Genomic DNA, 72,089 nt, shown 5'->3' on the forward strand with positions numbered 1-72,089 from the left:
TCCATTGGGCAATGGAGTCTGTGGCTACAGGTTGACTGAATATTGAGTTGAGTTACTGAAATTACAGGGCCATTTAAATATCTCATGGAACAAATCTGAAATTGTGATTATGAGGTGTGTTCAACCAGTGAAAGGCAATTAAGAATTTTCCACTAAGCTGGGTGTGAGAAAGAGATATGTTGCACAGGAGAAAACTTGAATTCCTGAAACAACACTCACTGTGAAAGTATATAGTTTGAAAGTGCAGCAATTAAGAATTACACCTTTATGACTGTAACTGAAGAAAACATTTGTAATAGCATAGATTGAGTCTAGAGTAATCTGTGATTAAATCCTAGAACTATTCTTTTTCTTTGCCATTAACTGTGAAACACAGAACATGAGTGAGCTATGAGAAAATGACAAAACACATAACTAAGAGTTTGAAGAAAACTTATTGATTCATGAAACACGCAGGAATCCTGTAACATTCAGCAAAACACCACAATGACTCAGATAACGCAGAGCTTTGGAAATTCCATCAGAGGGGGGAATATATACCATTGGTCATGCAAAATATCTGGAGCCTTGAGTCATTCTAGAAATGAATACGTTCACCCACTTTTCAGGATAGTAGATAAGAAAGTTATTACATCATTGAATACAAAATAAGTGCTCTTTATGTATGTCAGAAGATATTTTGACCTTTGGAGGCCACTGAGTCGGTCTGAACGTTCTGCTTTAACTCTCGAAAATGTGCCTTTATGGCTGTCGTGCTGTAGTTTTTCGGCCCTGTCACCTGTAGCTGTCAATCTTGCTTTATTGGCCGATTAGTTCTGCTGAGTTGGACCAGCCTTTTCCTTTTCATGCCTGCTGGTGTTACCATATTTTCCTGCACATGATCACCCATGAATTTGAATGGAAATTTGATTTACACGCTCTGGTTTATAATATCATTTGTATGCCTTAGTCCACCATTCCTATGTGGGCAATAGATGTCTCAGAATTGCATCCAAAGTCTCATCTGCCTCTGTATATTTGTAGAAGTTTGGAAGCACTTCAAACAGATGTTTGATCTCATCCATGATAAAAAATAAGTTTTCTATCCTGTTGTAGAGACTTTGTCCTGTAGCTGGCCCTGTTTCCTCTAAGGTGCTGGGCCTTTCAGTGATCTGATTTGTGGCGAATGTGTTGACCCTCTTGGCATACTGCTCATGTGTAAGTAGCCTTCCTGCGTTGTTTAGTAAGCCAGGGAGACCTCTGTTTTGCAATGCCACATATTTGTCCATGAAACTATTGACCTCTGTCTGCATGTCCTGGGTCCTTCTTTCTAGTGTCTGCACCAGGCTTCTTAGTGTTAGGACCCTCTTTATTAACAAAATAGTCTCAGTCCTGTTGGAGATTCCCATAGTTGCTAACTGAGAACTTGTTCTATTATTAAGCACATTGATCATCCTGTTGGCAACTTCAGGCATATTGCCTAGAGAGGCCCTTGATCTCTGAATTTCCCTCTGTGCTTTTGCAATGAGCTCCAACTGTTCATGAATTGTTTCAATATACTGCCATTGATCAGTGATGGATTGGCCAATATTGGCCCATAGCACTATCTTGAGCTCAACCACTACTTTATCCAGTTTGAGCTCCTTCTCCAGCTCCTTTATCCTATCTTTGAGGGCTTTTATTTCCCTGCCCTTTTCTGCCACAGTCTGCTTGGATTTATCATATCTTTCATTTACCTTGGCTAAATTCTCCCTGGCCTCATTTAATTCTGTCATTTGGGCTTCCAGGGCCTGAATCTCATTTCTCAGCTTTTGCATGTCCAGGCTTGGGGCCTGCTCTGTTGTTGGTGGTGGTACTGAGGTAGAAGGTGCTGCCTGTTCTGTTTGTTGAGTGAGGGGAGCAGTAGTTGGAGGAGCTTCCTCAATGTTAATTATTTCTGGAGGAGGCTGAGATGTTTGACCTCCTTCCTTTTGCTGTAATGTTGCTTGCAATGCTGCCTGTGCACCCTCTGATTCTCCCAACTTTTCTTGAGTCTGGATCAGATGTTTATATAAAGACACCAGCAAAGCTGTCGCATCTTGATCATGCCTCAGCTGGGCAACTTCTTCCGTTTGAGGGTGAATAGTTGCTGGGATTTTGATCTTTTTCCTCAAAGCTGCCATGTCTGCATCCCTCAATTTCAATATTTCTTGTATGCCCTTGATGTCCTTGGGATCTTGCCCAATCTCTATGATTATATCTTCTAAGGCCCTGATCCTGTTGTCCTTTACTTGAGAGGATTCTCTCTCCAACTCAAGTTGGGCAGCTGTATTATTTAGGCTATTTTCTAGCCTGTAGTTATCCAATGTCTTGTCTGCCAAGGAGGCATACACCATCTCACCCGTTTGCTTATGCAATTCGGTTTTGTCCATTGGGTGGATGTCCTTGGCAAGGACCTCAAGATTGGTTCTCAAGTAGTCTGAAGGGGACTGTGGTTGCAATGCAGTTGGCATGAAGTGACTCATGATCATTTTTCCTTCATTAACATCATATGCGGACATCAGTCTTTGCTGGTTAGTGGGAGCCATTTTCAACAAATGATTATATAGCTGTATTTTTATTGGCTCATTCCTCCTCTTTATGTCAATGAACTGTTGTTTGATGCTCAGTTCACCTTCTCTTTGCTGGCTTGAGGAGCTGACTTCTCCTCCCACTATCCTCTCTTGTTCCTGCTGGAAGGAACTTGCTGAGGCCTCCATGCTTGGTGGGCCCATGCCCAAAGATTGCCCCATAGGCATTTCCTCTTCTGAAAGGGGATTCATTTTGTGCCTTTTCTCCCCTCGAGTTGTTGTTGTTGTGAGGGAAGTCTCTCTGTCCCTCTTTCTACTTATATCCTCCTTTTGTGGGGTTTGGAGGATTGAGGCTTCAGCTGTTGTTTCCTGCCTAGGAGGCACAATTTGTGGTGGATGTTGCTCGGTTAAAATTGGGGCCTCAGCTGCCTTTTCTTGCTGTAGTGGCTGCTCTTTCTCTTGCTGCCCCTCTTGTGGTTGTTGTGCCTGTTGTTGTTGCTGCTGTACCTCCTCATGAGGTGGTTGTTTTGGTTCTATTTCCTTTTCCTTGCCTTTGGTAGAGGTTTGCTCAGTGGCTTTGGCTGCTTGTTGATTTGCTGTGGAGGAAGATGTAGCAGTTCCCACTTGAGTGCTTGGAAGAGTGAACACCTGTGAACAAAGCTCTAGGTCAGCCACCTTTTTCAGATTTCTTAGTGCTCTTTGATTTAACTCTTCTTGTGTGATAGGCTCCTCTAAGGTTCCTCGCCTCCACTTTGTTTGATTTGCATACTTTTTTATATGAGGAAGTCTTACGTGGTCATAACTGGCCAGCCTATATTTGACCCTTCTTAGGCTTATGAAGTGATTGGGGTCATATGGTTTCCAAAGGAAACTGGTTTGCAAGCCAAGGGATTCTAACATTCTATCCGCCTCTTGCCAACCTTCCTCCCTTTTGTTGTAGATAAAGTGGCCTAATTGGTTCCTGACCTTGAGCTGTGCTTTCTTGCCTCTGCCTGAAAAGTGTAGCACATCAACATTCCCAAATTGCCTGAAGTATTCCAGGGCAAACAATCTCATGGGCACATATTTGGGCAATCTGTATGGGGGCAACTCACACCCATATATCCTTATAATTGTGTGGTTCTGGTAGAAGTACCAGTCCCCAATGCTGTAAGATTTAGACAACTGAAGTACCCTTTGCATCTCATCAGTTAGTCTTGGAGGAGGTGAGCTCATCATCAGAGACATGGCTGGGTGGATGAAGAGATCTATGAACTCACAGTAGGTATATGGAGAGTCAGGTCTGCAGTGGAAGACAGAGGACCAATAGACCACTGACCTTGGATTGCCTTGGGCATCCACTCTTTTCACAGCAAAATAGAACTTTTCATGTTGATAATATAGGATTAAGTGGTAGATGTAAGAGGTGTATCTGAACACCTTTTCTCTTGCCAAGTTCATAAACTGCTCATGTATCTTATCAGAGATGTATGTGGCATATTCATAGCAGATTGGAGACTTGCCAAGAGTGAACATGAGCATGATCACCAGCACAGTTTCATCAAGAAATTCAATTGAATTATAGCCCAAAATGGGACTAATCATGTCTGCAAGATCTCTGCCCAATTGGTTGAGGTATACTTGGTTAATAGGAGGATACTTCACAGAGTCAGAGCCAATGTACAGCTGATTGCGTTTGGTGACCTGAGCATCTGTCAATCTAGCTCCTTGATTTATCAAATCTATTAGTGATAAAGGAACTAATTTCTTCTTAGTCTTGAAGTTCAACATCTCTTTGATAGCTTCAGGGGTGATAAAGAAAACAACTGAGCCTGAAGGGTCAAGCACAACCCTCTGAGTAGGGTCATAGCATTCGGCACATAGATGGATTAAATCAGGAAACTGGTTGACCTGAGTGAGCTTGAAGACAGGGAGAGAAGAGTCCCATATGCCCAATACATCTGTTCCACTCTCATGTTTAGCCTTCAATTCATTTAGCAGGTGGATGTGGAACTTGGTCTTCATCAGCATTTCCTCTGATATTTGATAATCTAGGTCTGCTAGAGGTTGCCAGTCCAATTCTCTCTGAGGGGAATTTAAAGGGGCAACATTCAAGGCTACAGGTGCTACTGGAGGATCCATGGTCACCTTTAGGATTTCAGTTGTTTATAAACTGGTGTTACTGTGCAGAGCAACACCAAAGAGTTTTTCTTTAAAAGAAAGGTGAATTACTGATGAACAGAGAATAAATGGTTAATTACAGCAATTGAAATATTGCTCAAAGTGTGGATAAGGCAAATGCCTGGCTTTAAACTCCTTTTCACAGCAAATTGGTGCAGTTTAGGCTACCAGTCCACGATTGCGCGAACTGAATGTAAATTTTATGAAAACACTGGTAATATAAAGCACAGCTGGTGAATTTCGACCTTACAGTGCAAATGGGGACTAGGCACAGGGGATTCGCCGGTGAATTATGTGTTTTTTCACTGTTTTAAGCTAGTTTTGGCGATTCACAGACAAAACGAGGCGCAGGAGGGATTTACAGGGATAAATACCTGGCGACTGTTAACAATGCTCACGAATGCGGGTGGAAATGGCGCGCCAGCGGTCTCCAGGTCGAATTCAGCAGGTTGGCGTGAGTTTGGACGTGAAAAACATGCAGAGAAAACGATAGCCATTTTTTAAAAAGGTGTAAAAAACGCGAAATTTTGGCCAAAATATGGATTTTTTGGAACATTGGCGCTTTTTTTGGATGACGTCAGCATGACATCATCAGGTGGGGTCAAGGTCGGATGACGTCAGCATGACATCATCGGGTGACGTGGCGGCATAAGAGAGATCCACGGGGATGGTGAGGTGGTAGACAGGTGGAGCACAGGCGGACGGGGGCGCCGACACGGTGATGACGCTGGCGGTGACGCTGGCAGGCGGGTTCACCGAAACCGGAAGTGGTTAGCGGTTTCATATTGCACCGCCTTCCATACGGAAGCGGAAATGTCAGAGGGGCCTCCGATACGATGTGGGGGTGACACGTGGCAGAGGCCTGACGTCACCCTCTGACAAATTTCAGACGATATCTTTTGGACGTCGGGGCCGGTCCGAAATGCACGAGGGCCGTCAGATGAAAAGGGCCCGATCCGACGGTCGACGGATCGTTGAGGTGGTCGGACGATACAGATGGGGGGCGGGATTAAAATAATATTTCTTTCGAGATTTGCGCCCGGCGGGAACCTTAGGAATTTGGCAATTTACATCATTTTTTCAATGTTTTTTATAAAAATGCGGATAGCGCTAAGACTTTGGGTAAATGGAAAAAATGGGTTTTTTGTATGTATTTTGCAAATGAAGCGGGTTAGGGGTAAAAAGGGGTTTATCACAAGGTTTCTTGGCAAATGAAGGGTTTAGTGGGTTAAATGACTTCTGAAGGGGAAAGAGGGGTTAGGCTTAGGGCTCTTAAACTGACGAGATGTCAATTTAATCCCTGATAGTGAACATAGGGCTATAATGCCAGGGGAGGGATATTTATACAATGCTTGGGGTTTATACACCATAGTGTTATAATAGTAGGGAAAGGGTAACATAGGGGATTTAGATAATAGAAGTTAGGGGTTAGTATGGATGGAAGAGGTGAATGAGGAGTGAAACCACTAAGTTTATGTGAGGATAGCTTAGCTTAGGGAGTAGATCAAAATAAAAAGATTTTTAGACAAGAAATGTGGCTTTCAAAGGAATAAGAACCAGCATAAAACCTCAAATTCTTTCATGAACACAACTGATGAAGGGATGCTAGTAATGAAGGTGAAAAAGGGGAAAAGGAAGTTAGTCATGCTTCTTTATTTTGCTGCAACATGATGGAGAAGAAGGCCTTCTCAATCCATTGATATTCCTTTGTGAATAGGTTAGCACACATTGAATTGTAAGGAATGACATTTCTGCAACCCCATCTGCCTACCCATCTATTTGCCTAGCATTTTTTGTTTCTTCATGGAGGGTGCACTTAGACTTGCAGACCCTTATGTGCCTTTTCTTTTCTTTGGCTTTTTCCCTTTGATTTTCTATCTAGAACTACCCTTATTGCTTCCAAGGTCCCAGATTAAGCAGTTGGGAACCTTACTTCTCTACCTAAGCTACTGGTCCGCCAAGATTAAACAGTTTGGACAGACTTCTTTCTCTATTCTACAACAGAAAAATTGAAACATGGCATGATCCAGATTAGGCTTTTGGACCACCCATCAAAACTTAATCAACATGAAGCTATATACACACCTAGTCTCCTTTTGGAAATATGGGATCTTTGTATCACCAAAGCAGAGCATATTTGGAACTTTCTTTGCCAATCATGAAATATGAAACCTATTGGTATAGGTAGCTAACAGTGGCTCCACATGGGGATGGCTTTTCCATTTGAAAAGCCAAGAACAGCAGGTCAAAATGCATGGGCCCTTGACTGCTTTTACTAAATCCTGAAGTATGCTGCTTTGACATGCCAAATTGTACTCTTCCCATCTTGGTAGATCTCTGAACTCATTTGCCTTTTGCTGATAACTAATAAAACTTGAGAAACTACATTTTTACATTTTAACAGAAAGTAATATATACACCTGAATATGTACAAGGGAAACTAAGGCTGCACTTATGGGTAGTAGTCAAAATAGTGCTTCAACATCCTGCCATTCACAGGACCTTCATCCAAATCAGTTTCATTAAGACTTTTAAGGAAATAAGTATTATTTCCTTGTACTGCTTGAACAACAAATGGTCCTCTCCAAAGGGAATCAAATTTTCCATGTTTTCCCTTATCTTCTCTTCTTGAGTCCCACTTGAGGACTTTGTCTCCAACATTAAAATCTTCTGCCTTGGTCCTTCTGTCAAAGGCTTTCTTTAACTTTTCTTGTAAAACTTGAACTCTACTGTAAACTTGGTCTCTAGTTTGCTGCAAACATATTATTTGATTTATCCTTCTTTGCATATCATTTGGCTCAGCTTGACTTTCTTGAAGTAATTTCATGACAGGGATTTGCAGTGATGAAGGAAATTTGGCTTCTAATCCATAAACTAACTCATATGGGCTGATCCCAATTGATCTTTTGGTTGTTAGTCTATCTGCCCATAAGGCATTCACAAGCTTCTTATGCCAATTCTTCTTATTTTCTTCCAATACCTTCTTTATGATGTTCACAAGGCTTTTGTTTGATGATTCAGCAAGGCCATTTCCTTGGGGATAATATGCAGTAGAATGGCCCAAGGTAATGTGAAATTTGTGGCAGAAATTCACCATCTTCTTAGATCTGAAGGCAGCAGCATTGTCTGTTATTATTTTATCAGGACAACCAAATCTAGAAAGAATATTAGTCTCAAGGAACTGAATGATAGTGGAATCATTTGCTTGTCTGCATGGAACAGCTTCAATCCATTTAGTAAAGTAGTCTGTAGCTGTTAGAATCCATCTATGGTGGCCTGAAGATGAAGGGTGAATTTCCCCAATGAAATCCAAGCCCCATTGTTGAAAAGGTCTCTCTGTTGCAATAGGCCTCAAAGGAAGTGGCAGTAACTTTCTCTTTCCCTCAAACACTTGACAGTTGTGACAAGAGGTGGTGAATTTCCTGACATCAGAGAAAACAGTGGGCCAATAATAACCAGCCCTCAAAATCTTATCCACAGTGGACTTCCAATACAAGTGTCCACCACAGTCACCTGCATGAAATTCTTTGGTGATATTGTTAGCTTCATTTTCAATTAGGCAGTTTAACAATATACCTTCATGGTTTTTCCAAAGCAAATTGCCTTCCATGACAAAAAATCTTGAAGCTTTCATTTTTAGGAACCTACACTTAGTTCTGGACAATCCTGGTGGAGCACACAGGTTTTGTAACACATAACATATATCAGAGTACCAAGGGGATTGTTCAAAGGCTATATTGATCTTTGGAGTTGCCAGCTCCGGTTCATTGTCCAGCTGGTTTATGTCTAAGGCTTGGAAGTTTTCTTCTGTCATTAGTTTGGCCAAACCTTGCCCTTTTATTAATTTTGTAGGTTTTATCTCAATATCAAATTCCAAGATGTTGGCAATCCATTTTCCTCTTCTACCTTCTAAGTTTTCTTGAGTGAGAATGTCTTTTACAATGGGACTTGGCACATAAGCTATAACATGGGAATAAAGGATGTAAATCCTAAAGTCTTTAATGGCCTTGACCAAAGCATAAGCTTGTTTCTCCATGATCTGATATTTCAGAGGTGCATCTCTAAGAGCTCTACTAAAGAAAGCAATGGGTTTCTCATTTCCTTGGTCATCTTTCTGTAATAAAACTGCAGCAATAGTATGCTGGGAGGCAAAAGAGAAAATGATGAATTCCCTGTCAAATTGAGGATTTGTTAAGACTGGAGTTTGGGTAAGGGCCAATTTTATGCCTTCAAAGGCTTGATTTGCTTCAACTGTCCATTTCACTTTTGAGTCCTTCTTTAGCATGTTATTCAGTAATCTGATCAATTCTGCTAAGTTTGGGATAAACCTTCTCAAGAAGTTGATCTTACCCAAGAAGGCTTGCAATTCTTTGATGTTTCTTGGGTGGGGCATTTGTAAGATAGCTTGTATCCTGTCCGGGTCAATTCTTATGCCATCCTTTGAAATAATATGCCCTAACAGCTTACCTTCTTCCAAACCAAATAGAGATTTCCTGGGATTCAAGGAAATTCCATATTTCCTACATGTTAAGAAAATCTGCCTTAAGTGCTTCAAGTGTTCTTGGTCTGATTTTGAGAAAGGTGTAAGGTCATCCAAATAAATGACAAGAAAGTCATGAATTTCTTTGGCAAAAGCAATATCCATTGCTCTTTGAAATGTTGCCCCTGCGTTTTTCAATCCAAATGGCATTTTTACATATTTGAAAGTTCCCCATGGGGTTGTGAATGCAGTTTTGTCTTGATCATCAGGGTGCACTAGGATTTGATTAAAACCTGAGAATCCATCCAGTAATGAGACCCTTGATGCTCCTACCACTCTTTGGAGAATGTGATCCATCTTAGGTAGGGGATAGTTGTCTTTGAGGGATACTTGGTTTAGGTTTCTAAGATCAACACAAAGTCTTATTTCACCAGTTTTCTTTCTTGTAGGTACCAAATTTGAGATCCAATCAGAAAACCTGATTGGTGCTATGATACCAGCCTTAAACATTTTTTTCTCAATTGCAGGGAGGAGCATAGGGTTTATTCTTCTCAATTTTTGCTTAAATGGCTTTTGATTTGGATTGAGAGGGATTGTGTGTTGGATAACAGAGGTGTCATAGGATTTTAAGTCCTCATAACTCCATGCAAAGACATCTTGGAACTCTTTGAAAAGGTCAATGTATTTGGGCTTCTGATCAGGAGGTAGGGATGCAGACAATTTTATTATCTTGGGATTTTCCAAGGTTCCAATGTTTCATTCTTCAATGGCAGAGTTAAGGGGATGCATTTTTGGTTTTCTAGGGACATCATTTGAATCAAAAATATCCTCTAGTGGAGTTAGGCCTGTTGGAAGAAAATTATCTTTCAATTGTATCACTTCAGCTTCAGCATCAGCCACTTCTTCACAACTGATTTGTTGAATTTCTTGTATGTTGTCTTTGTTGAAAATTGTTGGATGTAGGATTTGGTGAGCTGTCTTAGGTGATATTGGCTTGTTATTCTGTTTACTCTGTATTTGTGATTGACTTGCTCTTTCAAGTATTTGTGATTGACTTGCTCTTTCAAGTATTTGTGATTGACTTGCTCCCTCAGTGTCAATATTTAGTCCTGCAAATTCTTGTTGCAAGGTCAAGAAATTATTTATTTGTGCATCATCTTCAAATACTTGCCAGTCTTTGACATTGTTTGGGACAGAAGGTCTGTGTTTTACCTCAGCTGTAAAGCAATGATGGGGCTCAAAAGGTAACTTGCAGGTGCTTGCAAATGTGGCCAAGCTATGAGCATGCAGGTTATGGGTCCTGGGAATCTTGGTAATTTGAAATTCAGTGAAGGACTGTAGTAGCTCAGCAGCAGCAGATCTATAAGATCTCAATCTTTTATCATTAGTAAGAAAATTTCCCTTTACCTGTTGGATAATCAAGTCTGAATCTCCCATAATTGAAACTTTTATGGCTTGTAAGGATTTTACTAGCTTAAGGCCTAGCAAGAGAGCTTCATATTCTGCCATGTTATTAGTGCATCTGAAATTTAGTCTATAGGCTCGGCCTTCTGCATGATTGTTCTGCTTGTTATGTATCTAAACCCCAGCTCCTGCCCCTAATTTGTTAACTGACCCATCAAATTCTAGAAACCATAGGTTCTCTTTTTCTAGGGGAGATTTAATAACCTCTCTGTGATCTGGGATAGTGAGTTGAAGCTCTGGTTTTTCACCTGGTTTGTCTTCTAGGATAGTCTGATCACTTTATTGAATTAGCTTGATTTCTAGAGCAGCAGCTTGTTCATTAATGTCCTGATCTTGTTCAAGTGTTTTGGTTTCTTCATCATTTGTAAGACCTGAATTATCATTGAAGAGAATATATGAATCTATGTCGGAATGGACAACATATATGGGAAAGTTTTGAGGTTTTTCTTCACTGCTGACCATGTATTTCATAAGTGACTCTCTATATAACCTCTTGGGTTGACCAAAGACTGAGATGGTTGCATATGACATGTCTAGTTGTAGGGAACCTTGGAGTTTAGCTCCCCATGACCTTGATAACAGCATCCCATATTTGGGTGGGATATCAGCAACCACAACATCCATGAGGATTGTTTTATTGGGATATTGAACTAGGGACACACATAGATCTTTTATCAGACCTAAACACTTAACTTGGCTGGAGTCAAATGAGAATAAGTCCTTGTATGGTCTTGTAATATCTAGATTCAATCTTTCCATGACTGATTTAGGCATCAAGTTGTGAGAGGCACCTGAGTCAAACATTGCGTTGTGTAGTATCTTGTCATGAACATGCAGGCTGACATAGAAAGGTAAGACACCTGTGACTGCTGTTTTTCCATCAACTTCTGGACCGAACAGTAATTCTGGGGTGTCATCCAACACATTGACATTATCTTTATTACGAGTAATTTGAAGGGACTTCTTGATTTGTTGTCTATAAATGTCATGCTTGGCTAGTTCTGAAAGAGGAATAGCTACTTTTAGTTTTCCAATTTCAGCTTCTAAGTCAAAGGGTTTTTCAGATTGGATTTTGGGGTTGTGGATGACAGTCTTTTCCTTGTTCACTAAGTCTTCTTCTTGATTCTTATCTCGGTCTTGCGGCTTGTCCTTCTTACTCATCTCTTGAGGAGTGATACTTGGATTGGGCTGCAAGGGTGATGAATCTACTGGTTGCTGTTTTGAGGGAGAAGTTTAAGCTATTTCCTCAACTGTTACCTCATCTATAATTGGACCAGTTTTGTCACTAGGTTCTGTGATAATAGCTTTCTTAGGCTATGTTGTGTCCTTTGTCTTGTCAGGCTGTGTCACATTTATAGTTCTGCTTCTTAGCTTATATTGTTTATGAACTTCATAAACAGCTGTGTCATATCCTTGTTTAAAGTCAAATGACTCACCTGACCTGGTTTGGACTTGCTGAAGGTCATCATTTTTATGATCCTCTTGACTCAAGAATACTTGCTGCTCATCATTTAGGCCCATTAGGTTAATGTGGGTGTCATCTGTTTGCTCATTGGAAGTGGATGCCTCAATATAGTTTTCCTGGAAAGGAGGCCTTATGTCTGGGTCAGAACCGGTTTTGCCAGTGTTTGGGTTTTGATTTCTCCTAAAATTTGGATTCCTGATTGGGTTATTTTGTTGTGCTTCCCATGATGACTTTCTCTCAACTGATTCTACTCTATCACCCAATCTCTTCATACCAGTGAGTATTGCATCCAATTTTTGATCAAAGGCTGAGGGTTCTTCTTTGAAGGTGGTTCTCTTTTCCAATCTTGCCCTGTTTCTTTTGGCAATCAGGTTAGCCTCTACTGTGACAGCAACCTTTTGGGCTTCTTCAAGGGTTTCATGTGCCCTTTCTTTTAATTGATATGCCATATCAGGGTCAAAACCATCCGGAAATTTGTACAAGGCTAAGTCAGGGGGAGGTATTAAATTCTGTGGTATCGCATTATATACATTATTAAATCTTGCACAATACTCCAACACGGTCTCTTGAGGACCTCGTCTGATTGTGTCATATTCACCAAGTATGTGCAGGGGATCTTTCTTCTTCTACCATTTATTAGTAAAAGCTTGATAAAGGTCATCAGGAGTTGTGATGGTATTTGCAGCCAGTGATCTAAACCAAGTTCTTACATCCCCTGTGAGGCTCTGAACAAAGACTCTCATTCTCACACTGTCATCATCTATTTCATAGTTCTGAAAGTGGTCTTGCATCCTTCTGGCATGCTGAATTGCTGTGAAAGGGCCAGTGGAGTCAAAATATGAGATCTTGGATTGATAGTCCTGAGGTAGAGCTGGAGCATTGGCAGGTAACTGCAGGGGTGAATATCTATTAGCCATATTTGTAGGATTTATTGGGTTGACAGGGATAACTGGGATAGCATGAATGACTGGTACAATAGGGGTGGTGGGAAAGGTGGAAACTAGAGTGTTGGTCAAGGGAATATTTGCAGTGGATGAAGGTGTAAAAGGAGGACTATGAGATGTGGATGGTGAACTAGGGGAATCAAGTCTAGACCGAAATAGAACCTTGATTGGAGTTGGAACAGGGTTTGGATGAGTTGTCTCAGGACTTGAATCAGCAAGAGTTTCTTGTCCCTGCTGCTTCCTAATGATCTTAGGGATTGTATTAGGATTTTCAAAAACAGATGGTGGATTAGGGTCAGGATTTGACCTTGTATATCGTGGATTCTTCTTGGGAGCCAGCTTCTGAATTTCTTTTTGGTATTTTTAGGATATTTTAGGACTGTTTTAAGGGACTGCTCAAGCTTTTTAGAACCACAGTCTATGGACAGACCACAGTTGAAAAATAATATGCTTTGTCCCCAGTCGAGTCGCCAATTATGTTAACACCCAGGTTGTTCCCTTTGACTCCCAAGGGAATACGGCCGGGGTAACCACTAACCAATCTTTGGATTACAGCTTCTAGCCAAACTGTAATCGGAGAGGGCTCTCCCTTTATGATTTGTCTCTATTTTGGTAGTATTTTAGGCTAGCTATGATGTTCAGGGTTTTGTTTTATGTTTTGGTTGAGGGATGTCTTCTGCATCTAGGGTGTAAGTTTCAGGCAGTATTAGTCCATTGGGCAATGGAGTCTGTGGCTACAGGTTGACTGAATATTGAGTTGAGTTACTGAAATTACAGGGCCATTTAAATATCTCATGGAACAAATCTGAAATTGTGATTATGAGGTGTGTTCAACCAGTGAAAGGCAATTAAGAATTTTCCACTAAGCTGGGTGTGAGAAAGAGATATGTTGCGCAGGAGCAAACTTGAATTCCTGAAACAACACTCACTGTGAAAGTATATAGTTTGAAAGTGCAGCAATTAAGAATTACACCTTTATAACTGTAACTGAAGAAAACATTTGTAATAGCATAGATTGAGTCTAGAGTAATCTGTGATTAAATCCTAGAACTATTCTTTTTCTTTGCCATTAACTGTGAAACACAGAACATGAGTGAGCTATGAGAAAATGACAAAACACATAACTAAGAGTTTGAAGAAAACTTATTGATTCATGAAACACGCAAGAATCCTGTAACATTCAGCAAAACACCACAATGACTCAGATAACGCAGAGCTTTGGATATTCCATCAGCTTTTGTATTAATAGTCTGGAAAATTTACAGCATAAGAAACTCTTGAAGAGAGATCAACAACAACCCCTGCAAGACTATGCGAGGGGGGAATATATACCATTGGTCATGCAAAATATCTGGAGCCTTGAGTCATTCTAGAAATGAATACGTTCACCCACTTTTCAGGATAGTAAATAAGAAAGTTATTACATCATTGAATACAAAATAAGTGCTCTTTATGTATGTCAGAAGATATTTTGACCTTTGGAGGCCACTGAGTCGGTCTGAACGTTCTGCTTTAACTCTGGAAAATGTGCCTTTATGGCTGTCGTGCTGTAGTTTTTTGGCCCTGTCACCTATAGCTGTCAATCTTGCTTTATTGGTCGATTAGTTCTGCTGAGTTGGCCCAGCCTTTTCCTTTTCATGCCTGCTGGTGTTACCAGATTTTCCTGCGCATGATCACCCATGAATTTAAATGGAAATTTGATTTACAGGCTCTGGTTTATAATATCATTTGTATTGCCTTAGTCCACCATTCCTGTGTGGGCAATTGATGTCTCAGAATTGCATCCAAAGTCTCATCTGCCTCTGTATATTTGTAGAAGTTTGGAGGCACTTCAAACAGATGTTTGATCTCATCCATGATAAAAAATAAGCTTTCTATCCTGTTGTAGAGACTTTGTCCTATAGCTGGCCCTGTTTCCTCTGAGGTGCTGGGCCTTTCAGTGATCTGATTTGTGGCGAATGTGTTGACCCTCTTGGCATACTGCTCATGTGTAAGTAGCCTTCCTGCGCTGTTCAGTAAGCCAGGGAGACCTCTGTTTTGCAATGCCACATATTTGTCCATGAATCTATTGACCTCTGTCTGCATGTCCTGGGTCCTTCTTTCTAGTGTCTGCACCAGGCTTCTTAGTGTTAGGACCCTCTTTATTAACAAAATAGTCTCAGTCCTGTTGGAGATTCCCATAGTTTCTAACTGAGCACTTGTTCTATTATTAAGCACATTGATCATCCTGTTGGCAACTTCAGGCATATTGCCTAGAGAGGCCCTTGATCTCTGAATTTCCCTCTGTGCTTTTGCAATGAGCTCCAACTGTTCATGAATTGTTTCAATATACTGCCATTGATCAGTGATGGATTGGCCAATATTGGCCCATAGCACTGTCTTGAGCTCAGCCACTACTTTATCCAGTTTGAGCTCCTTCTCCAGCTCCTTTATCCTGTCTTTGAGGGCTTTTATTTCCCTGCCCTTTTCTGCCACCGTCTGCTTGGATTTATCATATCTTTCATTTACCTTGGCTAAATTCTCCCTGGCCTCATTTAATTCTGTCATTTGGGCTTCCAAGGCCTGAATCTCATTTCTCAGCTTTTGCATGTCCAGGCTTGGGGCCTGCTCTGTTGTTGGTGGTGGTACTGAGGTAGAAGGTGCTGCCTGTTCTGTTTGTTGAGTGAGGGGAGCAGTAGTTGGAGGAGCTTCCTCAAGGTTAATTATTTCTGGAGGAGGCTGAGATGTTTGACCTCCTTCCTTTTTTTGTAATGCTGCTTGCAATGCTGCCTGTGCAGCCTCTGATTCTCCCAACTTTTCTTGAGTCTGGATCAGCTGTTTATATAAAGACACCAACAAAGCTGTCGCATCTTGATCATGCCTCAGCTGGGCAACTTCTTCCGTTTGAGGGTGAATAGTTGCTGGGATTTTGATCTTCTTCCTCAAAGCTGCCATGTCTGCATCCCTCAATTTCAATATTTCTTGTATGCCCTTGATGTCCTTGGGATCATGCCCAATCTCTATGATTATATCTTCTAAGGCCCTGATCCTGTTGTCCTTTGCTTGAGAGGATGCTCTCTCCAACTCAAGTTGGGCAGCTGTATTATTTAGGCTATTTTCTAGCTTGTAGTTATCCAATGTCTTGTCTGCCAAGGAGGCATACACCATCTCACCCGTTTGCCTATGCAATTCGATTTTGTCCATTGGGTGGATGTCCTTGGGAAGGACCTGAAGATTGGTCCTCAAGTAGTCTGAATGGGACTGTGGTTGCAATGCAGTTGGCATGAAGTGACTCATGATCATTTTGCCTTCATTAACATCATATGCGGACATCAGTCTTCGCTGGTTAGTGGGAGCCATTTTCAACAAATGATTATATAACTGTATTTTTATTGGCTCATTCCTCCTCTTTATGTCAATAAACTGTTGTTTGATGCTCAGTTCACCTTCTCTCTGCTGGCTTGAGGAGCTGACTTCTCCTCCCACTATCCTCTCTTGTTCCTGCTGGAAGGAACTTGTTGAGGCCTCCATGCTTGGTGGGCCCATGCCCAAAGATTGCCCCATAGGCATTTCCTCTTCTGAAAGGGGATTCATTCTGTGCCTTTTCTCCCCTCGAGTTGTTGTTGTTGTGAGGGAAGTCTCTCTGTCCCTCTTTCTACTTATATCCTCCTGTTGTGGGGTTTGGAGGATTGAGGCTTCAGCTGTTGTTTCCTGCCTAGGAGGCACAATTTGTGGTGGATGTTGCTCGGTTAAAATTGGGGCCTCAGCTGCCTTTTCTTGCTGTAGTGGCTGCTCTTTCTCTTGCTGCCCCTCTTGTGGTTGTTGTGCCTGTTGTTGTTGCTACTGTACCTCCTCATGAGGTAGCTGTTCTGGTTCCATTTCCTTTTCCTTGCCTTTGGTAGAGGTTTGCTCAGTGGCTTTGGCTGCTTGCTGATTTGTTGTGGAGGAAGATGCAGTTGTTCCCACTTGAGTGCTTGGAAGAGTGAACACCTGTGAACAAAGCTCTAGGTCAGCCACCTTTTTCAGATTTCTTAGTGCTCTTTGATTTAACTCTTCTTGTGTGATAGGCTCCTCTAAGGTTCCTCGCCTCCACTTTGTTTGATTTGCATACTTTTCTATATGAGGAAGTCTTACGTGGTCATAACTGGCCAGCCTATATTTGACCCTTCTTAGGCTTATGAAGTGATTGGGGTCATATGGTTTCCAAAGGAAACTGGTTTGCAAGCCAAGGGATTCTAACATTCTATCCGCCTCTTGCCAACCTTCCTCCCTTTTGTTGTAGATAAAGTGGCCTAATTGGTTCCTGACCTTGAGCTGTGATTTCTTGCCTCTGCCTGAAAAGTGTAGCACATCAGCATTCCCAAATTGCCTGAAGTATTCCAGGGCAAACAATCTCATGGGCACATATTTGGGCAATCTGTATGGGGGCAACTCACACCCATATATCCTTATAACTGTGTGGTTCTGGTAGAAGTACCAGTCCCCAATGCTGTAAGATTTAGACAACTGAAGTACCCTTTGCATCTCATCAGTTAGTCTTGGAGGAGGTGAGCTCATCATCAGAGACATGGCTAGGTGGATGAAGAGATCTATGAACTCACAGTAGGTATATGGAGAGTCAGGTCTGCAATGGAAGACAGAGGACCAATAGACCACTGACCTTGGATTGCCTTGGGCATCCACTCTTTTCACAGCAAAAGAGAACTTTTCATGTTGATAATATAGGATTAAGTGGTAGATGTAAGAGGTGTATCTGAACACCTTTTCTCTTGCCAAGTTCATCAACTGCTCATGTATCTTATCAGAGATGTATGTGGCATAGTCATAGCAGATTGGAGACTTGCCAGGAGTGAACATGAGCATGATCACCAGCACAGTTTCATCAACAAATTCAATTGAATTATAGCCCAAAATGGGACTAATCATGTCTGCAAGATCTCTGCCCAATTGGTTGAGGTATACTTGGTTAATACGAGGATACTTCATAGAGTCAGAGCCAATGTACAGCTGATTGATTTTGGTGACCTGAGCATCTGTCAATCTAGCTCCTTGATTTATCAAATCTATTAGTGATAAAGGAACTAATTTCTTCTCAGTGTTGAAGTTCAGCATCTCTTTGATAGCTTCAGGGGTGATAAAGAAAACAACTGAGCCTGAAGGGTCAAGCACAGCCCTCTGAGTAGGGTCATAGCATTCGGCACATAGATGGATTAAATCAGGAAACTGGTTGACCTGAGGGAGCTTGAAGACAGGGAGAGAAGAGTCCCATATGCCCAATACATCTGTTCCACTCTCATGTTTAGCCTTCAATTCATTTAGCAGGTGGATGTGGAACTTGGTCTTCATCAGCATTTCCTCTGATATTTGATAATCCAGGTCTGCTAGAGGTTGCCAGTCCAATTCTCTCTGACGGGCATTTAAAGGGGCAACATTCAAGGCTACAGGTGCTACTGGAGGATCCATGGTCACCTTTAGGATTTCAGTTGTTTATAAACCGGTGTTACTGTGCAGAGCAACACCAAAGAGTTTTTCTTTAAAAGAAAGGTGAATTACTGATGAAGAGAGAATAAATGGTTAATTACAGCAATTGAAATATTGCTCAAAGTGTGGATAAGGCAAATGCCTGGCTTTAAACTCTTTTTCACAGCAAATTGGTGCAATTTAGGCTACCAGTCCACGATTACGTGAACTGAATGAAAATTTTATGAAAACACTGGTAATATAAAGCACAACTGGTGAATTTCGACCTTACAGTGCAAATGGGGACTAGGCACAGGGGATTCGCCGGTGAATTATGTGTTTTTTCACTGTTTTAAGCTAGTTTTGGCGATTCACAGACAAAACGAGGCGCAAGAGGGATTTACAGGGATAAATACCTGGCAACTGTTAACAATGGTCACGGATGCGGGTGGAAATGGCGCGCCAGCGGTCTCCAGGTCGAATTCAGTAGGTTGGCGTGAGTTTGGACGTGAAAAAAATGCAGAGAAAACGACAGCCGTTTTTGCAAAAAGTGCAAAAAACGCGAAATTTTGGCCAAAATATGGATTTTTTTGAACATTGGCGCTTTTTTTGGATGACGTCAGCATGACGTCATCAGGTGGGGTCAAGGTCGGATGACGTCAGCATGACGTCATCAGGTGACGTGGCGGCATAAGAGAGATCCACGGGGATGGTGAGGTGGCAGACAGGTGGAGCACAGGCGGACGGGGGCGCCGACGCGGTGATGACGCTGGCGGTGACGCTGGCAGGCGGGTTCACCGAAACCGGAAGTGGTTAGCGGTTTCATATCGCACCGCCTTCCATACGGAAGCGGAATTGTCAGAGGGGCCTCCGATACGATGTGGGGGTGACGCGTGGCAGAGGCCTGACGTCACCCTCTGACAAATTTCGGACGGTATCTTTCGGACGTCGGGGCCGGTCCGAAATGCACGAGGGCCGTCGGATGAAAAGGGCCCGATCCGACGGTCGACGGATCGTTGAGGTGGCCGGATGATACGGATGGGGGGCAGGATTAAAATAATATTTCTTTTGAGATTTGCGCCCGGCGGGAACCTTAGGAATTTGGCAATTTACATGGTTTTTTCAATGTTTTTTATAAAAATGCGGATAGCGCTAAGACTTTGGGTAAATGGAAAAAATGGGTTTTTTGTATGTATTTTGCAAATGAAGCGGGTTAGGGGTAAAAAGGGGTTTATCACAAGGTTTCTTGGCAAATGAAGGGTTTAGTGGGTTAAATGACTTCTGAAGGGGAAAGAGGGGTTAGGCTTAGGGCTCTTAAACTGACCAGATGTCAATTTAATCCCTGATAGTGAACATAGGGCTATAATGCCAGGGGAGGGATATTTATACAATGCTTGGGGTTTACACACCATAGTGTTATAATAGTAGGGAAAGGGTAACATAGGGGATTTAGATAATAGAAGTTAGGGGTTAATATGGATGGAAGAGGTGAATGAGGAGTGAAACCACTAAGTTTATGTGAGGATAGCTTAGCTTAGGGAGTAGATCAAAATAAAAAGATTTTTAGACAAGAAATGTGGCTTTCAAAGGAATAAGAGCCAGCATAAAACCTCAAATTCTTTCATGAACACAACTGATGAAGGGATGTTAGTAATGAAGGTGAAAAAAGGGGAAAAGGAAGTTAGTCATGCTTCTTCATTTTGCTGCAACATGATGGAGAAGAAGGCCTTCTCAATCCATTGATATTCCTTTATGAATAGGTTAGCACACATTGAGTTGTAAGGAATGACATTTCTGCAACCCCATCTGCCTACCCATCTATTTGCCTAGCATTTTTTGTTTCTTCATGGAGGGTGCACTTAGACTTGCAGACCCTTATGTGCCTTTTCTTTTCTTTGGCTTTTTCCCTTTGATTTTCTATCTAGAACTACCCTTATTGCTTTCAAGGTCCCAGATTAAGCAGTTGGGAACCTTACTTCTCTACCTAAGCTACTGGTCCGCCAAGATTAAACAGTTTGGACAGACTTCTTTCTCTATTCTACAATAGAAAAATTGAAACATGGCATGATCCAGATTAGGCTTTTGGACCACGCATCAAAACTTAATCAACATGAAGCTATATACACACCTGGTCTCCTTTTGGAAATATGGGATCTTTGTATCACCAAAGCAGAGCATATTTGGAACTTTCTTTGCCAATCATGAAATATGAAACCTATTGGTATAGGTAGCTAACAAGTTAATCGGAGGTCGGAGCATGGAGGGTATTGGCAATCGCAATCGGGGAGGTATTGGGGGTCTTAAGAAATGTGCTCATTTAAAAGTCCCGATGCGATAACTTTTGAGTTATGCGTTTCAGCGATCGGAGGTATGAAACGACATGTGCCGATATAAATCCCCGATCCGATTAAAAGCCCCGACGCGATCGGAACAATTTTTATTATATGTTTTTTTTTTTTTTTTTTAATTTTAAACATAAATTTTTATTTTGGTTTTATCTTTATGAATATAAGTTTTTAAACTACAGCCACTTTAATGAAAAAAATAAAAATAAAATTATTGCCACTTTGAAGTTTTAGATTTTTGAGATTAATAATTAATTTGGGAAATTAGAGCAAATTACTAAAATCTCGATAATTCATGATTTGGCTGAAAAATGAAAAATGTTAGTAAAACCCTCTACGAGTTAATATTTAAAGTGAATGCATTATTGAACTAATTTATTTACAAAATGCGATATTGTACATTTTATGCATTTTTAATTGAGGCTACATAAATAATCACACTTTCAAAGGAGTGCCATTTTCAAACCAGTTGACCAAATGAGGTGAAACAAGCGTCAATGTGAAGCTTATAAAAAATTGATTCTAAAAAAGCAATCAAAAAAAGAATCCAAAGAAAACTAAAAATTAACAAAAGCGTAGGGCAATCAACTAAAATAAAAATCCAAAAAGGTATTTGGCCAAATTTTAATAGAAAGTGTCCCCATTATTCGAAGTGGACGCATCAATAATGGGGGGGTTGTGTTTTTACCACAACAAGTCTGAAGAGATATGTTTCAAAAGAATAACATGACTCTATAATTCAACTAAGTGAGTATATGACCTTCCTAAGACCATTGACTCATACATACATGAATCACCCAACCAAGTGGGGATACAAAACATTTGACTCATCCACCCGACCAAGTGGGGATATACCAATTGTTTATATACGAAAGAAATACATTTATTACATCATCCTTCTCATGCATAGTGGGGGTAAAAATTACATCATATGACCAAAAAGGACTCACTAAAGGACTATGATAGGTAGAGACATATTACTACATCATGAGCCTTTATATGACCTTTATGTCAAATGATATACATGACATTTTTAAGAAAGAACAAATATCTCAACAAGACCATGATAGTCATCAGCAACTATCATACACCATATATGATCTGCACCATAATCTTCTGTTAGCAGCATCCAGACCAACAACCTGTATATGTCCATCATCAGTTCCCAAGATATGACTATGTAGATATCATCGACCTATGATAAAGTATGACGTATATAGATATCAACTCATCCTCTTCATCTCATCAAGATCAACTTGCTCTATCTCCTTAGTAGAAAGGGCCTTATCATGATCTTCCATGGATTAATCTAAGCATATGTCATATCCACAAATATCATTCACATCATATGTATGTGAAAACACCATAGTCATCATCTATGATCATAACATCATGATCAATAACTACATGGTATTTCCACAAGAATCCTCAATATATCAACTATGTATCATCATTAGGGAATATCTCACATTTGATAAGCATTAACCATGATAATCAACATATGTAAGTATGAAACCTATCATCATTATGGGACTAAGTGAGCGATGTCTCCGAATATCCATGTCTTCAAATAGCTATGTCTTCATGACACCTACAATAACACCATTCTCTTGGCCAACCAACAATATTTATCAATATGAAACTTAAGTAATCATCCATGTATCCAGCATAATGTGTATTGATCAAAGATATATCAATATGTATCTAGCAAACCATGAGATCATAGTGATTTTTCAAGCTTTTTTGATACCATCAACAACAAGAATCCTCAACCATTATACCATGTGAGAGACAAGAACTATAGGAATATTGCACCATATGAACTTTATGCATCTTTGAAGGCATGATGACAGTAGCATAAAAGAAATGAGTGATAGGTATCATCATCAAATAATGAAGTTGTGTACTCATACTTTGTTCTTCTCCTTCACCTTAGGAAGATCACCATGTAAGAAACATAACATATGTACTATATGAATTATCAAAACAGTCATCCACAATCATCCATAAAGCATATTTGAATAACAACTATGTGGTTCAAGAAACATAAGTATCATCTGATATTTCATCATAGGCAACCTATGATTGTAGTGTGGTATGATGTATCATTTAAACACTTAACAACATAAGCATCACCATTGATAAGAATCTTTATGTACCAAATACCTCTAAACATAATTCCAACAATGTAAGAATATCATATTCTCCCCCTGAACCCATTCCAACTGTTCACTATCAGATCTGATCATTGCATGTACCAGTAAGAGTCATCAAAGGCATCATCATCAACTAGTTATACATAAAGTCATCAACAACTTATGAGGATCAAAATCACTTCTACATAACATCCACAGACTGTGGTCATCAATCATCAAGAAAGAAAAGATAATTGATAATTGTTTGAACCATATCAGATCATTTTTCTGAGCCTGTCCCACTACTTCTTCATCAAACCAACATATACGTGACTGTGCAGCTTCGAACTCATGTATATATGTGACTTGTCTTCACGATAACTATGTCGGAGAATTGGAACACTGGAATTCCATACTTTCAGTTCCTCTTGAGTCTGTTCTATCTTCATACTGAGCCATGACACATATTTCTAGTTGTACTTCTTTTTCCATACCTTGGAGTGTGATGATGTTTTCTCCTTTTGGTATGTTGGCCGAAATTTTCTCTTGCATTCTTTTGTTATATGCCTAATGTGTTACAAGCATAACATCTTATATGTTTCATATTCCCTCTATAATAGTTAATGGCTTTGTGACCAAACATATTCCAAGAAAAACAATATCCCTTAAAGTACGTGGAAGATGATGATCCTTTTGTGTGATGGTTATTAGCTTGAACCATTCCACTTTTTCATCTTGATGAAACATGTCCAAAATTATGCATATAAAAAATTCAACATTATTCATCAGAGAAAAGAATCAATTAGCACTTCCATGGTTAGGAGTAAATTATTTTCTTTGAAGACTTTCTTCCCTTGGTTGTTGATGGGGTTGACCTCTTGTCTCATTGTTCAGCATTTTAGATTTTTCACTAGAGTTCCTTGCTTCAATTTGTGATCTAGATTCACCTTTAATAGTTTCACGAAAACTGAGACCAGATTTGATGGTAGGAGACCTTTGACTACTAAGAATATCATCCAAAATCTTAGTACTACCTTGAAATCGTAAAAGATTAGCATTTTCTTCTAATTTACCTTCTAGGATATTTACCTCAACCTAATATTGATCTTCCTTTTCAAGATACTACTTCTTCATGATTTCTTTAGTTTTTCTTCCTTCTTCCACTTGTTGCCTTAATTCGAGAAATTCATTTTCTTCTTCGTCAAATGCTTGGAGTAGTTCTTCATTCTACTTGTTTGAATTTTTTATATCTTCTTTTAGAGAATCGGCCACAAATTCAAGACCTTTACAGTAGATGGTTCTTTCTATAAGTTCCTTGGTTGTTGTGTCCTTTTCATTCGCTTCATTTCTCAATGACGTCACTTTATCATGTAGCCTTTGATCTTCCTTTTCTTTTTACTGATTCTTTATTTTCTTTCCTTCCTCCAACTAGGCTTTTAACTTGGTAACTTCTTCTTTGTAGGCACATTCCCTTTTATCAATTATATCTTTTTGATCTCTAATTTTGTCTATGACCTTTTCAGATTCTTCCTCTATTTGATTTCATTCTCTTTCAGCCATAAGAGAAAATTCAGTTGTTTCACTGTCACTTTCATTATCTTCAAATGAACAGAGAAATGTATCACCAGAGGACAACAAATTCGTACTTGATAGTTATTTTTCTTATTCGTCTTCATTCTAAGGTGATTCTAAATCTGAAGAGTTGCTTCCGCGTAATGGACAATAATCTCTCCCATTTTCACCATTCCTTCGAGATGTCTTCTTCTTTTGAGGTACTTTCTTCCTTTGCTTCTTTCCCATTGATACTAGGGATCTCCTTCAAGTGATCAAGATTATGCTAAAGGACCTGCTCTGGTACCAATTGTTGGGAATAATATTGAGAGGGGGGGGCATGAATCAGTGTTTACAAATCAACAACATTTTCATTTCCATAATCAATTTATATACGCTACATTAGTGAAGGGAACTCGCGTGTGCACACAACTGTTCTTAAGGAAACCAACGTATATCTTGTGAACTTACGATTCAGTTAATTCATCATATGTTGATCTTTAATTAGTGCATTAGTAATTTATTAAACATTAAATAGTAACCATGTGCAGTAATAATAGAATAAACCATCACACACAAGCAACACACATGAACACTAATATTTAAGGTGGAAACCCAATGAGGGACAAAAACTACATGTTGTTGTCATCTTTGTCTTCCTGTAATATTAAGAAAATATGTTTACAATATTTTACTGGTGTAGACTCAAACCAATACACAGGAATCCACCTACAGAAGGCTACAACCTTTTCTTGCTTTCCAGCTTCTACTGGAAGGGAGCTACAACCCCCTAGCTCTTGCACTAGCTAATGTGGTTACTAGTACATAGGCGTCGCCGTACAGAAGGCTACTACCTTCTCTCTTCTTCCAGGGACCATGTTTCATAAATTTTCAGATTGGATGCTCCTCGTACACAACAATATGAATGAAGGCCTCGTTTCATCAAATTTTCATACTAGACCCATCATAATTTTCAAACTGCATCAATCGATAATCATTTGATCTAAACAATTAGATCACTATCACCAGAACACTGTGTTGAAACCAGAAACCTGCATCATCATTTAAAACTCATTGCAACCTCAAAAAGCATGCATTAGAATGTATATGCTACTTTTCAGTCTGCGTGTATACGCTATTTCCTTTAACCAAACCTTTGTATACCTTCAAAACTACTGAAACATAAAATTTCTTAATCAAGTTTGTACTAAACAACTGAACATCTACTGTCAATTACAGTGCTTTACACATCCAGTAGCAGAGATAACCCTTATCACTTAGACAGTCAATCAATCAGACACCAAACTCCTTATGCATTCAGCTATACATTTAGAACTAAGAAGAATTCATTGATAGACAACAGTAAAACAACAGAACTAATCAGATAAATAATTCATTACAAAAGAATAGGCTTGTCCTTGGTACACACTACTTGGAAGAGTCAAACCTACATGTATACATGCTTTTACCGAGGTGAACTAGTGTATAGATCTGCAAATATTATCTCACAAATTCATTGCTATTTCAGACTTTAGAAAAACCCATATCATGACATTTAAAGAATAAAATAGGTGTACACAATCATATCTAACCCAACCAATATCAGATCATTCAATGATTAGTCATTCCTGGTGTCATGATCCTCATCCAACATTGAATTCAAGCTGCACAAAATATTGCAGATCAAATCACAAACACAGCTCGTGCAAAATATAATATACTTCAGATAGAAGTATTCCTGAGAAAACCATTCACTTGCACACTTTTGGCTTTTTTATTTTCTCCTCCTTATATAGTTTTTGGCCTTTATCAATACCTTAGATGAAAACCACTTAGGACCCATGGTATTCTTGGATGGGATCAAATATCTGTTACTCCACTCAATATTGTGAGCTAATACCATGGTATTGACCCCTAGTATTGTTTCCTCCTGAATTTTCTTGATTTTCCAACATATACGTGCTTTCCTTCTTGAGAAAGTGTGTATATACGTATATGCTTTTTTTGTTCTGTGAACCAGCATGTATATGTTGTTTTGACTAAGAGGACCTATGTATGCATCTTAAACTGCTTTACACATTCTTTTCCTTCAAATTCTTCATTTTGAGCAGTAGATAGTTCCATCTTCCCGTTCTTCTATACGAATGCCATGTTACCTCTGAATAGACCTGTTATACTATGAGTTTCCTTTTATCAAAACTGAACTAACCTGTGAGTGAGTTTCTATCAACGACAACACTTATATCATAATGCCAACATTAATTTCTATGAATATTGGATAATACATTACAAATTTTAGTAATATCCTAAAAAATGATGGACATATCAAAAAATTCCACTATATCATGTTTTCCTAATTTAAGTTAAAGTTGGAGTACGTGATGTCCCATGTCATCAACTATGTCCTCATTTGATATGACATGATCTGTTCCCATGGCCTGATCTAACTACTATGATACACAAAATAGCTAGTAATGTTTAGTAAACAAATTATATAATTTCAAGGAATATTTTAGCTAATACAAAATTCACTTTGGTGATATATTTGACATATTGTTATCATGTTAATTTGGAGTTGAAAAAAAAATTTATAACCCTAGGTATATACATCGAACCAAAATTTCGACAAGAAAAGTATCCAACATCCATATCCCACATAGCCATCCTAATTTTCAAACATTTCCCTTGATTGTAGAATCACACATGAAAGGCCGTACGACAAAAGAAAAATTGACTCTCTCTATGTTATAGTATTTATGAATTCCTAAAGAAATTCCTCCTTTGGTCATAGTTTCTTTGTCTTCTTACCTGTATTTTATTTGTAGATTCCATTGTCATATCTTCTTTGAACTAATTTCTTGTCTATGATTTAGTATTTCTCTGTTATCTGCTCCCTATGTCTGTGACTTCCTCTATATCCTATACTACACAACAGTGACAATAATTTTTAGTACACCAGTCAAATCTAATTATCAAGAATGAGAAAAATAAGTGTAGCAACAGAATTATGGGTAGACCATATTTTGAATAGAGCATAATTTGTCCTTACAAAATAAGTATTAATTGAGATTAGAAATTTTCCCCATGTAATACAAATTATCACAAGTTTGTATATTAATTTTGTTTCATTCCTTGTTTATAACACACTTTATGCAATCATTTTAGCGATAATTAAATCACTCTATAGTGAATGTAGTGTATTATTCAAATTATGGTACCTATTTTACTGAATGTCTTCTATTATTGTTTTATTTTATTTAAGAATAATGTTATATTATTGTAACATTTCTATGTTTAATTTGTTGTGGAAAAAATAACTTGATGAGGCCATATTAGTTGTAGTTTACACAAAATTTGGTACCACAACTAGATCACATAATGAGACCCAAATCAATGATAATGTTGGTGATTGACAAGTAGAAATTTAAAACTCTCGCGAGCCAAAACTTCAAAATTAAATACCCACCAACTATTGAAGTAAAAAAAAAAATCTATCTTTCCGCTCCAAGATTTTTTCGTTGTTGATAAGCCCAGACCTATAAATAAAATAATAGGCTCCTCTACCCCCACCTTGGTCTCGTTCCATGAGATTTAAAGTTCTCACGTTCTATTTCAAATGGAAAATTTCAATATTTCCTTATTTTTCTTGCATTCATGGCGATAGTTTAAAATTGCAAAAACAATTCACAAATTTTGATGATATTTAGATGATTTTAGCTGATATTAATGATTTAGATAGATATTACATGAGATTTCAATTTTTCTCCCTTTTTGGTCTAGAAGTTGGAGTTCCAAAGTAAGGAATTGTCAGTTCTGTGAATAAAGGGTGGATTTAGGGTTAAATTGAGCGATATTTATTCATGTGTTGATGTAGAATGGTTTAATTATCATAAAGGTTTGTTGAAAATATACCTTGGGTACCGGTCCAATACATTTGTCTCTTCCTTTTGATCACTCTCACGAGCATAAGAATCTGGGTATGGATCACCCTCACAAGTGTAGATTGACCATTGTGAATGAATATATATTTATTTTAATTGTAGGTTGTAAGTGATGGTTAGATTTCTTACCTCAGCTCGAATTACTACCCTTTGCAGAGTATGATCTCCTTCCTTCCATGTTATTTTCTTTGGCTAGCCTTCATGGATAGGATTTCAAGTGCAGCCTCAAAATTTCGAGCAAAGGGAAGGGATTATAAAATGGTTAAAATGAGGTAGGTCATTGTGAAATTATAGATCGTAATTGTTTAAATTTTTCTTTGATTTTCAGTTTTCTTTTTTCAATTCCAATATCTATATATATATATATATATATATATATATATATATATATATATATATATATATATATATATATATATATATATATATTCATGGTGTAACTAACAAACTAGGCAAAATTATCAGAAAGAAGGATGTCAAAACCTCATTCAAACCCTTGACAACTATTAAACAAAGAATGAAAACGATGAAGGACAATGAAGAGCAACTCCAGAAGAAAGGTGTTTATATTATCAATTGTTCCTATGGAGAACACTATGCTGGGGAAACAGGCAGGTCAGTCAGGATCAGGCTCAAAGAGCATAGTGTAGGTATTCGTAAGGAAATAACCTGTTCCTCAGCTTTGGCTGAACATGCTGGTAAGACAAACCACCATATATTCCTTGAAGACACAAAGGTCATTTCCAATGAAAAAAACCATTTTAAGCATAAACTCTGTGAAGCTCTTGAGATCATAAAACACCCTCATAACCTCAACAGGGATAGAGGCTTGAAAATTAGTATAAATTGGACCTCACTTCTCAGCCTCATTGATTAAAAAATACCCCCACTTTCACAGCCCCCTACCTCTCTTCATCTTGCCCACTCCTCTGTAGGTCTAAACAGCACCTCTCCTAAAACAAAAATGGCAAGAAGAATTATTAAAAAAAAGAGTGTTTCAATATAATAACTAGACTTCATAGAAAATATCAAGATTCTATTTACAATAAATTAACAATAATCCATTAACATAAGCACATATGAGTTTAGAAGGGAAACATTAATAATACAGTAATCTCCCAAGAATTAAACTATAAAATTGAACAAGATATTTAAAATTTAAAGAAACATCCGAGGAAAAAAAAATATATATATATATATATATATATATATATATATATATATATATATATATATATATATATATATATATATATAACAACCATAGCAAGGACGATAGTTAACTAGTTTTAACACCATTGAAAAATATGCATGTTTAAGCATGTGAACGGATACATGAAGATAGACATTAATTTCACTAGAGAATATAACTACGTCCCTCAGGTGAGACCTGGAGGAACAGTTTCAAAATACAGTAATAGCCAGGTGCACCACGAGTCAAAACTCTCGCCAATTTAAATGCACAAATTCATTACAACAGTCACTGTCCGAACCCATATTGAAACAAACCCTCGACGTGAACGTCGCACCAGGGGTTTTCAAATTACTAGAGCACACAACTATTATATTACATCATTTTTTTCCAAACTTAATAGGCTGCAAGTAACTAGGGGACAAGCATAGATATTCATTAGAAACCAAGAAAATCCTGTCCAGTTCTGAAGACGAGTTAAACTCAGCTGAAAAAAAAATCAACCCTCATCTAGGGATAACCCCTTACCCGGGATGCTGGCGACAGATCTGGTAGATGCTGACCACGCAACAACAGTGAACAGCTCCCGAATCCTGGAAAAGGGTCCTTCAGCCACAAGAACCACAAAGAACCAACAAATAAACAGAGTTAGGAAGCTGTAGGTCAAGGAGAAAAATTCATTGTCTAGAAGTTTTAGTAGTCAAAAAAAAAATAAAAACAAATTGTACACCTACCTAGGCTTCACCAAGTTGAGCCGTCGACATAGTATGCTTCCCGGAGCTTTTAACTCATTCTGGGTCATGGAAAAATAGTAGAGCAGGTCGGGGTAAACCAGCAACAATAAATAAGAGATGAATGAACCTGGCATTAATACAATGAAACAACATAACAACGAGATAGGGTTGGCATAATCCCGAGAAGAGTGTTGAACCGTTGATCCATAAACCCTCAGGTCATCCGTTGATCTGGTGAGAAGCCCAAGAACGGTGGCTATAGAGAGATGAGCCTGCTCATGCCACGTATAGGGCAGAGAAATAAAAAAATTACACAAGTGTACAGATAACCAGCATGTAATTAATAGCAAATGCCAGTTGTCAATCCAGAACACCACTCGCAGAATGGAGGATAAGGTAGGAGTGCCCCAAGGTAAGATTAGAATGATGAACCTGGAGGGAATAGGACCGAGCCTTTAATATCCCAGTGGAGACCTCCAGTTGGTTGTCAGAAAATATTTGGAAGGACCAGCGTAGTAAATACAGACATAGGCTACAAGTACGCTGACGTGGAGACCATTAACATTCATTCAGTTGTATTTCAAATAAAATAAAAAACAAGAAAATATATTTTTTGGAGACATTACAATTGGTATCAAAGCCCAATTACAAAACTGAGGCTTCTAGGAATTGAATTTGAAAATTGAAAAGCGCAACTGAAAACAGAAACTATTCATACAATTTACTTTCATCCCAATTTGAGCAATTTAAGAAAAAAAGAAAAGAAAAGATATGTAGTATGTTGATTTACTGTTCTCATGTCAAGACAAGAAATTGGAAGACGGGCAGAATGAGGAGAGGGGACAGTGCATCGCGCTGGTATGCAACGGGTCAGGGGCCTGTACCTGGCCCTGAGAGTAACCCTGAGCTATGTGTATAGCTCGGAGAGGAAGCTCGCAATACAAACCAGGCTATTTTGGAAACGGTGCAGGAATTGAAAATGAAATGGCTCGGTTACGTGAAGATAATGCACGACTAATGATGGAACAAGAAAGAATTATAAAAATCCTATCGGATAGACAAAACTAGCTGCCAGTTAATCCCAGTGTGAAACAGCAAATAATGTCTGAAGAACAGGACCACCACACAGGACCTAAAGAGTCGGAAGAGAGGGAGGAACGATCTAACAACGCATTTGAACAACAGACCTCAAAAAGGCAACAGATAGAGTTGCAAGGAGAGTTCCGTAATATTAAACTACGCACTTCAATGGGGAATAGGAGGAAGCAGCTAAGGCATGGTTGATAAATATGAATAAATATTTTCAGTTATATGAATACAAGCACAAACTAAAGGCACGACTGGGCATTTTCCAACTGCAGGGAAAAGCCACCCTGTGGTGGGAAGAAGTTAAGATCGTAAAGGGGGTAAGCGAAGAAACCATAATGTGGGAGAAATTTCAAAGGTACTTCAAGGAAAGATACCTGACCGAGCATTTTTATGATGAAAAGGCAAGGGAATTCCATGACTTGCAGTTGGGGCAGCAGACTATGGATGAATTTATCACCCGTTTTACCTCCCTACTTCGTTATGTGCCTTATATTAGAGAGGAAAAAGCTTAGGTGCAAAGATTTGTTAGTAGTTTACCCCTGTACATGGGAGAAAGGATTGAGTTTGACAATCTCAAGACAATGGACGATGCCATACGTAAAGCCAGGATTTGTTACCAGCAGAATAAACAGAAAGGGGAAGTTCCAGGTAAAATATGGAATGATAAAAGAGGTAATAAGCCAGTTGGAAACAATAAAGGAAATCGCAGTGGTGGAAGCAAGGGAGTTGGCAAGGAGCAGAACAGTAGAACTATACAGAAAAACTCATTCAAATCCAAGCCAACCAACGAGTGCAGAGTCAGCGAACAGCCTGCAAGATTGGACAACGAAGGGATAGCAAGACCTCTAGTATAGTGTTGGGGTTGTGGGGGGCCTCACTACATCAAAAACTATCTGCAGCGAAAGGGTACCGAACAGTTATCCTAAATTCATGAAGTATCGATAGTTAGCGACGTAGGAAGTAGCCTACCGAGGATTAATGCAGCACTGGACAATCGTTAGGTGGAGTACCAACCGACCATGGTGAAATTCGAAGGTAAAATCTGAGACCTTACTGTAGTTGTTTTAATTGATCCTAGAGCGACAATAAGCTATATTTTTCCTAAGGTGGTAGAACATTGTAAACTACAACCTGTTAAATTCAAAAATCCATGGCTAGTACAGCTGGCTATGGGGGCCAAGAGGTGGGTACTTGCAAAAGTCAATCACTGCTCTCTAAAGATTGCAGGGTATCCAGTAATGGTAGATTTAAATGTGCTTCCCCTCGGTTCATATGATGTTCTCATCGGTATGGACTGGTTAGAAAAGCACTGGTCATTGGTCAACTGCAAAACAAAGACTATTTATTATAAGGATGAACATGGAGCAAGGCAGGAATTGCAAGGAATTAAGTGACCAGTACAGGTTCGGCCAATAATTGCATCTCAGTTAGCGAAATGCATTAGAAAGGGGTGTGAGATTTATGCCATTCAAGTGGGCTATGTTAACTCAAAAGATAAAATAGACACGTTGGACAACATCCCTGTGATACAAGACCTTGCTGATGTGTTTCTAGAAGAGATTCTCGGATTGATGCCTAAGAGGGATATAGACTTTACCATTGAATTGGTATCAGGGGTAGCACCAGTATCCCTGGCACCCTACAGAATGAGTATACCTAAGCTGATAGAGTTAAAAATGCAGCTACAGGAGCTGTTAGATAAAAATTATATTTGCCCCAGCGTTTCTCCCTGGGGGGCTCCAGTATTATTTGTTAAGAAAAAAGATGAGACCCTTCGCATGTGTATAGATTATCGTTAGTTGAACAAACTGACAATCAAAAATAAGTACACTCTACCTCGGATTAATAAACTTTTTGACCAAGTGAAAGGTGCAACAGTATTCTCCAAAATCAATTTGCGATCAGGTTATCATCAAATCGGGATAAAGGAAGAGGACATAGCTAAAACAACTTTTAGAACAAGGTATGGACATTACAAGTTTGAAATGCTACCCTTTGGGTTGACTAATGCCCCCACAACTTTCATGTGCTTGATGAACAACATATTTCATCAACATTTGGATAGATTTGTGTTGATATTCATCGATGATATATTGATATACTCCCGCACTATGGAAGAGCACAAAGAGCACCTCAGATTGGTGCTGCAAACCCTTCGAACACACCAGTTATATGCCAAGTTCAGCAAGTGCGACTTCTTCAAGGAAGAAATATAGTACCTAGGTCATATCACCACAAAGGAAGGGATTGCGGTGGACCCTGAAAAGATAAAGACCATAATGGAGTGGCCCATACCAAAAGATGTAGCAGACATCAGATCTTTTATGGGGTTAACCTGTTATTACAGACGATTTGTGGAAGGCTTCTTGAGAGTAGCATACCCCATCACTTCTTTAGAAAAAAGGAAGAGCGTTCAGATGGACCTCGGAATGTCAAAAGAGTTTTGAGCAGCTTAAGCACCTACTCACCACTGCACCAATTTTGAGTATAGCTTATCCAAATAAGAACTACGTGGTCTGCACTGACGCAAGCAAGGTGTGGGAGGCGTGCTGATGCAAGAAGGGAAAGTAATTGCTTACGAGTCGAGGAAACTAAAAGAGCACGAGTAGAAATATTCTGCTTATGACTTAGAGCTGGCAGCTATCATACACGCCTTGAAGATGTGGCAAAATTATCTCATGGGAAGGAAATTTTTGTTACTAACAGACCATCACAATCTGACCAATTATTTTACCTAGCCCACTTTAAACGCGAGGCAAGCACGGTGGGTAGATTTTCTAAGTAATTTTGACTTTGACATCAAGCACTTTAAGGGGAAATAAAACTGGGTGGTAGACGCTTTAAGTCGGAGATTACAATGTTTGTATGAAATTTCCTTTAACGAATGGAAAAGCCCCTTCGAGGAAATGATAAAAAAGGCAGCAGAACAAAATACTGTATACCAACAAATAAAACAACAAGTACAATAGTCTGCGAGCAAGGAGAATCGACTAGGCAATGCGGTAGATGATGCTGGAATGTTGTATTACAAAAAGAGGCTATATGTACCCAATCAAAACAATCTTAAAAATCTAGTTTTGGATGAATTTCACATCAGTCACTATGCTGGACACCTAGGGTATCAGAAAATGATCACTGCACTTCAAAAGGAGTACTACTGGCCAGGTACAATGAAGAATGTGGCCAGGTATTTGGCACGGTGTTTGGAGTGCCAACAAATTAAGGCAGAGTTTCAACATCCAGCAGGGCTATTACAATCCTTACCCATTCCGGAATGGAAGTGAGAAACCATTTCTATGGATTTTATAACAGGGCTGCCAAAGACCAAGAAGAATAACGACTCTATTATGGTGGTGGTGGACAAATTGAGTAAAGTGGCACATTTTATACCTGTGCAATCCACCTACAAAGTGGTATAGATTGCCCATATCTTCATCCAAAATGTTTTCATATTGCATGGGCTACCGAAGATGATAATCTCAGGCCGCGACGTGAGACTCAACTTGGTCTTTTGGAAGACATTATTTGCAGAATTAGGAACACAGCTGAACTTCAGTATAGTGTATCACCCCCAGACTGACAGACAAACAGAACGAGTGAATCAAGTGGTAGAAGACATGTTAAGGGCCCATGTAATGCAACAACCAACTCAGTGGGAGGAGTATTTTCACTTGGTTGAGTTTGCATACAATAACGACTATCATACTTCCTTACAAATGAGCCCCTTTGAGGTCTTATATGGGCGAAAATGCCGCACACCCTCAAGCTGGGGTGGACCTGAAGACAAATTAAGGTTGGGGCCAGAAATGCTTAAGGATATGGAGGAAATGGTCAAAAGAGTACGATCCAATTTAAAAGCTACTCAGGATAGACAAAAGAACTTTGCTGATCAGAAGAGGAGGTTTAAAGAATACCAAGTCGGTGACCATGTATATGTGAGAATTCAAGCAAGGAGGAGTACACTGCAATGGAGCGAGTGTGCCAAGTTGGCACCCCGATATTGTGGACCATTCCAGGTCTTGGGAAGGATTGGGCCAGTGGCTTACCAACTCGCCCTACCAAGTCACATCTAGGTCCACAATGTCTTCCATGTCTCTGTGTTAAAAAAATACGTTTATGACCCTAAACATGTGATCAAATGGCAGGATATTCAGGTGATAATTACTTCCAGTAGACCAATCTGAAAGCTTTTGTTAAAAAAAACACTGATTTAGAATATTGCATATTGCAGGTCGAACCGGAAGGAGAAGTCTTGGTTGAGCCATTGAGCATTCTCGACTGGAGAGAAGTACAGTTACAGAAGCGAGCTATTACCCAAGTTAATGTGCAATGGCAACACTTTGGGCCTGATGAGGCCACTTGGGAAGATGAGGAGTTCATGAAGAAAGCTTATCTGGAGTTGTTCTTGGTCAACGGACATCAGGACGATGTCCAATTTCAAGAGGGGGAGATGTAATGCCCCAGGAAAAATGTAAATATTTGATTTTACTGTGGTTGAAAAACTGAATATGACATTACTAACTGTTCTGGAAATTTAGTAATATTTTATTATTTCTGTAATAAATAAGAAATGTTTTTTCTTGGAAAAAGTCCTGGCAACTCTGAGAGGGAAGTTGGGGAAAAAACAGTTGCAGTGAACTGCAACCCTAACCACCTCCCCTAACTGGAAGGGCTTCCCGAGGAAAAGGGGAGGAAAAAGGTTAGTCTGCACTGTGAGGACAGGAAGAGAGAAAACAAATAGAAAAGAAAGAGAAAAGAGAGATGGCTAAGTTTGGTTAGGACCAAATAGCCAAGCACAAAGTGCAAATATCCTGCCGAGGATAGCGGTCCTGCAAGTGAGCACAGGGGAGAGATTCTGGTCTCGAAAGATGAATCTCGAGGTTGGGAGGAAAACTGGAAGCGGGAGGCAAGAGGAAGTCTTGCTTCTGTAAAAATACAGAGTGTACTACGGTACAGGAAGCAGAGGTGAGCAACTCTTTTGCAGTCGGGTTAGAACATCAAACAGACAGGTACGAAAATTACCACTGAAGTGCTTAATTAAGTTCTGCGTTATTTTTAAACTTGAGATTTGTAACATCAAGTTCTTGTGTAGTATAAATCTCGGAAAAAGAAAAAAATAATAACTCAATCAGTAATGGTGACTAGAGTGCTTAATTGTTACCTGTATTCAAATAAGAAATGAGGGTGGGATGCACAGCTGGAACCCTCGTAGGTAGAGGAAGAACCAGACCATAATAGTGTCACTGTAGCATAACCCTAGGGTCATAAAACGAATGGGCCACGCGGTGTTCCGGATTGTCGAGGAATTCCATAAAGGTAGAGTTAGTGGAATGACTTGGCAGAAACGTTTTCTGTCTGACATTAAGGAAAGCTCGCAGGTAAAGACTACAGTTGAGGCTGTAGGGCTTCATGCCAAGGCTAAGGAAAACAAGGAAATGTATCAAGCCTTGCATACACATGATAGAATTATACAGATATTACTAGTGCACAAAACACAGGGCACCCCATCATGGGCGGTGTCGAACTGTCAGCAATCGGAATCGGGTACATGAGCATGGTAGAAAACTACTATAGTGTAGTAATTGAAAGAAAAGAATAAATTGTTATATTGAGTTAAGTAAGACATTCCCTCCAAGAGCAAACGAACCATTAGACATTCATGATTGTAAATAAAATTCATTTCGTGATCTGATTGTATTTCTTATAACCACAAAATAGAGAAACCCTCAAATAGTGGTGACACTCTTAAAAAAACGAATTCTGCTATCTGCACAGACAAGGAGTGGTCGGTACATAGAGCAGTACTGTGTCGAATCTAGGTTAACAATGAAAACAGGACATTCAAGTAGTAGGGCGTACACCTGTAGATAATGCTCTGATAGAGTAAGACTAGGAGGGGTATAAGTGTCGAATGGAGCGTATTCTCTAGAACCCTTGACATCCCATAAACGGGAGGAACAGATAATTTGACAGAGGCTGTATAGCCGAGTTCTTTTACCTCTTGAACAAGAAATTTAAAATTTAGAGAAACATCCGAGGAAAAAACAAACACACACACACACACACACAGATATATATATATATATATATATATATATATATATATATATATATATATATATATATATATATATATATATATATATATATATATATATATATATATATATATCAGCCATAGCACGGACGATAGTTAACTAGTTTGAACACCATTGAACAATATGCATGTTTAAGCATGTGAACAGATACATAAAGATAGACATTAATTTCACTGGAGAATATAACTATGTCTCCCATGCGAGACCTAGAGGAAAAATTTCAAAATACATCAAAATACAGTAATAGCCAGGTGCGCCATGGGTCAAAACTCTGGCCAATTTAAATGCACAAATAATTGAAAGAAAAGAATAAATTGTTATAGTGAGTTAAGTAAGACATTCCCTCCAAGAACAAACGAACCATTAGACATTCATGATTGTAAATAAAATTCATTTCGTGATCTGATTGTATTTCTTATAACCACAAAACAGAGAAACCCTCAAACAGTGGTGACACTCTTAAAAAAATGAATTATGCTAGCTGCGGAGACAAGGAGTGGTCGGTACACAGAGCAATACTGTGTCGAATCTTCACTGGAGAATATAACTGTCTCTCATGCGAGACCTAGAGGAAAAATTTCAAAATACATCAAAATACAGTAATAGCCAGGTGCGACATGGGTCAAAACTCTGGCCAATTTAAATGCACAAATAATTGAAAGAAAAGAATAAATTGTTATACTGAGTTAAGTAAGATATTCCCTCCAAGAACAAATGAACCATTAGACATTCATGATTGTAAATAAAATTCATTTCGTGATCTGATTGTATTTCTTATAACCACAAAACAGAGAAACCCTCAAACAGTGGTGACACTTAAAAAAATGAATTCTGTTATCTGCACATACAAGGAGTGGTCGGTACACAGAGAAATACTGTGTCGAATCTAGGTTAACAATGAAAACAGGACATTCAAGTAGTAGGGCGTACACCTGTAGATAATTCTCTGATAGAGTTAGACTAGGAGGGGTATAAGTGTCGAATGGAGCGTATTCTCTAGAACCCTTGACATCCCATAAACGGGAGGAACAGATAATTTGACAGAGGTTGTATAGCCGAGTTCTTTTACCTCTTGAACAAGAAATTTAAAATTTAGAGAAACATCCGAGGAAAAAACAAACGCACACACACACACACACACACACACACACACACACACACACACACACACACACACACACACACACATATATATATATATATATATATATATATATATATATATATCAGGCATAGCACGGATGATAGTTAACTAGTTTGAACACCATTGAACAATATGTGAACGGATACACAAAGATAGACATTAATTTCACTGGAGAATATAACTATGTCTCTCATGCGAGACATAGAGGAAAAATTTCAAAATACATCAAAATACAGTAATAGCCAGGCGCGCCATGGGTCAAAACTCTGGCCAATTTAAATGCACAAATTCATTACAACAGTCATTGTCCGAACCCATATTGAAACAAACCCTTGACGTGAATGTTGCAGCAGGGGTTTTCAAATTACTACAACACAAACTATTATATTACATCATTTTTTTCCAAACTTAATAGACTGCAAGTAACCTAGGGGACAAGCATAGAGATTCAGTAGAAACCAAGAAAATCCTGTCCAGTTTTGAAGACGAGTTAAACTCAGCTGGAAAAATAATCAACCCTCATTTGGGGATAACCCCTTACCCGAGATGCTGGCAACGGATCTGGTAGATGCTGACCATGCAACAACAGCGAACAGCTCCCAAATCCTGGAAAAGGTTCCTTCAGCTAGAAGAACCATAGCGAATCAACAAATAAACAGAGTTAGGAAGCTGTCGGTCAAGGAGAGAAGTTCATTTTATGGAAGTTTTGGGAGTCAAAAAAAAATGTGCACTTACCCAGGCTTCACCAAGTTGAGCCGTCGCCATAGTATGCTTCCCGGAGCTTTTAACTTGTTCTGGGTCATGAAAAAATAGCAGAGCAGGCCAGTGTAAACCAGCAACAGTAAACAAGAGAAGAATGAACCGGGTGCCAATACAATGAAACAACATAGCAACGAGATAGGATTGGCATAATCCCGAGAAGAGTGTTGAACCGTTGATCCATAAACCCTCAGGTCATCCATTGATATGGTGACAAGCCCAAGAATGGTGGCTGCGGAGAGATGAGCATGCGCATGTCACGCACAGGGCAGAGCAATAAAAAAATTACACAAGCGTACAGATAACCAGCATGTAATTAATAGCAAACGCGAGATGTCAATCCAGAACACCACTCGTAGAACAGAGGATAAGGTAGGAGTGCCCCAATGTAAGAGAATGATAACCTGGAGGGAATAGGACCGAGCAGGGGTTAAATTTGATGGGTGACCCTACCCGTCAAGGAATTTTTTTATGACGTTTTTATTTTTAAACTGCCCATCATATGACTTTTAAAATTTATTTGTACAAGTTTCCATAATTGTTTTTGTATATCAACACAATCAACATATGCATATGGAATTGCTACAAATCTTAATTCATGCTTGTGAACAAGCCCTTCCTTATCACAAATTTTAAAAAAACCAAATTTAGAGGCATCTATAAATTTAGATAAATAACATGTGCGTATACGGGTATACGGGCGTCAAATTTACCTAAAATATAAGAACCAGACCCTCTATTATTTTCTGTATAGAGAATTGAAGAGAAAAGAATGGCAGAGAAGGCAAAAATAAGCTTTGAAGACTCACTTATTGCAGGGATATTCTTGTGAATCTCAGCACCAAGAATGTCGAATTCATCCAATCTTTCGCTGAAGGCCGCCTGCTGCAAGACTAAATTTAAATATTCTCACTGCTTGTAGATTTATGCTGAAATACATGCAAATTTTGACAAAAGAAAACCCCGACTTTTGTTCAATTTCCATAAAGAGAAATTGAAGCTGAAATTTACCTCTATTAATGCTACATGGAACGAACTATCAGGGTTTGTAAGAGCTGTTATAGCATCCTCGCTTCGCTCAAACGTTGTCACTGCGATATCCATCAGATTTTGGAGAAATGAATCAAAAGCACAAAATAGTGAGTATCAACGAATTTGATCGTGTTCTCCACTGTCTCACTTAAAGGTATTTTTACTGTAATTTGAAATTGTATTGTCATAACCGAACCTGAATTATGATAAAGTAAGTGGGAGATTTAGACTCTAATGTTCAATATAACAGATTATTAAATAAACAGAGAAAGATTTCCATTATGTGAAATAGAGAGAAATAAATAAAACAAATTCGAACTCGAATTTTTTCAGTCAATTTTATAATAAGTACACCATTTTTTCTAACCAAAGAAAGAATAATAAGAGTAACCAAAACTCAGTGTACCATGAGCTTCTACCTATTTTCTCACAAGCGTTCAAAACAACGAAATATATATTTATGGACTACGGGTCACGGTCGATGGGTCCGAACCCCGACCTGACTTCACACAAGTTTTCTACAAAACTACCTACTGACGCTAAGAAATAAACGAAGGAAAGAATCACTACCAACGTTTGAAAACTCTCTTTCTTGACAAAAAAACTCTCATATATATAAACCATTTGAATGATAGAGAGGAAACTAAAGATGAACAAAGAAAATCAGGCGATTGCAAAACCATAGATTGTCTTAGTCTCATAGCTTAGAATGCAGAGTATAATCAGTTCCGATATGGGTCAGGGAGATAATCCCCATGCCCTTAAAACAATATACAAACTTCACCTTAGAAAAACCCGATGATACTTTTAAAAACAAATTACTAGAGATAGTAAAGGTATGTAGCAGAGAAACCCTCAGAATCTAAAACTCACGGCTATCCCAGCCTTTAGAGCTTAAGCTAAGAAAAACATAAATACCCGGTGGATTTGTCCATATGACTATTTCGTGCCCAATATGAGGAGCTGAACTCAGTGTTTTCCCCAAACCCTGGGCTCCATTCACGCCGCCTTTCCACCTGAAACGAAAATTAATAGAAGTTACAAAATCTGTGCACGAAACCATTTTCAGAAAGAAAAAATTTGGTCTATTTCTCGATTTGTGCGTGTCATCCTTGCGCAAGGGCCATGCTAATCTTCTCTGTATTGTTCCAATTTTTCGGATGTCTCCGAAGAGACAATGCACGAAACCATGTTACGTTCAAAAGAAGAAAAACAAAGACTTCTCTTTTTTTTTTTAATTATCCTTACACAGAAATGGAGGAACATTTTTCACCTGCCTAGGAGAATGAACCAGAGCCGAATAAAGCCTTGTATAGATTTTCTTGCACATCGACAAACTATTTCTCCAAAGTTTCAGTACTGTAAACCTACCATAGCTGGAAGCAAAAACCTCTTCGAAGTAGTTAATAAACCTCGCCGAAAAGATAGAAATGGAGGAGTGACATCTAGTGCTCGAGGCATAGATATTCAAAACTCTTCCCATCATTCGATCATCTCGAAGACCAGGCATCATTGATGTGGTGCTCCCTTCAAGGCTGACAGCAAAGCAGTACCACAGGCCAACGCGCATCTTGAGTAAATACACCATACCTTGGCCAGGTGCAACAGCTACATCATTAATAGCACGGATGACCAGGACTACGGGAGCGATAAATGTCGTCGTTGAGGCTCGAACCGGTCCATTTCAATCACTTTAAGTTTTAACTTACGCGTATATATATATATATATATAAATTTATAAAAAAAAAAAATTAAAACTTTTAATTTTTAAATCTGCCCGTCATATTGACGTTTTTAAAAATTAATGGCACATTGCACATGACGTGGAGATTTGAAATTAAAACTTATTTTACGGGTAAAAAGGCTAAATACGGGTATACGGGCGTCAAATTTAACCCCTGGGACCGAGCCTTTAATATCCCCATGGAGACCTCGGGTTGGTTGCCTTCTGAAAATATTCAAAAGGACCGGCGCTGTAAATACAGACATAGGCTACGAGTACGCTGACGTGGAGACCATTAACATTCATTCCGTTGTATTTCAAAAAAATATATATATTTGGATACATTACACATAAAAAGATCTTTTGTATTATCTATGTTGTATGAGGCTTTTCTTCTCACTAAAATACTTGCCCAAACAAAATGATATTCATCTATTACATAATATTAAAATTTAGTTTAGTTAAAATAAAATAATAATAAAAAAATATTTACTTTTATCAAATAAAATACATCTATTTTATAATACAATTAGAATATATTTTAACAATTAATTTTATTTTTTAAAATCAAATTTTAAAATATAAAATAGAAGTTATATTACATTTAACAATATTGAAACACTGAAGTCCAATAAGATTAATTGAGTAAAATGATATTAGAAAAAAAAGAGGCTAATTTCCTATTAAAAAAATCACCCATTTAATAATACTAAAGTGTGCTCTCAACTATGAAGTACATCCATTTCATAAATTTAAAATATAATCCAGTTAAGTAAGAATGAGATTCAATGAGAAAATGCAAAAGTAATTTTGAAACAGATGCATTTCGTATGATTAAAATATGTACCAGTTAGGTAAGGATGAGATTCAGTGAGAGAACGCAAAGGTAATTTTTTGAATGTGGTGCTTCATGCGTGTGAAAGAATGAATACAAAATGAAACTTTTCATGTTGTTTCTGTGACCGACAAAGATGGGCAAGAAACCACCATCATCGTTTCACAACCAGTGTCTACGAGGAAACGCTCTGCTGTCTGTCACTCTCTCGGTCTGAGTGCACCACCTGACTTTCTTATCTCGGTAATGGTATTGTTACCGTCTCAGTCTAACTGGCAGGGGCTTCTTTCCATGGTTATATTTTACTTGTGGATTATTTAAAATCTATTTAAAAAAATTACAGATTTAAATTATAAATATTGAATTTTGAATTTGGTCAAAATTTTCACAAAAATAAATTATACAATTATGTTTAAAATAATAATTTAATAAAAAAAAATTTGGTCACATTCTAACCAAAAAAGTAATAATCAGACAAAGCCTTTATTACAATTCCTGGGGTGCTCTCATTAACCTCGCTGACGATTCCATCCGCTACAAGCTTGTAAAACTCTGATGTATTGTGCAATACCCATTCATTTAATATCTCTATTTAAATAAAACGCGAAGAATTTTCAGAGCTGATCTACAAAGTCTCATATTGGTCGGTATATTGATTCTTTGTTTGAAAACGTACTTAGATGGAGAAATGAATATTGTAGATTGTAATAGTCTCAAAGGTCTTGTTCTAAAATGCATGGTCTTCTTCACACATAAACTATTGCGCAAACATATATTTAGCTGCTATGCTTTTGCTTTCGTATCAAAATCGCTATGGCCAAAGCTGCAAAGTCAAACTTTGGCATTGAACTAACCTATATTAATTCCCATATTTTCATGGATTTTTTCTTATAAAGTATTCAGGAGTATATGGTTAGTTATAATTTCTGGCTATCAATATTTCTATTTCCATGTTGCATGGTGTAATTTCTGTTTTTCTCACTTAGCTATCAATATTTCTATTTCGATGTTGCACGTAGTTACAACTTTGTAATTTTTTTTTTTTAAATTGAGTTATTTATTTATTTAATTTAAGTTATTATATTTGTTTTATGTTTATATATAAATATGGGGTTGCAATATTGTAAATTTTTTGTTATTTTTAAATTTATTTATTTATTTATTTTAAGTTGTTATATTTTGTGAATTTTTTCGGGAGACTATTTATATTATCCATTATGTTTGGGGTGTTGCTAAGTTATTGGATTATCTGGAGTGATTTTCTATATAGTTTTGGGTTATTTTTGAGTGTAGATTTATATTAGCCCTAGATCTATGATAAGGCTATGAAAAATATGTCCTTAATGCATGTTTTTTTCAAAAGGTATGATGTGTTTTTGGGCTTATAGACCTATGGTTATAATGGATTTATGTTGGTTCTTGTGTACAAGCCATGTATCAACTTGAAAATTACAAATTTTCTTCATTTGGATTAATATGAAAAGACTAATAAAATGCTTTAGCCATAAGAAAATTATATTTTTTTATATAGTCTATACATAGTTGACATTGAAATATTTTACTCTACTATAAACATCAAAATATTTTTTTTGTGCTTAGTATCTCTTTCTATATGTATTTGATATATATATCTCGCTAATATGTAATTGATATTTGTGCTCAGAGGTGATCTAGGACTAATATGCACCAATGTTCTAGTAGTGTAAATGTTTGTAAACATTTAATATAAATATAAAAAAAATAAAGTTATTAATTAATGTTGGCTTTAAGAAAATATAATTATGTATAAAAACAACAACCAATTGAAATCACAAAAATTGATTTGACATTATGGATTTTTGGTTAAAAAGGGTGTGCAAAGCTTAATTTTCAGACAAATGAAATTTTAAATTCGGAGTAAAGATTTGGAAGGAAATTACTAAAGAGTTGGAATTTTTTCCCATGGGGTTTCAAACTAGTTACATTTTTACCATGGAGCAACTTAATAAAACACCATGGTATATTCTACCCACCATTGATTATTTTAAATAATAATGATTATTAATTATTAAGAAATTAATATATATATATATATATATATATATATATATATATATATATATATATATATATATATAACAACATTTTTAACAATGGATATTTACTCCCACCTATAAAATAGGTTTTGTTACAATACCATCGACCCATATGCCAAAAAAGCTATACCTCATATTCATCTTTAGATGTTGAGGCATAATGTAAGTGCATAAATATTTTTGAAATGTCAAAAAGCATTAAAAAAAGAAACAAGTTGCATACATTTTAATTAATATTGAAATTAAAACATATATAAATATAAAATGTAAAGTAATAATGTAAAATAAAAAATATAATGTAAAATGTTAGACACATACCAATTTGATTAAACAATTGGTCGGTCTATATTGTGAAGTTAATATAATATTGTTTCTTTAATATGTTATTTATTTAGATATTATTATTGGTGCAATAATAAGTAATATTGATTATTATTATTTTAATATATTATAATAATAATCATCATCATTTAAAGTATTATTATATTAGACCAAGTACAATAAGAAATTTGAGAAGGACACATAGTGCATAGGAATTCCACATAAATAATGCTTATGAGATCCATCATATTCCAAAGTGGGACATTCCTTGCTCATAAAATATCTCAACAACCCAACCAACCAACAATCTAAATCTATCTATATCCTAATACAAGGGTTATTTTCTCAGTACCTCTCTTTCTAACTGACATTCATTAGCACTTACGTAAACATCATTCCTTCTTCACTGCAACAACTTAAAGTTGTCTCTTGACCTCCATTTAAAATGTAACTACCTCTCCTCATCATTGATCAACTTTACAATATCAACAATATTGACATCTCGAGTTATCCAGGCTTCCACAATAACAGTTTTCAAGTAATGAACCATCCTATGGACCAATCACCATGTGCCACATATTTCAATTTCGGATATCCTTCAGTTGTTAGGAAGGTAGTCTAGATACTGAATGTGTTCAAAAGTATATCAAACAACTTAACATATCTAATGCACAATAAGAGTTTTCATGTAATGAACCATCCTATGGACCAATCACTATGTGTCAGAGATTTATATTTTAGATATCCTTCAGTTGTTAGGAAGGCAGCCTAAATATTGAATTTGTTCAAAAGTATATCAAACAACTTAACATATCTAATGCAAGGATCTCATATGATAACTTGTAGCCATCGATTTGGGGTTTCCGACTACCAAGAAAAATAAACCATAGCAATATATAATCACGATCAAACTATTGATGTGTTCAAGGGTATCCAAGTGCCAATAACCATTAATTTGAATTATGCAACACTATTCCTTGGTTGGTTTCACACATTTATTGATGCAACCATATGGCTGCCACACCCTAAACACACCATTGGGACTCTTAACCCTCATAAAAAACTTTATTACTTTGGGCTATACCCAAACTTAACCGAGAATTCCATATATCAGAAGTGTTTTATTACCGGAATACATAGAAACACAAAAAAACCAAAGATAACCCTGCCCTGAATGTTTTATCCGGATCTCAAATTTTATACATCCGTGACCATAATTATCAGTGGGCCCACAAATCCGGTCCATCGCCTTTCCACTCTCATTATATATCTTTGATCTCCGATCAGCTCATCTCCATCATCCAATTCTTCCCCAATCTAATGGTCAGTATTCACTCTAAACATTTAAACTAATGCGTCAATTCTCCACTGGCGATCTCCAAGTAGCAGATTCGACAACCCACATCTATTTCAGGTGGATGATTAACATGGGGATTAACCAATCGATAAAGAGATTTCCCCATTCACCCTCGCTGCTACGCATTGAATGTTTAATGGGATCGACTAACTGTCCTTCAATATAGCTTACGGATTTTCACTCACCCGAAAACCACTTCCATTGTTGCAAAATCACTTTAACGACCCAACTGTTGTGATTTATTCATGCTCTAACAACCACGATTTAATCGAGCAATTGCAAATGAGAATGTCTACTTTCCAGACTCCTTCTACTCCAATGCACCAATCTGATTAGTCTTATGGACCCGATAAGGGTATAGGTTCCCGTCTATATATTTTCAAGTCCGAATTTCAAATCTGACTATGTTTTGCGCCAATTCTTAGTGTAATTTTGGTTGTTAGCTTGCGGAACCAAAACTATGTAATAGACTTCACCGACCCGACATCAAACAATGATATTTAAAATAAATCCTCTGACTTCTATCAATCATACAATTTAGGTGTTAAACATAACAGAACAAAGGGACAATCACTCTGCCTGAATATAAAAAATTTGGAAGCATACAAGGGTTTTTGCAGGCTCTATAATCAATAATACACACAGAACCATTCATTCACAATGAAATAATTACAGAATCTTGGCCTTAGCCTGATTACACAAATGAAAGGCCTCTGTTTCAAATACAGTCCACATACTATTCTACTATCGCTCCACTCAAATCCTCTTCTGAATCCTTCCTCTCTGGCCTGATTCTTCAAATTAGTGGCCTTTGTTCCTAATCTTCCCGTAGGCTTACAAGTCCATCGTGAATCCTATCTCTTTGTCTCCTCCCTTTCAGAAAAGAAGGAAAATACATATATGTTATGTCTAACCATCTCCTTCCACAAATGAAGGAATTTATTATGTACCTAGAAATCATATCCTACCCTAACTAATCAATATAGCTAATTGGCTTGATCTCCACACTAAGAGGATCACTTGCCACTTATTACCAATTCTCTTTAGAATTAGGAAACAATTAACTACTTACATACTTTACAATTAATAAAATTAAATAACCAAGTCTTCCTCCAAACTTTCATTAGCCACAACATGTGACCACACCATCACTTTGCTCGCTACGCCTAGATGCTCTTGCATCATTTACAAATAAACTTTCTAAAAATAAAAAAATATCATAACCACACAATCTTGTGCATCATCTCTATTACTGTCACAACCATCTATATTTCTGCATCATTTCTTGTCATCTTGGTTCAATCTTTGTATTGAAGTTTCTCGTATTTGCAAAGAATTTGTTAGAGTATTCAATTCTAAAAAACTCGGAAACACATACTAACTTGGCTACAATCAATACATATAAAATAGAAACTTCAGACAATTTTGAAAAATAAAATGCATACCTCAACAATTACCCATATAACTCATCAAGCAAAAATTGCCCTCTTGTGTAAGATAGAAATTTTTACCAAGGTACATCAAACTCAATCACAATAACTCCATAGTGAGCATAACTCTTAGACACTTAACAACCTACATAACCAGCGCTGTAGCAATAACATTTTGTTTGAATGGGCAGTCCCTCTATCTATTCATCAAGCATAGTTTGACTTATTTTCGAAATCACTAATACTATGACCATGAGGTTTTTCTCGTCTTTGAAATCACTAATATTATGACCATGAAATATGTGCTTACTAATCCATGTGGAAAATAAGGTGTGAGCATGGAACCAAAGCATGGATTCAACTGATTTACAATCACATGAACCTGAGCAATCAACCACATGTTTCTTGGCATATCAAGAGACTTATGCATTTTGATATTAAAAAACACATGCATTTGATAGGTTGGCATAAAGAAGTAAGTGTCGTCAAACTTATTTTTCAACGAGTGGCCATTGCAGGAGTAATACGGAGAAAATCATGAGAAGTATCATGATCAAGGCTTTGATCCAGTTTTAATGTTGCATGCCCATAATTTAAAATTACCACAGAGCTCTGCTCTAGTTGTTGGCTTCTCCACAGGCTCCTCTTGGATGGTTTTCTATCCCCAAGACGACCAAAACAATCTAATTCTAGCTTCATGATTAGTGTGGCATCCATATCATCCAATGTTTTTACTAGTGCCATTTTATTAGTGAGAATAAAATAATATCATCACTAATAATAATAATCCCCTCAAATGTTATTGCAGTCCTTATCAATCCGTTGAGAACATCCACGTTATGTAGCCCTCGTGAGACATTGTGGTGTGGATAGTATAGCTTGTCGCCTCAAAAATGATGATGGTGTGGATAGTATAACTCATTGTGGTTTCATGCCACACTTTGATTTTGGATTCATTTCTTCACACTCAAGAACCATGGAATTCTCAAAATAATATTATTTATAATAATATTAATATATTATTGATAATATTTCTTTAATACTATGTTTTAACATTAAGTCACACTCAAGAACCATGGAATTCTCAAAATAATATTATTTATAATAATATTAATATATTATTGATAATAGTTCTTCAATACTATGTTTTAACATTAAGTGATAATATATAAACAAGTTATAATAAAAATATTTATATCAGAGTAATGAACTAATATATACTCTATCTCATATATAAAGTATAGTATTCCTATGATAAACGTAATAATATTATCGAAAGTGATAAAAATATACCATACTAAATAATATTTTTAAAATATTATTAAAATAATAATACTTATAATAATATAAAAATATTTTTATAATACTATTTGTATTATATGTTACTACATTATAATAATATTATTATTATAATCGAATATATTGATAATAAAAGAGGAGTTTTCATAAATGAAGATTTTATTTTATATGATTAAGTTGAGTTAAGAAAAGAGGTCAAAAAGGTAAATGTACAAAGAAATGAAGGCAAATGGGTAATCATTATTATTACAGGTCATTTTGTTGCATCTAGTCTATAGGCTTGCAAATTTAATCAATTCATATCCATGAACACCTTGTCATCATCCCTACACAAACCACTAAGCATGACTCTTCCAAATGCCTAAGTTTCTCTGTTAAATTACTTCATTTGAGTGCCTTTAAGGCCCAATGCACCCTACCTCTTTAGGGACCTACATTCAACAACATTTTTCTTTGTTCTCGACTAGCGTTGATGAGAAATAGGATGTCCCTTATTGGGTGTGCGTTGATTCTATAAATTCAGATAAATTAAAAAGAATCGTGAGGCTTCCTCTTCCAGATGCTTCGAGAGGTTTTTTAACCATTTACCTTAGATAAGAATTTGAATCCTATCTAATGCTACCTTGGTTATTTCACCTCTTATCCCATGAGCCCATCTTCCCTTCTTAAGTGGATCTCAAGCCTAGACTCGTAAATGGATAAGAATTTCTAAGCTACCACCCTCTCCTATCAATTTACTATCATCCACAACATAGTGGTTGGTTTTTAAAGGCTTATCATTCCCTCATGTTGTTTCCTTGAATATAAGAGAGTCGTATTCATGCATTAGGGTGACATAGAGGTGTGCTTTGTGACAAGGAAGGACAAATCATCTTTGGGAGATCTCTACAAGATTAGTAGTATTATTGGTTGTAAACTCTCTCGTATTTCTATTAATACAAAGTGTATATTATTTTCATATATGTGTTATGTTATGTTTACATTCATGTATTTCAATGCCTTGTTGATCCATTGAATATAATAATTGGATTATAGAACATAGATATCATAGATCTTTGGCTTCTGTTGAGTGTACATGTATATTCTAATTATAGAAATCAGAGATATGATTGTAACTTACAAGCTGAGAGGATAGTAAATATTATGACGGATTCCAAGTAAGCCTCTTTCCATTCTTCAATTTATTTAAGCAAAACTTTATATTTTTTGTTTTTTTTGTTCTAGACCAGTCCACTAGGTCTAGGGAAGATACTTTTGTCTGCAGTCATAAATTACATATAACAAAATGATGACTCCACCGGGGATTCCCTTTTCATAAATTTAGAAAGCTCGAAAAAGTGATAAAATTGTGCTCTTTAGTCAAAACGATCTGTTTGCATTCAAAACACCATAAAATGTGTTAAATAGTTGTGAACCTACTCAGAATACCACTGAAAGATTAAAAATAATTGTTTCATGATAAAATAGTCACATTTAGGTCAAAACATTAAAATATTAATAAAATAGCTATGAAAATGACCATAAATAAATAAAAAGAAATAATTCATTCTTACCATTTCATATTTTACCTCTTAGTGAGTGAGTTATGAGTTCATTTTTTCCCCAATATTCTACAGATTATTGTGATATAGTGGACGATTTTGGGCATCCTCACTTCTAGGTAGGATATGTTAGTTTCCTCTTTCCTTTAATTGTTCCATTTTCATTTCATTCAAGTATTTTCAGTTTTTGAAGGCCCTAGGACTCTAATTTTTCACCCTAAGTCCAACGCACCCTCAGAGAATCGAGAGGAGCACTGAGTAGGGAAGAAATACACTTCGGAGAGCATTGCATCACACTGTCTCTCTAGAGCCTCTCTCTCCTATTTATAGTATTTTCCCTAGACCTAGTGGGCTCGTCTAGAACAACAAAAATAAAAGAATACAAAGTTTCCATTAGAGAAATTGAAGAATGGAAAAAGGATTACATGGAACTCGTCGCAAGCTTTACTCTCCTATCAGCTTGTAATATCCAATCATAGCTCTGATTTCTATAATCAGGACTTGCATATATAATCAACACAAGTCAAATATCTATGACATCTATGTAGAATAACACAATTAGTCTATTCAATGGATGAACAAGGAATTGAGGTAGATGCATGTAAACATAAAATAACACATATAGGAAAATAATGTATTGTTTGTATTAATAGAAATAGGAGACAATTTACAATAAAAAATAGTGTTGATCTTGTAGCGATCTCCCCAAGTTGAATTTTCTTTCCTTTTCACAAAGCACACTTCTATGCACCCTAATGCATGGAGATGATGACTCTCTTAGATTTAGGGCATGATCAGTCTCCAAAAGTCAACCCCTATGCTATGGATAGCAATAAATTTATAGGAGGGGTTGGTAGTCTAAGAATTCTTATCCATTTACCAATATATGCTTGAGTTCCATTTAAAGGAGAAGATGATGTCAAGGGATAATATGTGAAATATACAATGTAGGATTAAAAAGAATTCAAATTTCTTATCCAAGGTAGATGGTTTAGAAACATCTAAAAGCTTCTGGAAGAGGAAGCTTCAGGATTCTTTTGAATTTTCCTCAAATTCTAGAATCAGTTCACCACTAGCAAGGGACAACCTATTATTTATCAAAATTTGTCCAAAAGGAAGTAAAAATTTACTTAACATGGGTTCCTAAAGGGAAATGTTGTGCTTTAAAAGTAATGAAATGAAGTATTTAGACCTAGAAACTTAGGAATTCGAAAGAGCCATGCTTAGGGCTTTATGTAGGAATGATGACAAGGTGTTCACATTTTAGATTGATCTAGTTTGTAGGCCTATTGTCTAGATGTGACAAAATGGCCTATAACATATTGCCCCCTAAAGGACAAACTCAGAAATGAAAACTGACGACTAAATTTATTTAGCTTTAACAAGTTTGGATCAAGAAAAACTAGTTGAGATCATCAGCTATTACAATACATTTACATCATGATATCTTTGTTGAGAGAGGCATGCCCATGCTCATCAAATAAGCTAACATTACATGTACAATGATCATGAATTCATGTACACTAATATTAAAGTCTGGACCAATGATTGGATGACTATATGATCATAGCCATCATACACTGTAATCTTGTATTAATCGTAAAATTGCAATCCTGATGGATGAAAACGAATATGGGATCTTAAATATTATTCACTCGGTCCTCAATGTATGAGTCTAGCCATGCAAAGAAATGAGGTGGAGTCAAACATGATAGACACCATGTGATTACCAACTAGTGATAGAAGTCATTAACAGATTTGAGAGGAACCATTGATGATGTTAATGGATCTCAAGGTACTACAATCTGTATGGTGTGAAAGAATGAGTTTAAGTCGAACACCACACAGAATCATTCGGTCAAAGTCCAGTGATGAAAACCTATCATCGATACCGAGGAAACTTGACATTGTATGCAAGATCCAAGTTACCAAAGGGATTTTATAAGTAACCTTCCTAGATAATGAGTTGATGTCAACAAGAAGGAACCCATCATAGGAGGGTCTTGATGTATCCGTCATCAACGAAACCAAATGGGTATTGTATTTGAGACAAAATGATGCTAATATATAATTCATTTAGGAATGACATACATGGAATGAAGGCTTAACAATATCATAGGAAATATTGAATGAATTACTTCTCTTGAACATATCGGTGATACTAAATGGAGTTGGCAACATTGACCCAACGCCAAATGCAGAGGCTTTCATATGTTGTTATCAACGTAAAGACAAGCATTTTTATAAACCCGACAACCACGGATATGAAGTTTAAGAGTCTCATGTTGAGGAGCCACTCGATTTGGTTAACAAGTGGAGCACCCTATTTTCCTAATTTCCCCAACCAGTTATGGCCAACACCTCTTTATTTTTTATAATCTTGAGGAGGATAACATATTGTTGATCTATAAGTTCATCCTTGAGATGAATCCCTCTAAGTATCTTTAACGAACCCTGAGAAGCAGTGGTTTAGTCTCGTCATGTTCGATGAGTCCATCAATATTTTATGTTTTTACCAGTCCAATGAAGGTGAAACTTGACAAAATTTTCATGTTTAGAGACTCTGAAAAAGAGGCGAAAAAAAACTCCAAAGGTTCATTTTGATAGATAGTCCCTTGATTCTGAAAAGGAAAAATCCAAGACTAAAGAGAACCTCATAGCCATGATCAACTAAGGTATTCATTTTTCATAAATAGTTTTAGTATAGAAAAGCATTAAACTTATACTGAGTAGACATATTTACTTCAACAAGTTCAAAAAGACAACTCCTCAACAATATTTTCATGTTTAGGGAGTCTTAAAAGAGGTGAAAGAGGACTCCTCCGAAAGGAACGAGTGGTATAAAGGGTAATAACTGGTTTCAGTCATGATGGAATTTTACAAAGTATGCAAAGGTCAATAGGTTGGCTAATAAGACCACTCATTGCAGTGGTTCCTCAAAAAAGGGTAAAACAACAAAGTGAAAGTGTATGATTGGCCAAGGAGATGGTGATGATGGAATGACAAAACCAAGGCTCATCTAGAAAATTTGTTTCACTTTTACACAAGCTTTAAATAGAGAAAAACTATGTTTGAAATAATTTTTCATGCCCCCAACATAATGACTCAATTCAAGGTACATGCCCCCCAAGCTTAATTTCATGCACCTAAGTATACTACTGATGACTAACAAGTGGATGGAATGAAGGTTAATTTACAAGATCAAGTGAAAGAATCAACTAGGAATTTATGATATGTAATCAAGGACTTGGTTTGAAGGGGATATAGGGATCTAGGGGATATATGGACACTTATTATTAGAGATAGAGTCCAAAATAAAAATTATAAATCCGAATTGCAAACACTTCAAATATTATTCAAATATTATTCTATGCTATAAAGGTTGTATTTCAAGTTGGATCTCAAGTGATATTGATCTTATTTTCTTAGCTGAAACTTCAGAATGCAATGAATCTAGGGTCCCCCACATAAATGGATGTATTATTTGGTCAACCTAGAAGAGGAAATCCCTTCGTAGAAGTCGTGGTGATGGATCCCTTTTGGGATTCAAAACACCGACAAAGTATGATTGTTAATGTGGATACTTCAAAATACAAATCAACATAAATTACCCACAAAAGTGTAAAATCCAACTTTTTATATAAAACATAATATTTCTTCTGACCTTTGGCTTCATAATATTGATCCCCTCAATCAATACATTTGGATCGAAATCTATGAATCTAACATGCATATGATTTCTCTCGCAATTTCATATTTTGATCCTATGTACTCTTCCTCTTATAAGAAAAACAACCTAGATAAGAATCACACCTTCAATGCCTTAGAAAGGGATATCCAAAATCTAGGGAATTAAGGTAATAACATTTTCTTGGGGCCTTTAATGGTATAACTACTACTAACCATGCTACTCTCCTAAGTAACAACTCTAACCCTAACCTCCTATGGCTACATGGGGACTTTGACATAGCTAGTAGATTCAAAAGAAAATTTGAAAATTGTATCTCATAACCTATTTGGTACCAATCTAATTGAGCTTTGTAGTTCCCAAGACTTCATAATTTGTAATGGACCCAACCTATGGCTAGATACTTGTATTCAATGGCTTGGTAATAGTCTTGTGGTTTATATGATATATAGTACCCATGTTGCCATACATATTATAAATTTTGGCCTCCTAAGTGGGCACGACCCTGATTCTGACCACATGTCACTATCCTTAACTCCAATCATTGACATGCACACTAGCCACATGAAAAACAATTGCGAGAATAAAAGGAAAATTTATTTTGGTATAAGTGAAATGGTTCTCTTCTAAATGATTTAAAGATTGATTTAGGTTTGTTCACATATAATGATAACATTGATTACATCTATTGCAATTTTACTACAATCCTTTGTACTACCATTAACAAATTCTCTACTCACGTGTCATATAAAACAAATAATAGAAATTCCAACTCTTCTTATGATACTGATTATAAAATTTCCAAGAAAGGAATCGCAGATGCTCCTAACAAAATTATAAGTATTGAAAAAATAAGTATGTACAAATCTCTTAACAAAAGGAAGAAAAGTTCTTATATAAATAAGAGGAAAGAGTGCCTTCTTCACCTTGCTAAGGTTGAGCCTATAAAGTTTAGAGGAATGAATTTACTTGTTCGTAAAAAAAAATGAAAATAATCCAATCCCCTTAAATAAATTGGATATCTATCTTAAGAATCTTTATGGCTCCCCAGACACCATGTGAAACATCTTAATACTCCTATAAAGGAGGATATATTTTATTTGGAAGACATGGATTTTGGGATTAAGAAATTCATTAATGGGAAAGCTAGGGATATTGAAGGATACCAAGCTAAAAATTTTACAATGTGAAACTCTATCCTAATCCCTCATATACATAAACTCCAATTTGGACTAAAAATAAGTTTTGCTAAGACTTGGAAGCAAAGCATTATAATGCCTATCTTTAACATAGGCAATAGAAATGTCCATTCTGACTATAAGACCATTATGATTAGTGAAATTTTATCCAAACAGTAATGGCTCATTTTGGAAAAGAATATTAGGCTTCAACTTGAAATCGATCATGAAAGAGCTAAAGTGAAAATTGGTTTTAGGTGACATCAGAAAAATATTGACCATCTTATTACCCTTAGGATCATTTTTGAGGAATGTCACAATAATAAATTTTCTCTTTTTTTTTCTTACTGACTTTAGAAATGCTTTCAATTTCCTTCAAATAAGATATGGTAGAGACTTGAAGAGATAATGGTTCCTCTTGAGTTGAGGTTTGTTGTCACTAGGTTAAATGAGAATGTTATTTCCAAGCTTAATACCACCAAGGTTTGGTCTAAAGAAAATAAATGAAATATTGGAGTTAAACAGGGTTATCCCCTATTCCGTACCCTTTTCAACATTTACATCAATAAGCTAGAATAATGTTTGGAAGTCGCAGATGTAGTGGCCCTGAGATCACTAGAATGGTCCTTACTTTTCTCCTTTATGTTGGTGATATCATTTATTTATTTATAATCCATGATGATCTTGACAAGTATGCTAGAATCCTCCATGATTACTACTCCAATATGGGTATGACAATTAATACCAACAAGAATGAAGTCATGATTATTAAATGCAAAAAGATCAACTATGATAATTTCAATTATGATAAAAACTACTTAGAGAAAGTTTCTTGGTACAAATACTTACGTATCTACATGTATCATAAACTCAAGTAGAATTATAACATTGAGAAAAGAATTATAAGAACCTAGAAATATTATTATGAGCTTCGAAACAAGTGTAAGTCGACAGATTTTTGGGTATTGAGTAAAAAAATCTTCCTCATTGATACTCTTTTCATCCCTGTCATTTTCAATGCATGTGAGGATTGTGGTTGGATATCTAGAGAATCATGGAGGATGACCGAGTTGATTCAAAACAAATTTATAACCTAGAGTCTCAAGATTTAAAGGAAAAAATCCCTACCTTACACACTTGATTGAAGCTAGCCTTTCCCCCATTGAAAGCATGGCTATGTTTAGGAATCTGACATATCAAAAGAAACTTTAAAACATGGAAGCCAAGAGGCTCCACAAAATTTCATATAACTCTAGCCAAAATCCAAACGTCTAGCTAATGTAAGGATGCCTAGTCCTGACTCAAGCATTAGTGGATAAAGGAGGAGATCGTCTTGGAGAATAAGGATAATGTTAAAATTAATATTACTTCCAAATTTAAGGATAAGTTGTGGGATGATAAGGAGTTAGAGGGGAAAATGAAGCTAAGGTATTATAAGGAGGTGATCAACCCCAATCTTACTAACCAAAATTATCTTTCTATCTTGACCAATGTAGAAAAGAAAATAGGTGGTTGGTAATGGTTAATAAAGGACTATGCTAAAGACATAACATTATCATAACCAATGCTTTCTATATCAATGTATAATTTAGTAACACTATTGATAAGAGTCCATTAAAAAACATGCAATATTATGCTATCATCCATGAGAAATTTGGATGAGCACCATAAGAGGTATTTGGAAATGTGAGCTAAATGGTATTCACCAGATTTACCAATGAGTTTAGGAATGTCAACTAGCATTCTAGGTGGGACCGCTAACCATTCAAGGTTATGCTTAACAAGATTATTCATTAAGTTTGAAATATGAGGTAATGAAAGGCTCGTTATGATGTGAGTTAATTGATTCCTAGGAGGGTCGGTACCCCTTCTGACCTAGGTGGAGGTTGTGGTCGACCCACTGTTATAGTGTTTTCTTCTCAAAGGTGTACAAAAAGAAATCACCTAAGACTGTGGATGAAAAACAATCCCAACAATGTAAATGGATATTAAAAATTGTATATTTGCATCAAATGATAGAAACAAAACCTGCCAAGGTCCTTACCTATCCCACAATCATCGTGAAATAGAAAAATTAAACAGTAATAAATGTGGGTAACTCCAATAATCCAATGAAAGAATAGATTTTATTAAATAACACCTGTGAAAGGAACAAATAAATGTTAACAATCCCCTTCTATGGGATGGGTAACTCCAATAATCCAATGAAAGAATAGATTTTATTAAATAACACCTGTGAAGGGAACAAATAAATGTTAACAATCCCCTTCTATGGGATGGGTTCTTCTCTATCCTCAAACATCTTGATCTTTTGTAGAGTCTCTCTCCTCTATAACATGTAAACCCACCAAATAAAAGTTTGAGCTCAATGAGAAATCAAATGGAAAGAAAAATGGTGTGCGACAGTAATAATAATCAAAGTTACAACAGTGACTATGACAATGAAAATAATCAAAAGTGAATAATGAATGTAAAACCGTTCTATTTATAACAAAATATTGAGTTATCCTTGAATAATGAACAATAATAAAATATTATTAACCCCATTCTAGGAATAACCACTTGGAATATTTTATTATATTTGGTTAGGAGGAAAAAGTATTTAAACCTTTAGTTAGAAACAATGAATAAATAAATGATTTATTTATCATCTCAAGAAATATCGTTAAGGAATAATGAACAAATAATGATTTATTTAATTATTCCTGAGGGATTTAATCAAACTTGACAAGGAATAATAATTAATTAGTGATTAATTAGTTATTCCAAGAGAAAAATAAGATAATTAATAATTTATCTGTTTATTTTTTATAAATGGGTCAAATATGAAAAAGAATATTGATTAGGCAATGGTTTAATTAATTATTCCTAGAAGAAAATTAAATAAATAGTAATTTATTTAATTATTCTTCATGGGTTTAATTATAAATTACTTAACAAATTTGATTTATTAAGTAATTTCTCATAGTGAAACATATTTTACTATGGTAAAATTGGCCTTGCATGGTGTACCTCGATCCATCTAGCAAATTAGGCAAGGTGATCAATTTTTTGGTGATAACAAATTGCCCACCAGCTTACAAGTGTTAGGAGAAAAATGCATCAATGATGTATGTTGTAAAGAAACGATCACTAGAGAGACCAACAGAGTTGAAGCGAAAGAGGATAGAGACAGAGGGGGCAATACCAATGCAAGTAACCTTTTGTGTTGTGGTATCGGTTCTCATTGAGGTGAGGGAGGCATACCTATACCTGCCGAGATAACTTAGTACAAAAGTAGTGATCCACCCATAAAGATAAAACTAAGAAATAAAGTATATGTTGAATGGTACATGACACGATGGCATAACTAAGCCAGAGAATAATACAATGTGTCCCATATACGTAATGCACCTCAAAAAAACATGATCCAGGACTGGATAATATAATATTTGAGTACATGAGATATAATGGGCCTTCCCTAAAAAAATGGGTGGGTGGGACAGTAGAACAACTGAAGAAGCCATGTTGAACAACGAAGGGCTCTACAAAATTGAATGAATCATCTGAAGCAAACATGCATTCTATGAATAATGCGATCAATAGGAACCAAACCCATCAAATCTCTGGAACTTCATCTGAGGTTGTAGCATAATATGAAGGCATCCAGGCATGTGGAGGGCTACCTAAAGGGCCAACCATCATGAGGTGTAAAACATATCACACACACCCGAGAATCATGGGTACAATCTGTTGCATTACTAGGCCATCAAATGTATGATTCATGAACATGAAATGACCAAGTCAAAGGGAAATAATGAGTCCCTCTACTCAATTCGAGGCAATGAACAAGAATGGACACTGGAACCATGATACACTACCCTCTAGGTCATTCCTCTGGAATAAATGTGTTGATGTCAACAGGATAGGGCCTGCCATAGGTGAGGCAATGAGGATCCTTAACTAAGGCAAGAGGGAAAATAGTAATGTGACTGATGGAATGACACCAGGGACAATGGAAAATGTGGGACTAAGGGGGAACAAATGACTTCCCTTGTCAGAGCATAAAGTGCATGGTTGACTTGGCAGCGACTGAATCGACTGTGAAGGGGATGGGGGATAGTATGACTGGAGGTCAAAATGGGAAAGAAAAGATGAATGATATGAAAAAATGGATGGAATGCCATGACATGATATAATGGGATGTGAAACAGACTCCATGGATGGAAAGTTGACTCATTGTGAATGCTTTGGACAAGGGTGACTCGATGACGTTGCCACACAGAATAGGCCCAGTGGGGACCATGAAAGCATGAGTAAATGATGGTTACTAATGATGAAAATCGACACATGAGATGACAAGCACCAGGGGAAGGTGGTCACCAAAGTACAAGCATCACATATGAAGAAATTTGATTTTTAAAGGAACTGACCCTTCTTGGAAAAATGGCTTCCGGGTTAAGTGTCAAATCATCAAAAAAAAAAAAACCATGTTATATTACTTAATGATAGTTTTCCATTGGTGCTAACGGTTCATTAAACCAAGCTATGGTTTGGTCGCAATGGATGACAGAAAAATGTGGGTTTTTTTATGAAAGGACGTTTTCCCTCCAATTTGAATTCATTTGGGAAGTGAGTTGTCATGAATTTGGAGAGGAGGAAGAGACCCTAAATCTTTTGGAGATCATAGTAGAAAAAATGGCCATCGAAATTAGGATCTATAACTTTCAGGAAAGTAGCCTTACTTGTGTAGAGAAGGCCTTAATGCCTCTTGGAATGATTGTTCCTACTGAAGAATTAAGGGAAGAGGAAAATGAGAATGAACTATTAGAGGAGGTCTAGAATCATCCTCAACTTCTAAGTAGAACATGGGGACTATGTGGACATAGATTATAATATTTGAAGATATGGTGTCAAATGTCTACAATATGTGATGTGTATATGGCTCGCTAGAGAGGCCGATAGTACAAACTATCCAAGGAATGGGAGGATAATTTACCATACCTAGATCCAATGGGATCTAGGCCAAGACTTATGTTAATCAATTGAGAAGATGGCTAGGGGAAAACCATCAGGCCCCCAAGCATGGGATACTACCCGCAAATATATGTGATGGAGTGGACTAATCTCATATGCAAAGGTGGGAATGATGCCCCCTAGCATGAAGAGTTTGTGGAGTGCCATTGTGTTATGAGTGCTCAAAAAAGGCATTTAAGAATCTTGGCCCAGCTTGGCATGAGGTCCTCCAAGGAATGATAAGGAGATGTAGGGGCCTATGTGCCCTTGAGCATGCTATTGTCGTACTGGATGTATTTAGAGTGGTTGACTCCAAATATGGAAGGAAGTATGCATGATGGTGTATATCACCCTAAGGATAATTAGGGGTAGTCATGGCTTCCATGATGTCCCCATAAAAATGGAATATGGGAGGATGAGAGGAAGACTAACTACATGATGTGGTGGCTATACCTGGTGCAAAAACCTGAGAGAGAAGGTTCACATACGCATCATCTGGAATGGTAGATGATGAGCTAGTAGATGGAGGATCTACGGATGTTGAGACCTAGGATTCTGTCAAAAGAGTTTTGATAGAAGCACACACGAAAACCTCAAAAAGGTGTGCCAGTCAGGAACTCAAGGATGATGACAGGGAAAATATATGGCTAGTGGAGTTCATCATCTCAACATCGGGGGGAGGGATCATGATGGTGGGACAAAAATCCCCTAGTTTTGATTTACTAGTGTTACAAGAATCCATGGGTAGAGGAGTAGGTGATCCACTACGAGTGGTCTTGTATTCACAAAGCACCTCAAGGAGATCACAACAATTAATCAAGATGAGGAAAATAATGGGATTAATTACCATGATGATCGCACAAGGAACAAGGGTGATTTGTGCATAACATTTTGAGTTTGTTGGCTTGACCTAGTAAGGTAACATGAACCTCAGGGATATTTGTCTCAGGGAATGTTCCATGAACCAAAGATTTGAGATCAGGGAATTCAAGACAATTATTGGTGGCGTGTCCAACAACTTTACGCAAAGCGCACAAAGGTGATGGCTTTGGGGCCTTGGAGGATGGAGGATCTTGGGGAACCTTGTCCTTAGGTCCTTTCCTCTTGTATTTTTCTTTGTGTCTGGATGCTTTCGCAACAAGAGTGGGTTCTTGTTGAGGTTGCGGTGGAACTAGATTAGCGGTAAGGGCCATAGGGATTATTTGAACTGGGATTAGAGAATGATAAGGTCTTAGCTGACTAGGCAGAGTGATCAGAAGGGGATCAATGTATCATATTGGGATCCCCAAAGTCATATTAAGTAGGACCAACAAAGCCATGACAGGGACACAAAATATTCTGGGAGGACGAAATAAGAAAGGTATCTAGCCTACATGGTAATGTCATGTTGGAACAACTCCTAGATGGTTGAGATCTAGAGGAATAGTTCCTGATGGGAACATAAGAGAGGAACTCCACAAACGTAGGAGGTCCTAGCAGGTGGATCTGGATGGCTTGGCTGAGAGGGAAATAACAGGTTGTTAGGGAGTTGGCTATTGATCAAATGTAGCAGACTGCTTGTGAGCAACCCGTGACACTTGTAACATGCAAACATTCAAAGAGATAGCCTCTAAGATGAGACAGCGAGGACCAGGGAAAGCACCCAACAATGAGAAATATTTTTAGACTACGGGTGAAACACTGGTGAGAGGAGTGGTAGACTATTTATCAGACATCGATGAGATAATGGACTCAAGGGAGGTCACAGATGTTGGCTCGTAGTATGTCAACTGATCGATGGTGGTGATCTTCCCTTCATGGGGGAAGAAAATCTTGCGAAAAACCGCAGATGCGATGGATGACATGGAATAAGTGTAACTGCAACCCAAGATAATGTTGTAATATAAAGAGGCATCAATAAATCCAATGTCTACATGGACAGTCTTACCTGCAACTGTCACTCAACAATTGCGATACATGCCAAGAGGTTGGGAGGAGTGACCGTCCCCAGCATGCAAAGTGATGGTGGATGGGGACAACTTAGGTGACTTAATTTGTTTCCAAACAATGGAGGAAATAACATAGGTGGATTCACCTTCGTCATTAATGCATCGAGAGATGATGGCATTACGGAGTCAGACTGGTATCTGGAAAGAAACAAATGAATGTAATGGGTGATGTTCTGATGTATCAACTGGGAAGATGACCAGACAGAAGTCAGAAGGATCTAATAGAGATTTCATTTGAGAGGGGCATGACTGGAAGACTTCCAATGTCGACATGACAGCAAGTGATTGTCCCAAGTCATCTACTATACTATATGTATGGGTAGCTCATTTAGAAGTCACGTTACAATGTAATGGTGCCTTCGGGATCATAGGAATTTCCAAACATTTCGGCTGAGGGATCTGTAGCGGGCCATTTGGTGTCGTAGCAAGCTCAGTAGATGTTTTGGATTTGGAATTAGTGGTGGACGAAGTCGATGGCTTGTCATATTGACATGACCGAGTTTGGAGGTTGATATTGGAGATATTAACATCATCAAAATTCATCATGAGGATCTGGTAGTCACTAGGACTAGGAGGTTTGGAGGGGATGGAATGCTTGACCTAGCTGAGGTTGAACAACAACAAATCCTTGCTAAGGGAAAAGATCTGTAAGCACTTCCAGTTAATATGGTGCAAGATTCTGAGGTGATTATTGGCTGGGTAGTTGACCTCTAGAACCTACTTAATATTCCCACATTTGGCGCAAATAGGGTAAGAGATGACACTCATGTGTATAATGTCCATGTATAACATGACATGCACAAGGATTTTTCATATGAATATCCTTGTTTTTCTTGGGTTGACTTCCCTGTTTCTAGTTGTTGGTGTTAGGCAAGTTCCCCTAGGGCTCACTACGTCGATTACCTTTATTACCCTACTTACCCTTGTTAGCTTTGCCCTTATTATTTTTCTTCAAATTTTTGGATATTGGTCACATTCTTCTGTGCAAACACTTGAACCTGATAGGGGCGATGGCTACTGGGGCTGAGGATGCATGGGAGGTTGTGGCACTAATGCTTGAGGGGCTGGAGTGCTTGTTTGTGCATAGTGATAATATGGTGGAGGAGTAATGATTTGGTAGATAGGTTGAGCATTGGCTGGTCCCAAAATCATGTTGAGAGAAGGAGGGGCATAAGTGTTGGAGAAAGTGGTGCCCCCTGTGAATATCCATAACTTTGCTGAGTATATGGCGAAGCATGTTAAAGGGTTCCAATGATACCGTTGATGGTATGAGATTCCCCCAGTGCATTCTCACCTCTACGATGGGGGAGGTCTGGAATGATGGTATAGACATAACCATATTGCACATAAATCAGGTCATATATTAAAGCAGTTTGGAGAGCTCCTTCCTTTATTTCAGGAAAATGGGATGCGACATCTTTTCCAATGGGTGATAAAAGGCTCCTAAGAAACCAATTGAGATAGACATGGTCTTTGAAGGGTAGGGCACAACATGTGATCCTCCTCCTTTTCCATTTGTGAACATATCGGAAAGATGAGTGGCAGAGGACTGACGAAATGTGGTCAAGAGCTCTATACTAATGTCATATCGGAGAGGTAACTGAAAACATGGGAGGAACACTTTAGCAAGTGTCACGAAAATGGAATGAGATGTGGCAGGCTTGTCTACATACAATTTTGTAGCATCTTTATAGAGTTTTCATTGGAACAGTTGAAGACGAATGGAGCCATTGGTAATGGAATTAGATGGACACTACATGTGGAATGAGCGAACGTGATTGGTAGGGTCCTCTACAGAATTAACCTCAAAGTTGGAGATATTGGAGGGAAGCCTAGTCGGCATAGATGGTCAATGAGCATCATGGTGTATACAGTCATTTATCAACTGGATAAAATCCAGGAGGCTTAAACCATCCATAAAAGGTAGCATGGCAGTTTCCAGAACGGTTCCTAAGATGGTTCTGCTAGATGTGATCACCGGGGTAGAACCAGAGCCAACATCAGGTTGGGTTCCTACACCAGCTATGGGTCCAGACATGGTGATGATATGCAGTGAAGGAGGCTCGGAATCAAAAGAGGAATCAGTTTAACTAGAAGAAGAGTTGGTATGGGGACTTGCGGGACTATGAACTCTGACCCTATGGGGATGAGTAATATGACCAAGTGGAAACTAGGGATGAAACCTTAAGAGTCTCCATGAAAAATGCCTTGGTGGCACAATGATGGCAAGACACAAGTGAAACAAAAATGATGAAGGGAGATCAACAAGATGTTGTTGTCTCTGTGTGGGGAGATAAATTAATTAGGTTAAGTCTTGGCTTGGTAGTGTAAACCAAGCACCCTTGGCTTAGGGTGTGCTTGTGTGTGTAAGTGACTTCATTAATTAAGCACATATCATGTTTTAAAAAAGAAAAAAGATTGTTGAAAATAAACTGAAATTGAAAACAGAAAATGAACAACAAATCAATTAGCTAAATTCCACCGAAACTGGGTTTGTAAACAATGTACTCGCTAGTCATGAATCAACTGAAAATACACTAAAAAAATCGAAGATATCTAAGTGTCAGTGTGACTAGAATCAAATGACACTATGTTGTTGGAAAGTGGTGCAATAGAAACAAAGAACCAGAGAGGAAAATCACTACTAAAAGATAGGGGGATGAGTGTAAAACCTAGGGTAACTGATGGGACCTTAAGGCAAATGACGCAACAAGGTTTAAGATGAAAATTTGGATGGAAATAACCTATCTTTGAGGATCAGAAACATAAGGGTAAATATCTAGAAAATATGGATGCAAGTGTTGCATAAACTCAGACTTTTTCCTCAACTAAACTCGTCCTATAAAGGTGGAAGCACACCAGAAGCCCTAAGGGGCTAAATTCCACTGCAAAAAGTAAAGTAGAGTAGATCAAAGCCTAAGTGGGGTGAGGATAGTGGTCAACCAACCCAGCAGACAACTCTCAAAAAAACCAAGAAACAAATATGGAAAAAAGCCAGGAAACCCTAAAAATTGCAGGTACTGACCTGATCCTAGGCAGATCACACTTTTTGGGCTAAAAGGTGCTCTTTGGACCTCCAGATCGCACTTTTGGGGCAGAAAAGTGCAATTTATGCCCCTTGATTCCTCGTCAGCAAGTCTTAGAAAATTTTTCCATCTATGTCATGGCTAGTTCCCGTGACATGCAAAAAAGACCAGAAAGCTTCCGAAGTTAGAAATTTAACAGATGTACGGTTGGAAAGCTAGTAAACACCATTAAGAGACTAGAAAGAGAAGAAACCATAAGCTTAAAACTAAAGGTCACCCGAGTTTCTAGGTCATATGTAAAAGCCCACTGGAGTCAACAATTTTGTTAGTGTTTTTTACTCAAAGGTGTTGTAGAGCTATAAAAAGGGTCTCTTTGACATCTAGTTACCTCACATTAATATGTCAATCCGGGATCGTCTGGTTATTTCAAAGGGTGCCTTAGTCTGAGGCTAGCATTTGCCAGAGTAATGCTTGTAGTACAGTTATTTACAACTACGAAAGTAAACTAATGCAAGTCTACAACTTAACTACTTTAAAGGACTAAATCACACCAAGTATTTCATCAGCCAAAGGTTCAGTAGCAATAACCCATCCTTTTGATAACTGATGAGAATAGATCAGAGGTCTGGGAGCCAAATAGCAGATGCTGGGCTCGCTACAGCCTCAGATCGTTCTTAATGATTAGAAATGAAACAACAGATAAAAGAAGTGATAATGAAATGGAACAGCACATCAGCCAAGGGCTTGGTAGCAATAACACATCCCTTTCATAGCTGACGGGAGCAGATCAGAGGTCTAGGGACCAAGTAGCAGATGCTGGGGTCCTCTACAGCCTAAGTCCATGCCCAAGAAACAACAAATTAGCAATCTGGAAATGGAACAGCAAATCTAAATGGAACAGCAAACAAATGGAACAGAAAATAAATGGAACAACAAATAAATGGAACAGCAGGTAAATGGAACAACAGTTCAAGAATAGAACAGTAATCGAAATAAGTAATAACTAAGTTCTTTAAGCTGCAACTCTATTTAACCATGCCAATCAAAACACCAATCCCTCAATCTTATATGATGGAACAATACTATAGAACCTTAGAAACACACCATACTTAATCTGCTTCTATTAAAACACATACGACTGTATCTCATAATAAAGAATAGTCACATTCGATACCCATGTAAAACAGATCTTTCCAGATGGCTTGTTATAATGCAAAACACAATCGTGAAGAACTCTGTAATAAAGTAACAGTGTCCTATAGGGATTAATCAATGCTTAAAGAATTGGTAAAATAACATAGCATCGATATAAATTTCAAGAACACGAAATGACTTAATCACAACAGAGCATGTAAATAGAATATTCTCAAAACACAACAGATTACCAGAGTACGTCTATGAACAAACCACACAGAAACCACGCGTAGTAATACAAGAGCAAGTGTCCTCCAGGGCCGGGCCCTTAGCCTCCAGGGGTACACCGCTTAAGATAGATCCAGGCTCAAAGATAAAAGAGTGAACAAGTATGTATTAAAGCATGGAATAAAATTACAGGAACTCAAGTCTTCAACTGAACATAAATATCATAGTCTTGATCTTCCTTAAAAGAAATTACACTATCTCCAAAAGATCCCCCTGAATCCAACAGTGCTACCCCTTTTATAGGGAAGATGGCGGAGATATCTAGGTACAAAAAATAGGCAAAATAGCGATCCCTAAGGATCTCAGATCCTGAGGGATTCGCAGAATCATTAATATTGCGTTACTTCTTCCCTTTTCTGTTTCGTGCTGGTATCTTCGCGTCCTTTCTTGGGTTGATTCGTTGTGATCTAGTTCGTTTCCGGTCTTCCGTCAAAGGGACAACAGTTAGCTCAACTTTGTCTTTACTTTTGGAATGGCCACTTCCTGTATTTCCTCCCTCATGCACATAGAAATGACGACTATCAGTGCTTTTCATTAATATCTCGTTTTTCGTTATAAATTCTTATCATTATCTAGATTTATCATGCAAAAGGATATTGATTTCTGATGAAAAGATACCAAAATGACCATCGAAACATACCTTCCTTGGTACTCCACACACCCCCCAGCTTACCCTTTTTCATGGCCTCATGAAAACATTGTAGTTGACATGCAGAGCAGTGAGGGAGTAGGCTGGAGATGGAATTTCGTGTGGGGGCCTACACCCATGATGCGAAACTAGATAATCAAGGAAATGGCTTGTCTGGCCCTCGGGCATTTCATACAGGGCTTGGTATCCGGGTGCAGGATGCCAAATGATTGGACTCCGGAACCTATATCCTAACCAGGATGGCCCTGCCCTCAAAACAATTTCACCATAGAGGGGGAATCGGTTAGCAGCAAGTTTAAAATTTTCATACTTAAACGGCTCTCGGAGCTGAATATTTGGAATAGATGCCCGATATTGAAATTTAGCTGCTTCAATGGCAGGGTCTTTAATAGAAGAAAAGAATTCAAGCCCTTGCCGAATGATTTCTTCATGCATGGGTCCTAATGCTTCAATCACGCCTGGAGACCTCATGAGATTTCTATGACTTCTCCATAACTGTTCCGGGTCTCTAGGATCAGCTCCTACCCATAGGTCTAATCGATTTTCTTGTCCCTGAAATGCATTGTAGGCTTTGAGCCATTTAATCTAATTGACTACAAATGAAATGAATGCTTGTAATTGAATATCTCCAACAAAAGGGCCAGGGTTCAGCTTGGTCTCTTGTTGTAGTACAAGGTTATGCAGGTAAAATTCACACAATAACCTTTGTACTTTTACCCCATAATGCTTACAGCAGTTTATAAAATCGTCTATAGTGTTAATTTCTATGGGATCACCTGCCCTAACGGCTTTAATTTTCAATTATAAGTATCTTTCCATTAGAAACAGGGCATAATTTTTGGTAGGAGCTCTACATGCTAGGGCATCATTGTACAGAGCACACAAGGTATCCATTTGTTTAATAACTACATCTAATCTACGGGTTACCTTGGCAACTTTCTCTTGCTCCTTTCGCCATCCTTCGAAGGCTTGGCTTTCTGACAGGTTGACGTTCCTTAACTGCTGCTGTAATTCCTCATATTTTTCATGGGGGACCATTTGTTCCCCGAGCTTTTCTGCTTCTTGCTGAGCCTGCTTCAAATGATGGTAGAGGGTTCTTGTTTTTGGGTCCTTTTTCCATGCATCTGTGGAGGCTGGGAGCTTTACTTGGAGTTTCTTATTATGCTGCTTTGAATTCATAACCCTTATTACTCCCGAAGGTGGTGCCTCCATCTGAACCTCCTTATTATCTTTTTCAATTTTAACATGAACTCCAGCCCACTGCTGTTCCTTTTCAAATGGAATAGTAGTCTATCCTTCTGTTTTAATTGGAACAACAGTTTGTCTTTCTGCTTCATTAGGGACAACAGTTTGTCTTCTATCAGGATTTTGAATAGTGGAACGGCTCCCGGTTCTTCGCCTTTTATTCTTACGGGGTCTCATTGGTGTGGCCGAATTTTTTCTTGATGAGGTCCCTACCCCCCTTTGTCTTGCTTTTAGAAGCCTCATCTGCTGGCGAAGCCTGACTATCACGTTTAACAGTGTCCCTTTTTCCTTTTGCAATTCCCTTATTTTCATCAACTTCCCAGAAAGAATAACTGACTATTTGCCGTGGGTTGGAGTGTAACTAATTTCCGTATTTTCTTCTTGAGGTGGCTGATCCGGGGTAAGAACCTTTCTTGGCTCTGTTGTTTCTTGGGCCAATTCTTCCTCTGCCCTTATTTCCTCCAGATTCTCCTCTGGTGCCTTCTGACTAGGAACGGGCCGTTCCTGCCTGATATTTTCTGTTTCCTTCTCATCATGGACGGGTGAAATTTCTACTTCTGCTTCTTCCGTATGCACTTCCTTTGGTGCATCTTTTCCCTGGGTTGCTTCTTCAGCCTGGAGGTTGGATGGACTCAGGGGCTGGCCATACTCGCCCATATTGGCCAGAATATTGGCCAATTCATCTTCCCCCATCGGGTTTTGTACTGGGCTTCTTCCCTGCTGTTCCATTTCTTCCTCCTGCTCGGGCCGCTCAACTTCTTCTTTCTCGTCTCCTTCTTCTTCTTCATCCTGTTCTTCTTCTCCTCCTGTTTCTGTTTCCGCTGACTTTTCTTCGTCTTCCTCTTCTGTTTCTGCCTTGGCGGACTGCTCTGTTTCTCTGCTATTTTCTTCTTCCACCTCTGTCCCTGTGGATTGTTCTGCATCCTCCTTACTTTCTTCTTCCGTATCTGTCTCTGCCGATTGCTCATCTATAATTTCTATTGCTTGGCTCGTGCGAGCCCGGGGTTTCTTCAGCTCTGCTTGTAACCCTGCAAGCCGTGCCGACTTTCTACGTTTTGCTGGTTGCTCAGATGTACCAGAGTCGGGTTGTTTCTCAAGTTTCTTTTCTGCTTGTTTCTTGGCTTGACTTTCAGCTTGCACTTCTGTGCAAGTGTCCTTCTTTCGCTTCTCTGGGCGTTGGGATGTGCTATCAATTTGTTTTCGTTTTTCTGGGCGTCCCTTTATTAATAATATCAATTAATTCTTTCGAGCTGCTTTGTTGCTGGGTAAGACTATGGTTTACTATCAAACGAATTAATCCGTGGTGGCTAACCACATATTCTTTGTGCTGTGCCTTTTTCATGCTTTGTGCCATATCATGCAATAGCGAATTAAGAAATGCAGGTAAATTCACAGAACATTTTTATTTTAAGACAGCTAGGAGTTTTAGATGGCGTGGTCTTACCATGTCTTTTCTGTCGTCGTAAGTAATGTAGCTCTGGACAATTTTCGCCAATTCCGCCCATGGCTCTCCTAGCGTTGCTGGTAGCACCCCTTTTCCTCGAACTGTTAAGCTCTGGCCCTTGTCATGAAAGATTTCGACAATCTTATGTAGCCTTTCCTTCTTTATTGTCCACACAGGCCCTGTGGTCGGTAGTCCTGTGACTTTTGCTATTATATCATCTGTGACCTCTATTCGTTTTCCTCTGATTGTGGAATGTTCTTCCCGCAGGTTTTGTAAAAATTCCTTCGCCACAGTTTCATTAGATTCCTTCAGGCAATTGAGGTAGGTCAACCATCCTGCTTTCTTCAGAATTCTTCGGGCTGCAGCTGAAGCAGTCAATGTCTGTGGTTCTCTGCGCACTGACCTTCCACCCATGGCTTCACTTGCAAATTCTCAAAGCAACAACAACTGTTTGTTAAGACGCAGAGAAGCTGGTGGCGAGTTTCTCGTTCAAATTTAAATACAACGGCGTATGCAATGGAAATAACTTCGAATAGCGATTCATGCAAAAGAAACAAAAATGGCGAATGATCATACCGTTGAGCTGTCCTGTGCTCAAGTACAAGATCTTCTCGAATAACGAGCTGACATGTATTCTGGGGAATAATGAGGTTACGCCCCACCCACCGCAATATGATAGGCTATCCCAGCCGTCAAATAAAGGAGCAGTGTTTTCTTCATCCACAAGGCCTTTATGGAGCAGCTTATGAAAGTATGCCATGTCCGCAAAAAATAGCGTAATACGTGGATCGAGGTGAAAAGTTAAATCGCTTTTAATATGTAAGCGACTACGGTGAGTTGATGGAAGTTCGGGAATAGACATTTGCCATAATTAGCGAGCCCCATGCAGTCACTGTCACTACCTCCGTAATGATTGGCGGTAATAAATAGTCATGCGGGATATGGCTGGGTAATTAAATTATCACGTTATAAGATACGAAGGTTATAATTACCTTACCCATTGGTATAAAGGTTACGACTTCAATACCATTAACAGAGCTCTGCTGCCAACAGGTGTCCATAACCTTGGCAGAGTTGTTTATTTCACCCCGGGAACCATAGTCCTTTGTGTATGCGAGGAAGTGTTATGTGATGTCAAAACTGTAGGCCACTATGCAGGCTTGGTAACCAGTTAGTCATAGTGCCATTCACGAGGAAGGAGCGAATAGTGGGCAGGCCGGCTCGTGGTGAGACCTCCTGTTCCAAGGGTTATTTATTTATTTTGATATACCTTTTGGACCATTTCCCGGGTGTGTTGGCCCTAATGGGAATGCCACTTCGCTTCCATCCTGATGATCATGGTAGGCCAGCTCGTAATGAGACTCCATATCCTG

The 72,089-nt window shown here is 37.8% G+C and overlaps 1 protein-coding gene, 1 long non-coding RNA gene and 1 other non-coding gene across 5 annotated transcripts; all 3 read right to left on the reverse strand.

Moving 5' to 3' along the window:
* Nucleotides 1–30,121: 30,121 nt before the first annotated feature.
* Nucleotides 30,122–30,885, reverse strand: LOC149170503 (uncharacterized). Its single transcript, XR_016259489.1, has 2 exons — nucleotides 30,379–30,885; nucleotides 30,122–30,250 (listed from the first exon to the last, which is right to left on the reverse strand). It is a non-coding gene; the product is annotated as an uncharacterized LOC149170503 (long non-coding RNA).
* A 7,967-nt stretch (nucleotides 30,886–38,852) lies between these two features.
* LOC149170504 (uncharacterized) lies at nucleotides 38,853–42,061 on the reverse strand. Of its 3 annotated transcripts, none has more exons than XM_089427309.1 (5): nucleotides 41,419–41,763; nucleotides 40,480–40,559; nucleotides 40,278–40,353; nucleotides 39,445–39,872; nucleotides 38,853–39,334 (listed from the first exon to the last, which is right to left on the reverse strand). In XM_089427309.1, the coding sequence occupies exons 1-4, from the start codon at nucleotides 41,561–41,563 to the stop codon at nucleotides 39,805–39,807; spliced, it is 369 nt and encodes a 122-aa protein (XP_089283435.1). In that variant the 5' UTR covers nucleotides 41,564–41,763; the 3' UTR covers nucleotides 38,853–39,334; nucleotides 39,445–39,804. The 3 variants fall into 3 exon arrangements, with proteins under 3 accessions (XP_089283435.1, XP_089283436.1, XP_089283437.1); XM_089427310.1 differs by having other exon boundaries at nucleotides 40,278–40,350; nucleotides 41,419–41,762; XM_089427311.1 differs by lacking the exons at nucleotides 38,853–39,334; nucleotides 39,445–39,872; nucleotides 40,278–40,353 and adding an exon at nucleotides 41,774–42,061 and having other exon boundaries at nucleotides 40,526–40,559; nucleotides 41,419–41,516.
* LOC149170505 (U6 spliceosomal RNA) lies at nucleotides 41,575–41,676 on the reverse strand. The gene has a single exon (XR_016259921.1). It is a non-coding gene; the product is annotated as a U6 spliceosomal RNA (small nuclear RNA).
* Nucleotides 42,062–72,089: the final 30,028 nt, after the last annotated feature.

Source organism: Pinus tabuliformis, chromosome 4_2 (assembly GCF_031772625.1).
Source record: "Pinus tabuliformis cultivar Carrire ecotype Pingquan chromosome 4_2, CPIR1, whole genome shotgun sequence".
In the NCBI taxonomy this organism is placed as follows: domain Eukaryota; kingdom Viridiplantae; phylum Streptophyta; class Pinopsida; order Pinales; family Pinaceae; genus Pinus; species Pinus tabuliformis.

Coding starts and splice junctions, on each gene's coding strand:
- LOC149170504 (XM_089427309.1), bottom strand. CDS start 41,563: ATGGTTTCGTGCACAGATTTTGTAACTTCTATTAATTTTCGTTTCAGG. Junction 40,354..40,479: donor TCCATGTAGCATTAATAGAG/GTAAATTTCAGC, acceptor TTAGTCTTGCAG/CAGGCGGCCTTCAGCGAAAG. Junction 39,873..40,277: donor CAAGAATATCCCTGCAATAA/GTGAGTCTTCAA, acceptor TATTCCCTCCAG/GTTATCATTCTCTTACATTG.